The sequence below is a fragment of the Pelodiscus sinensis genome, chromosome 2 (assembly GCF_049634645.1).
Source record: "Pelodiscus sinensis isolate JC-2024 chromosome 2, ASM4963464v1, whole genome shotgun sequence".
Taxonomy (NCBI): domain Eukaryota; kingdom Metazoa; phylum Chordata; order Testudines; family Trionychidae; genus Pelodiscus; species Pelodiscus sinensis.
Window position 1 is genome coordinate 150,057,118 of NC_134712.1, and position 70,930 is coordinate 150,128,047.

General features: G+C 48.4%; 1 protein-coding gene and 1 long non-coding RNA gene across 4 annotated transcripts in view; both read right to left on the bottom strand.

The window, feature by feature from the left end:
* Nucleotides 1–7,807, bottom strand: part of FH (fumarate hydratase) — a 40,371-nt gene extending 32,564 nt beyond the window's left edge. Inside the window, exons 1-2 of one of the 2 annotated variants that reach the window (XM_006134112.4) lie at nucleotides 7,632–7,807; nucleotides 301–435 (exon numbers count right to left, since the gene is read on the bottom strand). In XM_006134112.4, the coding sequence (XP_006134174.1) occupies nucleotides 301–435; nucleotides 7,632–7,751 (255 nt within the window). In that variant the 5' untranslated portion in view covers nucleotides 7,752–7,807. Of the gene's footprint in view, nucleotides 1–300; nucleotides 436–7,178; nucleotides 7,530–7,631 lie in introns of those variants that run through there. The other variant, XM_075921630.1, reaches the window with a different exon arrangement.
* A 3,280-nt stretch (nucleotides 7,808–11,087) lies between these two features.
* On the bottom strand, nucleotides 11,088–29,354 carry LOC142826792 (uncharacterized). 2 transcript variants are annotated; one of them, XR_012901039.1, is made up of 4 exons: nucleotides 29,220–29,354; nucleotides 28,131–28,266; nucleotides 13,002–13,110; nucleotides 12,191–12,414 (listed from the first exon to the last, which is right to left on the bottom strand). It is a non-coding gene; the product is annotated as an uncharacterized LOC142826792 (long non-coding RNA). The 2 variants fall into 2 exon arrangements; XR_012901040.1 differs by lacking the exons at nucleotides 12,191–12,414; nucleotides 13,002–13,110 and adding an exon at nucleotides 11,088–11,721.
* Between the last annotated feature and the right edge of the window lie 41,576 nt (nucleotides 29,355–70,930).

The window sequence follows — 70,930 nt, forward strand, 5'->3', positions numbered from 1 at the left end:
TTTAATCCTGTACAGGCAATTTTGTTACTGAATGCTGGGATGTCTAGAAAAGGGTAGTACTGCTCCCATCCATCACTGGTGCGCATATACATACAGTGGAATAGATATGTACAGTCACTCTAAGAATAATAAGACCTTGATGTGAGGACTGAACCTTCCAAGCATAACTGAAAGCTGCTATTAATCTTGTGTTCCTAACTAGTTTCTAGCAAAACTATAAGGAAAAGTGACTTATGTTTTTGAGAGCTTATACTGTAAAAAAAAATAAATCAGGAAGAAATGTAGATTCAAGTTACTTACTGGCATTCTCTCAGTAACTCCACCTATCTTGAAGTTCATTGTAGATCTCACAGTCTGGGCACCATAATACTTGTCATTTGGGACCTTTAGTTCACCAAAGGTGTCATATTCTATTCTAAACGAGTCTTGGGTGGCCTGAAGGGGAAAAAAACAAAAACATTTCTTTAGAAATAAAATAAAGGTCTTGCATATAGTAAATGAAACAAGATAACCCCGCAAGAGAGTGGGGAGGTGGGGAATGCTACAGATGGCCATGAAATAAATTTTTAACATTGCAACCCCTCTCCCCCCATTTTTAACTTTTTTATTTTGAAGCACTCATTTCTACACTATAGAAGAATCAAAAGTGTTATTATGTTTAATACATAATTCAGTACTGGATCATAGTCAGCCAGTAATAAGTTGTTTGAGAGAAACAAGGCTTCTTCTGCCTGGTGTATGAAGTAATTCATACTTATGAAGCATTCAGTTTCTTTCAACCAACTATCAATTCACCCCACAAAGTATAGTCACCTATTCTGCAGCTTCAATTGCAAAAGCTGAAAGTACACACAGATCTGGACTTCGTATGACATTATTTAGAGAAAACTCAGTCTAAACGTTAATATTGTTTTGAGACAAAAGAATACATTTTATCTAAGCCATAGGATACCAGAACGGTTTTTACTGTTAATAACAGAACAGGTTGAAACTCTCTTAACCAGGATTCTCTAGTCTGGCAACATCCAGACCATGCATGTTCCAGGACCAGAGCATCTCAGTGGAGGGCTAGCACCTGGGAGCCCTGCAGGGCAGCAGAGGCTGACAAAGCAGTGTGGGCCAGCAACAGGGGGGAGCTGGCTGGGAGGCTGGCGGTAGGCCCAGGGCTGGAGCAGGTGGTGGCAGGAGGGCCAGAAATAACTTCCTCTGGTCCAACAAAATCCCTCATTTGGGAACTGTCAGGTCCTGAGGGTGCTGGCCCAGGAAGTTCCAGCTTGTAGTTCCACAATAAGAGGAAAATGCCCATAACTAAATATTCCACATATCTAATATGGTTCTGTTATAATATTTTATATAGCCAGGAGCAAACATTTAGTTGACTTAAGTGTATATTTTAGAGTTTAAGTATTTTTTTGTTGTTGTTTTTTAACATTTGTCATGGTGAGATAAAACCACATGAGATTCCTCCACGTAAATCATGACACAATTTGCCCTCCTTTGGCTCAGCTAGAACCAGCAGTATTTATTGAGGAAAATGTAAAAAAGGACCCATGCTTCTTACTTTAAGTATCACCTTGTTCAGTGGTTCTCAACCTCTGTCCCATGGGCTGTTTGTGGTCCAATCAGTACACAGCTGCAGCCTATATGACATCTTTAGGACCATATAGGTAGTATATACAACATGTGGCTGCACACAGAGAGCTGCATTTGTGGCCAGCAATGGTAAACAGGTTGAGAACCACCGATCTAGCTCCTCTTAGTTTTCTTTATCCTACTCAATTTGCATAGATCATTCACATATGCTCTTGATCTAGCATCTACTGAACATTTTCTATATTTACTTTTACAACTGCCAATGCTTCACTAGGTCAGCGACTAAATTTACCCTTTGAATTCATAAACATGCCAGGCACTGATATCCAAATTAGCCCTGTAGTATCTGTAACTGGTATTAGGTTTCTTAAATGCCCAAAAGCATTATCTGGGCACTTAAATGAAGCAGCCAAATTTGAAGCCATGTCCAAGAGACAACTGATGGAATGGAATATAGCTTTAATACTGAAATCATTATACCAACGGCTAGTCCTCAGAACCAAATATACTCAAAGATATAAATTCATTTTGACTATCTGTGATCTATTATAAATTAGCTCCAAGTTACCCTGGCACAGAACCAGTTGCTCAAAACTTGCAAAGTTCCAGTGTCAACAATGGGAGAAATTAAAATAAGTTAATGGTTAAGACTGATGACAGCTAACAGTCCACTGATCTATGAACTATGGAGTTACCGAGTATTAATTCAATTACTGTCATCAGAATGCACGTTTCACAAATAAAAATTATGAAGTCTTTACTGTAGGAGCAATTCCCTTGATTTAAGCATCATCCAGTGTTTAACGATCACTTTTGACAAACAGCCTTCAACAATTCAAAGAATATTTTTTTTCCTGTGTTCCAAAATATAGGAATCACAACCAATCAGATCATTGATCCGTAAAGTCAGCATCCTGTATCTAGCTATAGTCAACCCCATATACTTCTGACAGGCAAAAAGGCCAATACAGGCAGTCCCCGGGTTACATGGATCCGACTTACATCAGATCCCTACTTACAAACGGGGTGAGGCAACCCCGCACTAGCTGCTTCCCCCCAGCAGACCAGGGAGACACTAAGCTAGCACCCCCCGCCCCCAGCAGACCTGGGAGACACGGAGTGGCTTTTCTCAGCAGACACCTCAGCTTGAGAATAAAGGACTGAGGGAAGTGAGGCGTGGGAGAATAAAACTGAGCTCTGGAGAAATGTTTGGCTAGAGTTTCCCCTACAATATGTACCAGTTCCGACTTACATACAAATTCAACTTAAGAACAAACCTACAGTCCCTATCTTGTACGTAACCTGGGGACTGCCTGTAATGCACACTTAATTATGCAAGTCTGTAGAAGCAGGGTACAGAATTTCTTCCTGATTTAATCTGGATTAACCTAATGTCTGTGTATCTACAAACAGTTTCACCTAAAGAAATGCAAATATTTTTTTAAAATATATTACGTAACTGTGTCCTGTAGCAGTACATTCCACAAGCTATGGACACTGCATATAAAACACATGTACTGTTTTTGGTAGTTTGTCTGCATGCCACTATTTAAAACTAAATATCCTGATCCTACGCCCTACTATAGGTCTTACACAGTTCTCCAGTGGCATAAGGGAGCCAAACAGCCTTCTGTGCGAGACTGTAACAGAATCATGGCTAGGGTGATTATGAGGATGGATCAAAATTAATTATGTTTTTTAAAAGCAGAAATGCTATTTTTAAAATCAATTAAATATATCATTAAAAACAAACCTATTTGAAACTGCATATGAAACTAGAAGATTTACCTGGTGCTACTCAGGTCCTTAATTTCTGTTTTTTGGAAAATAAAATGAAAATGTACATGCTTCATTTAAATCATTGCTCAGGGATGGGGATGGGGATAAGTGATTCAGTATGTAGGTTGCCCAAGGAAGACAAGACTACCCCAGCTCTCTCACTGCTACAGCTTTGGGACAGGTGAGAAATGCCTCGATGGCCACTACAGCTCCACTGGGCACAGGCAGGGCAGGGGTGCATATCCCGCTACTCGGGCAGGTCCAGATTTGTCCGCCCCGCCCCCCCATGGTTCACAACCAGAGTGAGGAATGCAGCCAACTGTGCACTTTCCCCATTCCCCTGATGAAGGGGAACAGCCAGCTATGTTGCTGTATAAACTGGGGAGGGAGTTTCAGCCCTCTCCTCCCTCTGCCCTCCCCAAGGGGTCCCTGGGGGGTAGGACGCTTGAAGCTGTGGCAGTCCCAGATGGAGGGGGGGGGGTCATGCCTCCCCCAGCCCGCCAGTCCCTTTCACCTGTCTGGTGATGCTCTTTTCTGTATGGTTTTATGAGACGCAATCCTATTCCCATTTTCCTGGCACAACCAAACCCTTATCTTGCTTTAAGTTATGGTAAAAAGAAGCTGTATACTGAATTTGGTGGTCCTAGCTCTTACTGTTTAGGAAGAGTTCTTGAACAGACAGACACACAAACAGATAGACACACAGAAAAAATTTCTCAAACACATAGTAGATTATGACAACAAATTAAAGTTTAAACTTGTAATATTAGAATCATTTAAATTAAATAAAAATATTCAAGCAGTATATTTGCTGTGAAGTTTTAAAGAAAACCAAACTAAAAAAATTGGTGGAAGTCACTGGATAAGCATATCAAACCACTGTTTGCTGAGGTACTAAACCAGCTTTTGACAACCAACAGACTCTTCTAGGGATGTAAAATCCATTTTAAAAAGTTAACTGGTTAAATGTTATGTTACATTTAACCAGTGAACTGAGATCCCATGGCCAGGGGCCATTCGAGCCCAGCTGGGCCCACTGTGCCACAGCCCAGCTGCTGGTTAACTGCTTACCGGAGAAGAATCACCAAATAAGGTGATATCAGTTAACCCTTTACATCCCTACTCTCTTCTGCAGGTAAGGCAAGAATACATTCTTCATTTCAGTTTATTCACCTAGTTTACCTCAATTACTAGTTAATTCAAAACTGAGACACTGAGAGTTGAAAAAGCAGTCAAGTGGACTTCCTCTTCCAATCTATGAATAAAAATGAAGTCTGAAAGGATGTGTGCTACTTCTAAAATACTGAAGGACATGACTAGAAAAAAATCAACTTACTATAGTTTATATGTCCTGTGCTTAATAAACCAGTGAGTTTTAAATGTAATACATGTTTTGATAAGAAAAAGTGTTTCCATAACCAACACTGTGTCCCCCCCCCCTCAACCAGAAGACTCCCTGGCTGGTCTCAGCCTAATCCCGCACCTGCCTGGAGGAATCCTGGACTGACCACAACCCCATCCCCAACCTGCTCAGAGGAACCCTGGACCAGCTGTAACCTTGCCTCCCCTCACTTCCACAGACTCAACCCAACAGTATTTGCTACTCAGCCACCCTGAAACCTTTGATCAGATATATCAAAAGCATCTTGAAGAAACACTTTTCCCTAGAGCATGTTGGGTCTGGGGAAGGAAAGGGAGGTACGGATGCAGCCAGCCCATAGCTCCTCTGGCAGAGAGAGGGTCATTCTCAGGACTCTGGCTGAGGGAAGGAGATAGGGAGGTTTGCAGCTCCAGCCACAGGGGGGGCACGACTGAAAGGAGCAGAGCCCAGAGCTAGCCTTCCCCAAGGGGAGTGCCATACACCCATGCCTGCAGCCCACCCAAGCAATTTAAAAGAGCTAATAATACTGCAGCTCTTTTAAATTGCCTGGTCTCTAGGTAGTTGCCTCTCCCCCATCACCCTCAGTCAGTGGGATCTAAGTCCTACATCTCTCAAGTTATTAGTAGAGACGTGGAAGTGTAAATGTGTACATGGTTAACCAATGAGACTGAGCTCATTGATTAACCTTCATGATTACACATAGGACTCCCCTCCACACTGCTGCCTCTGGATCAGAGGCAGCAGAGCAGGGAGAAGGGGGAGAGGTGGCTCCACAGAAGCCAGTGTGTGTGGGGAGCCAGATTAAAAGCCAGCTCCCTGTGTGCACTAGCTCCTGGGAAGCTGCCTCCCTTCCGTTTATAAACAAAAATTTCAGTGGTTACACATTTCCCTAAAAAAATGTATTTTAACATCCCTAGTTAGTAGGCCAGTGTAGGGGACAACTTCCACTGATGGGAGCAACTTTTTAGTGTAGACACACAAAGTTAAGTCAAGGTAAGCTGCTTGTATGTAATGCGGTAGTGTAGACCAAGTCTAGATCATGATTAAAATCTGTCCTACTTCAGCTTTTCTATGTCAAAGCGGCTATACAAATCTGCTAGCTTCTGATAGTTTGCTGGCTTATGCTTCCTGCAAGGCCCAACTCAAAATTAACATCATCTTCTACCCTATAAAATAAAGCCCAGCTTCTCAAAAGTCCTACTCACATGTCCTCTGACCAAAAACACAGTTCAAAGTTTAAGTAATCTAAACAAATATAACTGTATAGGTTGAACCTCCCAAATCCTTTACTCTCTGGTCTGGCAACATCTGTGGTCTGGAAGGAAAGACAACAGATGTTGCTGTACAAGAGAGCCAGCTGGGAGTCCTCTGGGTGCTGGGGAGCCCCAGCTGGGCTGGCAGGGGCTGGTGCTGAGGTGGGTGGGGAGTCCAGCCCTATGGAGCCCAAGGCCAGGGAACCCCTGCAGCAGTTATGGGGAACCCAAATAGCAGGCGGCCAATGTGGAGTGGGGAGATCCCCAGCAGAAGTGGGGCTTGCAGCAGCTGAGGGGGATCCCCAGCCCAGAACACTAGTGGCAGTGGGAAGCCCCAGCCAGGTCAGGAACCCCAGCGGAGAGGGGCCAGCAGCTGCTGAGGAGAATCCCAGCCCCAGGAGGCTGACTCTCCCTATGGTCCGGGGACATCCACTGCCCAGAGAGGAGTCTTGACCTCCTCTGGTCCTGGGCCACTCAGGTCCAGGCTGGCAGGAAATCCAACCTGAACTTTTATCACAACGCAATGGAAAACTCAACTCTATCATAAATTGAGTAGAAGCTCACGTTACAGTGCAAGTTTCTCAGCAAAGCTCAATATGTTACTTATTAGATCTCTACAGAAAAAATGTGATAGGAAAACATGGGGGGCAGGATACACAAATAAAATTATCAGTGATAACAGGCCAGTGATTTGTAAGTTACATGTCTGTTTGTTTTAAGTTAAATATTGAATTCCAATTCCCCCAGGTTATTGTCATTTGGTTTATTCGTTAATTTGGACTGTGCTCCTTTGAGACTAAAAAATACAGAAGCAACACTTTACAAAGCCTGTTGTAGGAAAGAAATGTCAGGTCACTTTTTGCTGGAAGCTTTTGACATTTTCTGAGGGCCTGGAAAGTGATATTGCAAGAGGCTGAAACCCGAGGTGCAGTTTCCTCTCTCTGCATATCTGAAAAGGAGGGACTGTTAAATCACATTTGCAACCCCATATTTCCATAGCATGTGTGTTTAGACTGCAGCATGGCCTCCACTTACTGCAATGGACTGTGCACAGAGGGTAAACGTGTGGGGGGGGGGGGACATGCATCACACTGCTGTGCAATTCAAAGGGTTCCCCGTGGCCCAGTCCCAGGAAGAGCGATGCCACGCGTTAGAGCATTTTCCAACCGAACCTGTCTCCACAGCTGCGGGCCCCTAGTGATTGATGTCCCGGGGCCGTCGATGGCCCGAGCGTCACGAGAGTTGGGCGCGCAAGAGGGTACTTGGGCCCCGCATCCTGCTCGGCTGCTTCTATGAGCAAGACCGATGCGCTGCCCCTTCTTGGCGCTGGCGTGAGGCGGGCGAGGCGCGGGGTCGCCAGTCACCGCGGGGTCCAGGCGACGCTCCACTAACGCAGCTGCGCAGGACCCGGCGAGACTCGGGGACTCAAGGTCCCAATCGGCTCCCACAGGCCGGCCTGGCGCGGAGTCCGCTGCTGAGTGGGAAGAGACCGCGGCCTCGCTGCCCCGGGGTCGGCCCGGATGAGCCCCCTCATCTCCTCCCCGGCCTACCGCCCTTGGGGGAGAGGCGGTTGGGGGTGTCAGTTAGAGGTCACCGCCGCCGCGTGACCCCGGGCGCGTCCTCACCATGCTGGCGCGCGGCGGGCTTCGAGGCTGAGGCTGGCACAGGAGAGCGGCGCGCGACTGAGGCACAAGGCAGCCCCGCGCGCTGCCCAGGCGCTGAAGAGGCCGGAGTGAGCGGTACATGGTGAGGGTGGGAGAACGGAAACCGCGGCGGGTCGGAGCAGGGGGCGGGGCAAGCTACTTTCTGACAGCAACTGCCGTGGGTAGGGGAGGCCCGCCTCCACTCAAGCCAATCAAGAGCCGGGAGCCGACACCAGGAGGCGGGCTCGCCCAGGTGAAAGCCAATGGGCAAGTTGAAAAAAGCGCGACAAGGGGTGAGGCTGCGTCCTATCCCCGCCCTTTGTTCCGCGGCCGCGCTTGGGCGTATTACGCGTGCCTGAGGGGAACCGAGCATGCGCGTGAGCGACTCGGAAGCCGCTGCCTTTCTCTGGACTGGAGCGAGCGATGCTCCTCGCTGCAAAAGCCCGAGGGAGCGGGGTGGTCTGTAGCAAGCTGCTCCCTTATGGGAATGTGCTGCCGGTCGCGCTTCTGGTTAGCACGCTGGCAAGGAACTGCGCCTGTAAGATGGGGCCACCAGCCGCAGTTCCATGCAGTGCTCCGCCCAGACCTGCTCCGTGTAGCAATGTGCTCCTGGCGGCAGTTACTAGCAGCTTGGATTGTAAGAAACGGCTGTCACAAGACCTTGTAACTGAGAGTAGCGCAACTCTACGAGGAGCACTCGCGTACTAACGAAGTGTAAGAAACTTTTATTGTAAAACACTAATACAATACAAGTAAATAGTAATACAAGTAAAACACCTAGCCAATTCCTATAGACCCAGTGATTGTTATCATGGTTCAGGCTTCTCTCCCAGTGCATAAGAATTACTTCTTGTGTCTTGCTTACAACACTAGTGTTTCCTTTTTTTTTTTTTTTTTGCAGGAATTTTACACTGTTGACTTGTATTTAGTTTATTGTCCAAAACACTTGCAAACCCCTCTCAATATGTTATCATTCTCTAAGCAGAGGTGACTGGTGAGAGGGGACTGGAGAGCTGGGCAAGGGCTAGGACAACACCTGTTCCTCCCCTCTTTTCCTCTGCCCTTGCCCGGCTCTATGGGCACTACTTTCCAACCTGCTTGGCACTCACCAAATTATAGCTCCAGCTAGGTTACATTAATATAAAAAAAATTTAGTAAAGTCAAGATATACCATGTCAACCTCTCTACTCCTCCCCTTGCATCCATAAGGTTTATTACCTTGTCCAAACTGTCAGTTGTCTCCAGTTGTTTTTCCCCTTGAACTTGCTTCCTATGGCACCTTACCTACCACCTCCATGAGTTAGGTAAAGTCTGTCCCCTTTAAATCCACTGTCTTTATTTTGCTGTTCTCCCTCCTCCCATTACATAGTATCATGAACTCTGTAATTTCATGATCACTTTCACTCAAAGCGCCTTCCCCTTTCAGATTCTCAAACAGTTTATCGTAACCAAATCTATAGCAGCTTCTCCCTTAGGTGCTTTCTGCACTTTCTGAAATAAAATATTGTCTCCAATACATTCCCAGAACTTGTTGGGTAATTATGTCCTGCTGTTCTATTTTCCCACCAGATGTCTGAATAGGTGAACTTCCCCCTTTACCATGAGAACATAAGGTTGTTATGTGCTGACTTGTCCTGATTAGGTACACACTTGTACCTGATGTACCCAGCATATTTTTTTGAGATGAGAAGACCATATCTGCATGTAGTACTCCAGATGCAGGTATATACCATGAAGTTATATAGCAGTAATAAGATATTATCTGTCTTTATTGTCTAGCCCTTTTTTTAATGATATCCAACAGTCTGTTTGCTTTTTAGACTGCTGCTACACATTGGCTATGTCTACACTCGCGGCTTCTTGTGCAAGAACTCTTGTGCAAGAAAATGTCCATACTGCCATGTGCAAGCTGTGCTTTTGCGCAAGAGCGCCCATGGCAGTGTGGATGCTTTCTTGCGCAAGAAATCCCTGCTGAACATCCACACTACCCTCTTGCACAAGAGGGCTTACACCTGTCAAAAAAGAACGTAGCTCTTGTGCAAGGAGCCCTCTCTTACTACGCCGTACTGTAAATTTACTTGCGCAAGAGCGGGCGGGCATTGTGGACGCTCTGCAGATTCTTGAGCAAGAACGGCTGTACTTGCGCAAGAAGCCGCAAGTTGAGTGGATGTTTTCAGAGAACTATCCTTGAAGAGCTCTTTCTTGAGTGTTAACATTTCTCCATTCCTGAGACTTTCACTCTCCTCAAAAGCGCAAAGGCTATGTGACCAGCGATGGGACTGGTCTACTATGTCCTGGAAAGTCTCATCTATGTACCTCTCTGCCTTCCTTAGCTCCTCCAATTCACCCACCATAGTCTCCAAAGCCCATACAAGGTCCCTGAGGGCCAGGTGCTCCTTGTACCTGCATATAGGGCTGGTAATCATACATGCTACATTGGATGCAATGAATAGGATAGTCTCCGCTCTTGGTGAAGGGCTTCATCCTGCACTCTCTTCTTATTCCTACAGCTTGTCCTTTTCAATGTTTTATTTTTTTAAAATCAGTTTGTTGTGTTTTTATTTTAAAGAACTTTAAAGACTGTTAAGTATTCAGTGTATCTAGCCCCTTTAAGGGCATATCTACATTACATGGAAGAACTCAGGAGACTACTGCAGTTATAAATGGGTTTGTCTGTGTGATGTAAAATGTGCTGCTGCTGCATCTGCAGCTTGACATAGACAATGAGTATTATGTAATATTTCCAAACCCAATGAAGTCAAGATATCTAAAAAAAATCACACAGTACAGCTTAAATCTCTGCTCCAGGACACTCAGATGTTGCTCGCCTAGAGAGCCCAAGCACTGAGGTTGCTGGCAGTTGGGAGCAGAACTGGTAAAGCAGGAGTCTTAAACTCAATTTACTTAGGGTCACTACTCAGCCCAAATCCCTGAACCCAAATGTAGCAAATTATTTGAGCTAAAGAAATTAAATCAGGAGTAATGTAAAGTACTTCACTTAGGAACGAACAATCAGTTTCATACATGGACACAATGATAGAGGTGTATTTTTAAAATGTAAAACTGTTACTATTATATATAAGACATATACAGGAAGGCTACGTCTACACTGGAGCATTCTCACGGAAAAACTCTTTTGCGGAAGAGTTCTTCTGAAAAAACTCTTCCAGAATAGAGCATCTACAGTGGCATGTGCTTTTTCACAAGAGCATCCATGCCAGTATAGACGCTCTCTTGCGCAAGAAAGCTCTGGTGGCCATTTTAACCATACAGCTTTCTTATGCAAGAAATTCATGTTGCCTGTCTACACTGGCCTCTTGCGCAATAATAGTTGTGCAAAAGGGCTAATTCCTGTGCGGGAACGTCAGAGTTCTGGCGCAAGAAGTCCTGATTTCATACATTAGAACATCAGTTTACTTGCACAAAAACACGCGGCCAGTGTAGACAGGCAGCAAGTTTTTGCGCAAGAGCGGCCACTTTTGCGTGAGATCACGCCAATGTAGACACAGCTGTTATGTCGTGGGGAGTTTCACAGCATAGGAAGAAATCAATGGAAAGGCAGAGAGCTGGAGTAGGTGCAAGTGTCCATTTTATTGCATAGCACAGAACTCACTAGAACAAGCCCAGACTAGCTGGGCTGACCCCAGTGACCTACTCAGTTACCATAACAACAAGATCTATATCTACAACCCAATATACAACAACAGCCAAACATTATATTTTTAATTTCAACAGTTTTGGAACAGTACACATTTGCACATACTTATAGATAGTTAAAACGTCTCTAGTAGCCGTGTCAGTCTGTACCTTGTACATTGTTATTAATACTTTTTACTGTATTGAAGTATAGAGTAACATTGCACTTCTCTAGTTCTCATTTATATAATCAGAAGTCTTATTTGCAGAAAACTTTTCACAAAATCACTGTAAAAATGTACATTTTAGTTACATAACAGGACTAAGCACACTTGTTGAATCTGTACTGTTTATTCTCACCACTCACGTTCTTTTCAGTAATTTCCTCAGGAATGCAAGACACGTGTGCTCACCTCTCACAAGAATCACACTGCACCTTTAATAGTACATGAGAAAACTAAATTAAAAAGTCACAATTATACAGATAATTTTGATAAAATGGTACAATTTACAAAATAATATTCCTTCAGAATATAATCCCCGCTGAAGATGACTATGAGCATTAGTGGAAATACTTGCTAATGTAAACTTTCTAACCGTCAGAGTGGTTAAGCACTGGAATAAATCGCTTAGGGAGATTGGGGAATCTCCATCACTGGAGATATTTAAGAACAGGTTAGATATACCTCTGTAAGGGATGAGCTAGATGGTGCTTGGTCCTGCCGTGAATGCAGGGGCCTGGACTTGACAGCCTTGTGAGGTCCCTTCCAATTTTAGTATTTTATGAGTCTATGAAATTTATTACAAAAAACATGATCCTTAAACAATTATTAAATTGGCACAATATGCAACTGGTTACATTTTTGGCCACCAACTTTGTGCTTGCACTGCTTGTGTTTTTCTCATTAGACTCCAGCCCGAATACAAAATTGGTATCCACATCTAAATCTGCAAAAATGAACTGCATATATCCGCATCCGTGGATGTGGATACCCACAGATACAAATCAGATATCTGTGGATTTGTAGGGCTCAATTTCTCGTAGCTTTTTCTTTCTTACCATCCTTCCAGCTGTACTTTTTTTACTGCAAGTCACAGAATTGCAATATAAACAATAGTCCTTTACTCTCTGGAAAAAACAATGAAAGATGGACAAAGCATGGTTACATTGTAAATTGTAAATAGAATTCTTGACTTATTCAGTAGCATTAATTCCATTAAAAATTAACTGTTTTGCAAACTTTTCCTTTGAGTGTGTGTGTGGGGGGAGGGGAGTGCTCATGGGTCAAAGTATATTTGGAGCCCCAGCCTATATTTCTATCCATTTTGGTTTATGGATGGTGGATATAATGGTATCCAAAGAGATTTCCCTGCTGAATCTATAGCACCCATTCACTCCCACCACATTTTTAACAGTACTTCCAGATATTATTCATGCAGAATCACCACTATAGAACTAAATCTGTTATAATATGTTAGAGTCCCACTAAGAATGTGGCACAGTTACTGTAACCTGATTCTTTTATTTAAAAAAATTGTATTTTTCTTCTGACTGCATTTAGCGTCTTTTGTGTAGTCTGCACTCTGCTGATGTCTTTAAACTATAAATATGTTTCTGCAAACTAATTACACTTCCACTTAGAAAAAAATTAACTCATGTATCACTATTAACAATGATGAACATTATAAAAATAGTTGACTTCTGGCACTAAATACCTTGAGGATTAGTGGTCCACAGTTGAACCCATCCGTTTATCTGTTGTGTTCTACCATTTTTGTTTTCCAATTCCCTGTTGGTGTTTCGCTTCTTTGAAAGAGGAAAGACCTGAAATTTGAAGGATGTACAGTAGCCAACTGTATAACAGTGCTTTCTTTTTTGTTGCAGTTTCTCAACATGTTTTGTATCCCTTTCTTTTTCTACCTTGAAACAATCAAATTAACACATCTATTCACTTGGTTTCATATAATCGTATCAGTGCTGCTACTAACTTCCTATGACTCATACTATGTGCTAGTGTTTTCTGCCCACTTTCAATGAAGAAGTTGGCCATGATCAGATTTCACAAGTTGACTCAATGTCCATTATGAAGCACAGTCTTCCTCAGTGTCACTAGTTTTTAAAACAGCTTGCACAATAACTATACATGTGAACAGGACCGGCTTTCGGAAGTGCGGGGCCTGATGCACGGGGGCGGCACCACACGTGCACCGTGCGGCCGGGGCGGGAGCCACACATGCGCCGCATGCCTGGGAGTGGGGCCCTCTTAGGCGTGGGGCCCCACACATAGGCACGGGGCCCGATTCCGGGGAATCGGCCTGAAGCCGGCCCTGCATGTGAACTATGAAACTAAGTGTCTAGAAAGATCCCTTCCAATTCCTCAGGAATTGTCTTTCATGCTTTATTTCATTGCCCAGGGGATCAATTATTACCAGCTCTATAAGTGACCATTTATCCACATGGTATTTGGAATATGATGATTTAACAGCTTTCTAATTATTTTTGTAAACATCAAACACATCTTATCAATTGTAAAAATACAGCAATGCAGACTATATTTACATTGCTGATAAAATTATAGCAAGGGTGAGCAATAATTTTTGGTGGGGGGCCATTCCAAGATTTTGGAAAGTGGTGTGGAAGAAAACATTGTCCTCACTCTGAGTTTGTAGCAACAAGTAGCCAGAGGCAGTTTTATTACGAGCTGCAGCAAGGGAAAAACTGGTTCGGACAGGGGAGAAGCCTCCCCCCCCCCCGAGGCAGATCTTCGAATACAAGCAATTATGAAGCAGTTTATATACTGTCTATTAGATATAATACCAATAACAATTAGTCTCCTTCCCATTACAAACACCAATGGCTAACAGTTATTTAGTTCCACCCAGATGCTCCTTATCTCAAGGTCCCTGCCAGAGTCAGCATTCGTCCTTATCTCCGTATGGAGGCGAGAGGCAAAGGCAGCGTCTAATTACAGATCTCGCGTTGTCAGGCCACAGACTTAGCCTGACTCTTGCTCTCTTGTTAACAAGACCAAGATGGCTGCACACAAATTCCCTTATTCCCTTTTCCTGCCTCCACAGTGGTCAAGGGCCACACTTTTCTGTGGAGGGGGTGCCAGGACTAGGATGGAGGTTGGATGCAGAAGAGTGCATGGACTATGGGACTCGGGCGCAGGAGACAGTGTGAGGTCTGGAGTTTGGGTGAAGAAGGGGGTTGTGATCTGGGTCATGAGATTGGGGTGTAGGATCTGGGAGGGTATTTGGGTGTACTTGAATTGATTTTATTCGCTTTTAGTCTGTGAAACCCTGTTTCTTTAAGTCATTAAGTAAAGGTGAGTTAATTCTAATTTAATCAATTAGATTGTTATTTATAATTGTTGTTTTGGAGTTAGGTCCAGATTATTACTGGAATAATTTTATTCCTGGAGACTCCTACGGCATACCATTAAGTGTCTAGAGGGCCAGCCAGGTGGAGGCACCGCCATTGTATGTTCCTTTAGGAGCAAGGGACTGCAGCAAGGGGGTAGATAGGGAATCCCAAACTAAACAACATTGCCACTGGGGTACTCAGGATATCTTTTTATGTTAAAACTATCAGGCACCTAGGCACACAGGTGAGCGTGGCATGCTGCCGCATAACCCAGGGAGGAAAAAGCAGGTTACACAGGGGTCAGGAAGGAGTCCAGAGAATCCCAGCCTGCCAACTATAGATTCCCCATTCCTGCTTTAGCGGGACCTCCTCATACAATTAGGCAGATTCAGTATATTGGATATTGGGGAGGGGCAAGTGGGGAGGTTTTTCATTACTTTTGCATGGCTGGATTTTATACCCTCAAGAATGCAGCACTATAAAGGACAATCCAGGAAACTACAGACCTGTCAGCCTTACCTCAGTCCCTGGATAAATCATGGAGGGGATCCTCAAGGAATCCATTTTGAAGCACTTGGAAGAGGAGAAAATGATCAGGAATAGTCATTAAGGGCAAGTCATGCCTGACCAATCTGATTAGATTCTATGATGAGGTAACTGGCTCTGTTGACATTGGGAAGTCACTTTAGCAAAGCTTTTGATATGGTCTCCCACAGTATTCTTGCCAGCAAATTAAGGAAGTATGGATTGGATAAATGGACTATAAGGTGGATAGAAAGCTGGCTAGACTGTCGGGCTCAACTGGTAGTGATCAATGGCGCAATGTCTGGCTGGTGTTCGGTTTCAAGCGGAGTGCCTCAAGGATTGGTTCTAGGGCTGGTTTTGTTCAACATCTTTATTAATGACCTGGATGAGGGGATGGATTGCACCATCAGCAAGTTTGCAGATAACATTCAGCTAGATACTTTAGAGGATAGGGATAGGGTCCAGAGTGACCTAGAGAAATTGGAGGACTAGGCCAAAAGAAATCTGATGAGGTTCAACAAGGACAAGTGCAGAATCCTGCACATGGGACGGAAGAATCTCAAGCATTGTTACAGGCTAAGTAGCAGTAGCAGTTCAGCAGAAAAGGATCTGGGGATTACAGTGGGTGAGAAGCTGCATATGAGTCAACAGTGTGCCCTTGTAGCCAAGAGGGCTAATTACATATTAGGTTGCATTCAGAGGAGCTTTTCCAGTTGATCTAGAGAAGTTATTATTCCCCTTTGTTTAGCACTGGTGAGGCCACATCTGTGTCCAGTTCTGGGCTCCCCACTATAGAAAGGATGTGGACACATTGGAGAGGGTCCAGCGGAGAGCAACCAAAATTATTAGGGGGCTGGAGCACATAACTTATGAGGAGAAGCTGAGGGATTTGGGCTTATTTAGTCTGCAGAAGAGAAGATATGATAGCAGTCTCAACTTTCTGAAGGGAGGTTCCAAAGAGGATGGAGAGAGGCTGTTCTCGGTGACCGATGGCAGAACAAGGAGCAATGGTCTCAAGTTACAGTGGGAGAGGTTTAGGTTGGATATTAAGAAAAACGATGTCACTAGGAGGGCAGTGAAGCACTGGAATGGGTTACCTAAGGAGGTGCCAGAATCTCATCCCTAGAGGTTTTTAAGTCCCAGCTTCACAATGGGTGGGATGATTTAGTTAGGGTTGGTCCTGCCTTGGGTAGGGTATAGGATTCGATGACCTCCTGAGGTCTCCTCCAGCCCTAGGATTCTATAATTCTATGATAACAATAACAATAGAAGGTAGCAAGTGCTATAAGAGAAACACAGAGGCTACGTCTACACCGTAGCCTTCTTGTGGAAAAGCTTATGCAAATGAAACACGGAGTGGAATATCGCTCCCCTAAGAGATGTCTCTGTCTGATCCATGTGCTCCTCTGAACCCATCAGCTTTCCCCTAGCCCTTAGTTTAAAAATTGGTCCACGACCTTTTTTATGTTACGTGCCAGCAGTCGGGTTCCATGTTGATTTAGATAGAGCACATCATTCCAGTATAGGATCCCCCTTTCTCCAAAGTTCCCGCCATTCCTGATAGAGCTAAATCCTTCCTATCTACACCATGGTCTCATCATGCATAGAGACTCTGCAGTGCAGCCTTCATACTTGGCCCTGTGAGTGGAACTGGAAGCATTTCAGAGATAGCCTGGGAAACATCCGATAGGAGCTCTCAGGTAAGTGTGGCTTTTTTGGCGTGACGGGGTGGCATGGAAGGTGTGTTGGAGACAAGGAGCTGTGCTGTGGGCTGGTGGGATGAGTATCCTAGTGTCTGTCTCAGTGGTGCTAGTTGCAGGGAGTGTGTGACCACGTGTTTGGCAGTTGAGAGTGCTTTGTTGCAGATGGGGGGGCCTAGAGAGGCTGATTGGGTTGGAGGCCAGGCTTGGAGACAGCAACCTTCTACCAGAGGCAGCCAGAGCAAACTAAATGAGCAGCCAACACACAAGTTTGCTTAGAGGCAGCCCCACAGAGGTTGTACTTTTTCTTGGTTTTTGTTTTTTCTTTCTTCTCTTCAGGCTTCAGGGGGCAATAAAAACATAGGAGCCTCTCAGAAGGAAGGTAGAATAAATAAAGATAAGCTGTTGGGAGTTGAACAGCATGTGCTATGTTTGTCTTCCTCCCGGAAGATTGAAGAAATTTCATCTGGATAGATGACAGCATTTAATACTGCATACACTACATGCTGAAAAACCATTGAGGGGAGCCCAGAACAGAGAAGAAAATTGGCAGCATATGACTTCCAGGAGACGACAACTCCAGAATCCTGATAGAAGCAAGTAACCACTCTTAGGGTCTCTTCACACTTATTACTGTGGGAAATGCTTTGGCAGAGACCTCCAAAGGAAGGCATCAGGAGGAGACCCCATTGACCAGAAGGCATGGATTGCCTAAGCTCAAGGGTTCCACCACCACCAGTCCCAAGAGGAGGAGAGGGGTGGTGGTGGTTGTCAGGGTCTCCCTCTTAAGAGGGATGGAGTCATCCCTCTGCTGTCCAGATCATAAATCTCAAAGTGTGCTGCTTACCTGGAGAATTCAGGATGTGACGGAGTCTTCCGAGACTGATCAAACTTTTGGATCACTACCCCTTCCTACTTCTCTATGGGGGAATCTAACGATACTGCCAAGAATGACCTTGAGTGGGTCACTGCAGATTATGCAGTGGTGGGAAGAAGGATCAAGGAGTTTGAGGTGCAGGTGGTGGTCTTGTCCATCCTCTCTATTGAAGGAAATGGTCCAGGCAGGCATCTTTGAATTTTGGAAGTAAATGCTTGCTTGTGGAGGTGGTCTTCAGAGAGGGCTTTTGTTTTTCGACCATAGGATGCTGTTCTGGGCTCATTGATTGCTAGGAAAAGATGAGATTCATCTAATGAAGAGAGGGAAGAGAATCTTTGCAGGCAGATTACTTGCCCGTTGAGTCTTTAGGTTAAGCTTAGAGGCAAGAACAACAGAAGTGATGTTGTACTTGTTGTCTGCTATAGACCACCAGATCAGGTCGATGAGGTGACGAGGCTTTCTTCAGACAACTAAGAACCTTCCAGATCACAGGCTCTGGTTCTCACGGGGGACATCTGCTGGGAGACCAATACAGCAATATACAGACGATCCAGGAAGTGTTTGGAGAATGTTGGGGTACTTCCTGGTACAAGTGCTGAAGGATCCAACAAGGGACTATATACAGCTTCAGCTGCTGCTCACAAACAGAGGAATTAGTAGGGGAAGTAGACATGGATGTCAGCCTAGGAAGCAGTGATCATGAGATGATCGACTTCAGGATTCTGACAAAAGGAAGAAAGAAGGGCAGCAAAATACACACCTTGGACTTCAGAAAAGCAGACTGATTCCATCAGAAATGATGGCCAAGATCCCCTGGGATGCTAATATGAAGGGGGAAAGAGTCCAGGAGAGCTGGCAGTATTTTAAAGAAGCCTTATTGAAGGCCCAGGAACAAACCATCCCGATGTGCAGTAAGAAAAGCAACTCTGGTTGGCCATCAGCTTGGCTTAGCAGTGAAATCCTTGGTGAGCTCAAACATAAAAAGGAAACTTACAAGAAGTGGCAACTTGAACAGATGTCTAGGAAGGAGTATAAATATATTGCTGGAGTATTGTTTGGAGAGGGAGTTCTCCAGGTAAAAGAGGAGTAAAAACGGGACCCTTGTGGTAAGTGGCTGTCTGGAGTGTGTGTTTGTGTGTGAGGGAGTTATTTACTGTGTGCTGAGCTTGTGTTTGTCTGGTTGGTTGGTTTGTTTGAAGGAGATTCTAAAAGGTTTGAAATCTAGAAGCCTCTGTTAATTGGCTGAGCCTCAGTCAGGGGGAGGGACTACCAGAGCTATATAAGCCTGTGACTCAGCGACCAAGGAGCTTGCGAACAGGAACAGCTAACAGGGAGTTTGGAGAGGGAGGTTAGAGGGCACTAGTGACTTATGACCTTCTTTAAAACATAACTCGTATAATAATCTATATTCCAGAGGTTTAAAAAGAATCCCAATTTATACTTAAACTTATTCATTAGAAAAATGGAGACAGAAGCCCAGCAGCAGAGTGGGGGCTATCCTGTTTATTGCATCAAGTGTAACATGTATGATTACCTGCCCTGTGGGTGGGTGGCATATGTGTGCACCCGTTGCAAGGAGCTCCTGACCCTCAGAGACCGAGTTTGGGTTTTGGAGGCCAGCATGGCTGAACTGGAGGAGCTAAGGGAGGCAGAGAGCTATGTTGATGGGACTTTCCGGGACACTGTAGTACTGTCCCACCTCCAGTCTGAGAGCCCCAGTGCTCTTAAGGAGGATGAAAGTCTCAAGGGAACAGAGCATTCAATGGGAGCAGAGGGAAACCATCCCGTAGTTGGGACCCTCCTCCCAGAGGATGTTGCAGTATCCTCTCGCACTGAGGATACCTCTAAGGGGGAGGGAATGCCAGTTATGAAGAGGCAGGTGTTAGTAGTGGGTGATTCGATCGTTAGAAACATAGATAGTTGGGTTTGTGATGACCAGGAGAACCATGTGGTCACTTGCCTGCCTGGTGCAAAGGTTGCGGATCTCTCGAGGCATCTAGATAGACTTATGTGTAGTACTGGGGAGGAGCCAGTGGTCGTGGTACATGTAGGTACCAATGACGTAGGGAAGGGTAGGAGAGATGTCCTGGAGGCCAAATTTAGGCTGCTAGGAAAGAGACTGAAATCCAGGACCTCTATGGTGGCATTCTCGGAAATGCTTCCAGTTCCACACGCAGGGCCAGGTAGGCAGACAGAGCTTCAGAGTCTCAATGCGTGGATGAGATGATGGTGTAGGGAAGAGGGGTTTAGATTTATTAGGAACTGGGGACACTTTTGGGAGAGAGGGAGCCTAAACAGGAAGGATGGGCTCCACCTTAACCAGGGTGGAACCAGACTGCTGGCACTAAACATTAAAAAGGCTGTAGAGCAGTTTTTAAACTAAGAGATGGGGGAAAGCCGATTGGTGCAGAGATGCACGTAAATCGGAGGGAGACTTCTCTTAGAGGAGAATCCATTGATAGAGATTCTCTAAGCTGTAGTCAGAAAGAGAGGAGGGGAGAGGGCAAATCATGGGCCAGAGCAGACAAACAACTGCATACAAAGGAATCCAATGCATCAGGGAAGGGCAGACAAATAAGCAGTGGCAAATTTTTAAAGTGCTTCTACACAAATGCTAGGAGTCTGACTAATAAGATGGGTGAACTAGAGTACCTCGTATTAAATGAGGAGCTTGACATAAGAGGCATCACTGAAACCTAGTGGAATGAGGAAAATCTGTGGGACACAATCATACCAGGATATAAAATATATCGAAAGGACAGAGTAGGCTGGGTGGGTGGCGGAGTGGCACTGTATGTGAAAGATAATGTAGAATCAAATGAAATAAAAATATTAAGTGAATCAACATGTTCAATACAATCGCTATGGATAGTAATTCCATGCTCCAATAATAAGAAATTAGCAGTAGGGATATATTACCGATCACCTGACCAGGACAGCGATACTGACATTGAAATGCTGAGGGAGATTAGAGAGGCTACCAAAATAAAGAACTCTATAATAATGGGGGATTTTAATTACCCCCCATATTGACTGGATATATGTCACCTCAGGAAGAGAAGTGGAGATAAAATTTCTCAATGGCTTAAATGACTGCTTCTTAGAGCAGTTGGTGCAGGAACCCACAAGGGGAGAGGCAATTCTCGATTTAGTCCTGAGTGGAGCGCAGGATCAGGTCCAGGAAATAACCATTACAGGACCGCTTGGGAATAGTGACCATAATATAACAACATTCAACATTCCTGTGGTGGGAAGAACACCTCAGCAGTCCAGCACCCTGGCATTTAATTTCAAAAAGGGGAATTACACAAAAATGAGGAGGTTAGTTAAACAGAAATTAAAAGGTACAGTGGCTGGAGCCAAATCCCTGAAAGCTGCATGGAAACTTTTTAAAGACACCATAATAGAGGCCCAACTTAAATGTATACCCCAAATTAAAAAACATAGCAAGAGACCTAAAAAAGAGTCACCGTAGCTTAACCACCATTTAAAAGAAGCAGCGAGGGACAAAAAGGTATCTTTTAAGAAGTGGAAGTCCAATCCTAGTGAGATAAATAGAAAGGAACATAAACACTGTCAAATCAAGTGTAAAGATCTAATAAGATCTAATAATACATGTCTGGTATTTTCTCTTTAGGTAAGTTGTATTACTACTAGATGTATCAGTTTGTAGTTTCAAACTGCCTGGCTGGTAAATGTGCTCAGGCTCCGTAAGTGTGTCTACCAGCCAGACAGTTTGCAACTACTCAAGGGAGGTTGTGTGTGTGGGGGGACAATAGAAACCCCGGGCCGGACTAACTCATGTTTTGCGAGGGGGAAGGAGGGAACAGGGACAGCGTCCCAAGATCTACATATGGCCGGGTCAGTCCCACTCCCCTCAGGCCGATTCATTCCTCCCTCCTGCTCCCCCCGCTGTGCCTCTGGCCAGCCCCACTCCCCCAACCCACTCCCAGGCAGCCAGGTACCCCCCCTTCTCCTCCCAATCTCCCTTGGCCAGCCCTGCTGTCTGCATCCAGCCCTCTATCCAGCAGCTGCTTCTTCTCTTCCCCCCTCCCCACATCTTCTCTGGCCAGCTCCCTGTCCCCAACCTTGCATCCCCTGGCAGCCCTGCTTCCACCAGCCCCCCAATCTCCCCAGCCTGCCCCGATTCCCCCGTCCAGTGCTGCTTCTAGTGGCCAGCTCTCCCCTCCTCACCCCAGAATCCCCTTAGCCCTGCACCCTCCTGGTGCCTCCCCCTTTGCCCTCTCTTTCCCTGATACCCATCCCCTCAGCACTCTCTGCCACATCCCCTCCTGCCCCTCTGTGCCCTCACACCTGACTTGCTCCATCCCCACCTCTCACATGCCCACCCCTTCTTTCAAGCCTTCTCCCACCACCTCCTCCTCCAGCCCCCAATGCCCTTCTCCTCTCCTCTCCTCTCGTCTCCCAACATCACCCTGTCCCCCCGCCCACTAACACCTCCCCTCCTGCCCTTTCCCTCGTTGTCTGCACTTGGCCCCCTGGCATTTGTCTCTCTTTCCTGCACCCTGTTCCTTGGTGCCTTCCCCTCCCCCTGCCCAAGCCCCTTCTCCTTCCACTCCTCCCCCTCCACGCAAGCCCGCCTCCACTGCCGCTGCTGCCTCCACCCAAGCCTGTTCCCTACCTTCTGCCTCCCACATTGTGGGGCCGGAGGCTGCCGGAGTCAGCGTGGCCCCGCCACATGCCTCCGAAGACTTTTAAAATCCCAGGCTGTGACTTCGCATCATGCCCGGGTGTCCTCCCCACCCACGTGCAACGCCGCACATGGGCAGCAGCAGGCAGTGAGGAGGAGCCACGCATGGCGGGGACACTCTGGGGGTGGGCTGGGAGGACGAGCGGGGGGACCCGCGCCAGGCAGAGCCGGGGGAGAGACCTAGCTCCTCATATCGGTGGAACAGGACCCCCAGGTCTGTAACTCGCCAGCACTTCCGGGTTCAGGAGCGTGGGGCTCGAATAGCCCTAAGGCCGGCCCTTCCGGCAACCACGAGCCATGCTGAGGCCCATTGTTTGGGAAACTCTGCTGTAAAGGGAAATCCTGTCTTACTAATCTATTAGGGTACGTCTAGACTACATGCCTCTGGCGACAGAGGCATGTAGATTAGGGTACCGGACATAGTAAAATGAAGCGGCGATTTAAATAATCGCCGCTTCATTTAAATTTACATGGCTGCCGCGCTGAGCCGACAAACAGCTGATCAGCTGTTTGTCGGCTCAGCGCCATAGTCTGGACGCTCCCCTGCCGACATCAAAGGTATTTGTCGACCACCCAGGTATGCCTCATCCCAGGAGGCATACCTGGGTGGTCGACAAATACCTTTGATGTCGGCAGGGGAGCGTCCAGACTATCACGCTGAGCCGACAAACAGCTGATCAGCTGTTTGTCGGCTCAGCGCGGCAGCCATGTAAATTTAAATGAAGCGGCGATTCTTTAAATCGCCGCTTCATTTTACTATGTCCGGTACCCTAATCTACATGCCTCTGTCGCCAGAGGCATGTAGTCTAGACATACCCTTAGAGTTCTTTGAAGGGGTTAACTAACATGCGGACAAGGGGGATCCAGTAGATATAGTATACTTAGATTTTCAGAAAGCCTTTGACAAGGTCTCTCACCAAAGACTCTTGTGTAAATTACATGGCCATGGGATAAGAAGGAAGGTCTTTTCTTGGATTGAGAACTGGTTAAAAGACAGGAAACAAAGGGTAGGAATAAATGGTGAATTTTCAGAACGGAGAGGGGTAACTAGTGGTGTCCCCCAAGGGTCAGTTCTGGGACCAATCCTTTTCAACTTATTCATAAGTGATCTGGAGAAAGGGGTAAGCAGTGAGGTGGTAAAGTTTGCAGATGATACCAAACTGTTTAGGATAGTCAAGACAGAAGCAGACTGTGCGGGACTCCAAGAAGATCTCACCAAACTGAGTGACTGGGCAACAAAATGGCAAATGAAATTTAATGTGGATAAGTGTAAAGTAATGCACATCAGGAAAAATAACCCCAACTATACGTACAGTATCATGGGGGCTAATTTGGCTACGACAAATCAGGAAAGAGATCTTGGAGTTATCGTGGACAATTCTCTGAAAACTTCCACACAGTGTGCAGCAGTGGTCAAAAAGGCAAACAGGATACAAGGAATTATTAAGAAAGGGATAGAAAATAAGACCCAGAATATCTTACTGCCCCTGTATAAAACTATTGTACGCCCACATCTGTGTACAGATGTGGTCTCCTCACCACAAAAAAGATGTTTTGGCCTTGGAAAGGGTTCAGAAAAGGGCAATTAAAATGATTAGGGGTTTGGAACGGAGAGGTTCAAGAGATTGAGGCTTTTCAGTTTAGAAAAGAGGAGACTGAGGGGGAATATGATAGAGGTATATAAAATCATGAGTGGTGTGGAGAGGGCCGATAAAGAAAAGTTATTTATTAGTTCCCAAAATAGAAAAACTAGAGGACACCAAATGAAATTAATGAGTAGCAGGTTTAAAACTAATAAAAGAAAGTTCTTCTCCACACAGCGTGTAGTCAACTTGTGGAACTCCTTGCCAGAGGAGACTGTGAAGGCTAGGACTATAATAGAGTTTAAAGAGAAGCTAGATAATTTCAGGGACGTTAGCTCCATAAAAGGCTATTAGCCAGGGGATAAAATGGTGTCCTTGGCCTCTGTCTGTCAGACGCTGGAGAGGGATGGCAGGAGACAAATCGCTTGATCATTGTCTTCGGTCCACCCTCTCTGGGGCACCTGGTGTTGGCCACTGTCAGCAGACAGGATACTGGGCTAGATGGACCTTTGGTCTGACCCAGTACGGCCATTCTTATACAGGGGGTGTAATTAGGACAGACAAAGCTTAATTGGAATTGCAGCTAGCTAGGGATGTGAAGGGTAATGAGAGGGGGAAGAACAATCCAGGGAATTACAGACCAGTCAGCCTCACCTCAGTCCCGGGAAAAATAATGGAGAGGGTCCTGAAGAATCCATTTTGAAGCACTTGGAAGAGAAAGAACCAATCAGGACTAGTTGACATGGATACACCAAGGAGGGCAAGTCATGCCTAACCAAAACGATTAGCTTCTATGATGAGGTAACTTGCTGTCTGGACACGGGGAGGTCGGTGGCTGAGAGACTTTGCTTTTAGCAAAACTTTTGATACGGTCTCGCACAGGATCCGCGGCAGCCAGTTAAGGAAGTATGGATTGGATAAATGGACTACAAGGTGGCTGGAAAGCTGCCTAGATTGTCAGGCCCAACAGCTAGCGATCAACAGCTTGATGTCTGGTTCGCCGTCAGTTTCAAGTGGCGTGCCTCAGGGATCAGTGCTAAGGTCATTTTTTCCCCATCACCTTTATTAATGACGTGGATGAGGGGATGGGTTGCACCCTCAGCAAGTTTGCAGATGACACTAAGCCAAGGGGAGAGGTAGATATGCTGGAGGGCAGGGATAGGGTCCAGATTGACCTAGGCAAATTAGAGGTTTGGGTCATGAGAAATCTGAGGTTCAACAAGAATAAGTGCAGAGTCCTCCATGTGGGATGGAAGAATCCTAAGCACTGTTCCAGGCTGGAGACCGACTGTCTAAGCAGTAGTTGCCCAGAAAAGGACCGGGGGATTACAGTGGAAGAGAAGGGAGATGCGAGTCAACAGCATGCCCTTGTAGCTGAGAAGGCTAATGGCATATTAGGCTGCATTAGGAGGAGCATTTCCAGCAGCTCTACAGAAGTTGTTGTTCTCCTTTGTTCGGTACTGGTGAGGCCACATATGGAGTATTGCATCCAGTTCGGGGGCCCTCCCTACTACAGAAAGGATGTGGATGCATTGGAAAGTGTCTAGCGGAGGGCAACAAAAATGATTAGGGGGTTAATATGTAACTGCTGAATTTTTCAGCGGTTGCACATTTATATGTCAGGGGGAAGGAGGAGGCTCTACAGGAGCAGGTTTGTGCAGGGAACCACCCCACCCTTCTGCTGCCTCTGATACAGAGGCTGGGGGGCGGGGTGGCTTGCATAAAACTGTGAAGGTTAACTGTACACTATCAGAGCCCTAGTTTACGATGCACATTTTAAAATGTCCTCCCAGAATATCCCCCTGGTCAAACGAGATGACAGTTGAGAGTAACTGCTGCAACCACTTGCCAATATTTAGTACTAAAACACCTGACGCATTTAATCAGGTTACAAGGACCACTTTGCCTGCATTGTTTTTCCAAAACACTTTCCTAATCAATATTACATGAAGAATAAAAAAGTTATCAAAGCGATGTAATGATGGAAAATATTAGGCTTCTTATTCATCAGTAAGCATCCGAGTTCTTCTGCATATAGAAATGATTAGGCAAAATTTTAAAACCTAGCATGAAAACCAGTTGCAGAACTTCTCTCTACAGTTAAAGCCAAACTGTGTGTTCTGGTTGATATTTTCTACGTTCTGCTTATAAACGCCATCTATCTGTTTGCATAGTCTATATGCAACAATTAGAGAGAAGTACATTTTTTCCTTCCCCAAGAAATGGAAGCAACAGTGTTCACTTTTTGTTTGTTACCAGGGTCTATTCTGTTAATTGTAAGGCTTTGAAGTTATTTACGCAAACCTAATTCATAAATACCACAGTAACTTCTTATTCCTGCAAAGAAGCAGCAACCTAATTTACCTCTTCATTGGAATAGTCGTAAATAGTAAGTGGCTTAATGCAATCATGCACAAACCTGCCACAATACATGTTTAGAGAAGACATTAAAAGTAGTAAAGGAATGCAATGCTTGGTGTGATGACATTCACTAAGTCTTTTAAGGATTGATACCCAATCCCACAAAATGTGTTGGCTAAATGGAAACACGATTAGCTAGGTTTTTTGCCTCCGTCCCCCAAAAAGCACTGCAGCCCTCTCTGAGAAGATGTTTGTGTAATGTGTTTTGTAAACACTACCGTAGACCACAGCTACCTTCTCCATCTTATTTTTCCCATAAAATAATTAAGATGTAGAACTGGATAGCAGAGAATTGGTCCTGTAAGGATAATTTTTAATATGGAGATATGCCATCATCTCGTAGAACTGGAAGGGACTTTGAGAGGTCATCGAGTCCAGTCCCCTGCCCTCACAGCAGGGCCAAGTACCACCCCTGACAGATTTGTCCCAGATCCCAAAATGGCCCTCTCCAGGATTGAGCTCACAATCCTGTGGTTTAGCAGGCCAAGGCTCAGTCAGCTGAGCTATCCCTCCCCCCCAATCACTAGGTAAATATAACTTGTTTCCTTTCTGTGCTTCTAATGTTAACATTTCCAAATTGAAGAGGTACTATTTCTTTCAAACTTCTTTGGTGTTTAAGAAAAAATAATACTTTCAAAATAATCACCTGCACTATACAGAAATGGCTTATTTTGTTTAATGTGTGAATCTGTCTCCGGTTAAATTGGGCAACCAATACTAATGGTACAGTGTCATAGGCGGTTCTGTTATGCTGAAAAAATAGCAGTGTCATGAATGCAGGAGAAAAGGAAGCAATAGAAAAATTCTTGATCACAGCTTGTATTGTAGAACGAGAGTGAGAAGGAAATCAGCTTAATTTTCAGTCTCTGCCCACAATTTTTGCCACTAATCCGGTACCTCAAATTAATGCAGCACAAGGTGAATCACATGGATTTAAAAATTAAGTATTTTAGGGTGGGTCTAGACTACGGGATTTTTTTTTTTAAAGTGGCCTTTCTTCCCCTCCATCTAGACAGCTGCCGTGTTCTTTCGAAAGTAAATCAAAAGACTGTGGCAGGTTTTTTGACCGCGGAAGACCTCGTTTTATGAGGAATAACACCTTTCGAAAAAAGGCGCTATGTAATGTAAACTGTGCTTTTTCAAAAGACAGCATCCAGACTGCCTGAGTGCTCTCTTTTGAAAAAGCGGTTTGCTTTTTTGAAAGTACTGGTTATAGTCTAGATACTTTAGAAAAAGAGCATCTTTCGAAAAAGGCTTGCAGTCTAGACGTAATGTGAAAGCTAAAAGATGCCTTTAAGGCACTAGAGAACCAGTACTTAATTCTTGGTCACTGCAACAGATCAGTCAGGATGATCAGTGCCACAAAGCAGGCTTTAAAGCCAGAAAGGATGGCCATGATCTTTTAGTCTACTCTGACATGCACACTTCAGAATCTTGCTCTCCCATTCCGCAACAGACCCATATCTCAGAAGGAATAGATCCCCTCAATTCTTTGGTGGCAATTCTTTCATTACCACGTATGTACTGATCGATCGCTCATTGAACACGATTGCTTTCATAAAAACAAATTTACAAAATGCTTGCAAAGTAACCTTATTTTAAATTATGTAATTGCGGTAATATTAATGTGTTAAAGATGCAGTAAGATGAAGGCTACTTACGATGTTATGCTAACGTAGGCAGATGGTATTGCAAACACACAATTTGGTGCAATAACGACAGAGGTATCATGTGTCAGAACTCACAGTCCAAGCAGAGACTTCCCTGAGTTTGCCCCACCAGCTCCCCAAATACAATCTGCAAGAGAAATCAACTGTCTTGTTTTCTGCAATCCTTCACTGTTGGTTCCTCATAATAAAGCTATATACGTTAAGTCAGATCTGTGACCGTTGGAGTGCTTTTATTTATAGAAGTCTTGCTTTTAATGCATTGAATATTTAATTGACAATCTCATGCACTAAGTTTACTTTTACAGGATCGTTTTAAAATAGAAGGTTTAAAGTTAGTTTAGCTTAGTTAATAATTTCTTACGTGTTTAGTCAATTGAGTAAAGAGCAAAGCAAAAGGAACCAGTCCTGGACAACAATTGGTTCAAATGCTTAAAAAAATAAATAAAAAATGCAACATTGAACAAGCCAAGCTTTGCGAGGAAACTATGCTTGAAATATGATAAAGAGAACTCTCCTAACAGCTTGGTTCTTACAGACAGGGGAGGATTGTTGTCAGGGGGTACGCCCCTGACGGGGGCTGCTGAACCCCTTATACTGACCCGCGTCTCATTCCGGGCCCATACCGCACCCCAAAGTCTCCAAAAGTTCAGGCCCCTCTATCAGGGGATATACAGTATCAATGTCCCAACACAAAGTCCCGGCCCCTCTATCAGGGGATATACGGTATCAATGTCCCAACACAAAGTCCCGGCCCCTCTATCAGGGGATATACGGTATCAATGTCCCAACACAAAGTCCCGGCCCCTCTATCAGGGGATATACGGTATCAAGGCCTAGTCCCTCTGAGGAGCCTCTCCCGGCCTCAGGCCTGGTTATCCGGGGGGGGGGGGGGCCTGCGTGGTAGGGGGACCCGGGCCCTCCCTCTCCACCGGGCCCCAGCCCAGGGCCCTTTTAGGCAGGGTCTGTGGCTCCTGCCGGCTCGGCGGGGAATCCGGCCGAGCCAAATTTTGTATCCCCTGCCCTGGGCTGCTTCCTACCGCGCCCTGGTTCCCCGGGGCCCCTTGTCCTCCGAGGCAGGACCTGCTGGGGTTGTGGGCAGGTTCCGGTCTCCTGGAGTCGGGGTCTGCTTCTTCGGTGTCTGGGTCCAGCACTGGCAGCAGCTCTAGTCCCAGCGGCTGCACAAACACTGGCCTGGCTTGGTCTCCTCCTTCCCCCAGCTGTCTTCCTGCTTGCTGGGCTCCCTCTGCCTTTATACCTGGCCTCTGCTGGGAGCATGCCCAGCAGGGCCGGAAGGGCGGGGCCCTCTCAGCCAGCTGGGCCTAGGCTACTCCCAGCCCTGCAGTGCGGGGCCTGTTCGCCCCGTCACAGTTGTGTTATGGTGCATTTATAGTAATCTCCAAAATGCTAAAATTTTAAAATATGAGCCTGTGGAAAGAGAGAAGACCCATTGCAGCTAGATTTGACATCCATAAAATCAAAGGAAAAGGCCCCCTTTGGTCTTAGCCCCAAGGATGAGGGAAGACCAAGAAAAGCACAACCCCAGCTTGCCCAAATTTAGATCGTAGCAGAAGAAAGCAATTGGCAATGCAATCACTTGTTATACTGTGTAAATAACCCATATTTGCCAAAGATAGTTGTCATTCCCATCTGATTACATTGATGCCCCTCAGGATGAGAGGTATTTGCAGGATGGGCTTTTTGAGAGTGTGCCGAACACTTACGTTTGCTACCGTGTCCGTGTAGCAACCATAACACGGTTTCCAAATATTTCTGAAAGTTTTGGAACAACATTTGACCTATAACCCCTGACTGAGTTACTGAAGTCTTCAAATCCTGTTTTAAAGTTACAGGCCATTCACCATTTACTCATATAACCGTGCAAGTGACCCATGCCCAATGCTGCAGAAGAAGGTGAACCCCCCGAGACACTGCTAATTTGGCCCAAGGGAAAATTCCTTCCCAGTCCTAAATATGGTGGTCAGCTGGACCCCGAACGTGCCAGCAAGATCCAAACATCCAGACAATGTCTACACTACATTGATGTATTGGAAAAAGGTATGCCGCGTAGCGTAGATGTAGCTTCAGACTCGTAGGTAAAAAGACATTGTAGTAACTCCGAGAGCTCCACGACTAGAGTCTCATCACTGGCCACGGTGGGTATTTGCTGTTAACGGTTGCAGCGTGACTACGTGCCACTGTAAACAGTCCCCTCATACCACCCTCTCCGTACAATTATTAAGCACAGTCTTAAAGCCGGTAAGGTTTTAGGTCCTCCGTGCTTTTCGCTGAGGACTTAATCCAGAAATTCTCGCCTCTGATTGTTAGAAACCTTTGTCTAATTTCAAGCCTAAATGTATCGATGGCCAGTTTGTCTGCATTTTTTCTTGTGTCCACACTGGTGCTTAACTTATAATGCCTCTCCCTCCCTGGTATTTATCCCTCTGCTGTATTTAAGGAGTGCGAGCGCATCTCCCCTCAGCTGTTGTTTGATTAGGCTCAACAAGCCAAGCTCATTTAGCCTCTCTTGCCTAAGGAAGGTTTTCCATTCCTCTGATCATCCTAGCGGCTCTTCACTGCACCTGTCCCTGTTTGCACTAATCTCTCTTTAATCCGGGAAACCGGAATTGCACACGCTAATCCAGTTGAGAGCTCCCCAATGTCGTGTATAATGACATTAATGCTTCACTAGGGCTATTGGAAATACCTTGCCTGATGCATCCTAGCATTCCATTGGCCTTTTTCACAGCTGCCTCATGCTGGCAGCTTGTGGTCATCTCGTAACAAACCAGTTTCCTTCTCTGTTGCTTCCAACTGACAAGTCCCCAACTTAGAGCCAAAAAAATCTTTGTTACCAACTGCACTGCTAAATTTTATTCCATTCCAGTTTTGGAGATCATCCAGATTTTATTGCATGATATTGCCAATATGGCGGAGGACCAGACTACCTCTCTGCAAATTTTATGAGGCTATTTCCACTTGTTGTGCCAGGAGCATGAATACAAATCTTAAAGAAGATTGGTTCCAATACCCATCCTTAAGGAATTTCACTAATAACTTCACTCCAGCCTGACAGTTCACCATTCATTATAACCCAGCAGTTCTTTATCCAGCTTTCAAGTCTCATTAATTCCCGTCTATCAAATGCCTTACTGAAATCCAGGTAGATCAGATGTACTGGATTGCTTGCATGTAAAAAAGTCAATTTCCTCAGACCGATCAGGTTGGTCTGGCGTAATCCACCTTTTGTGAAACCATGGTGTATTTTCTCTGTTAGCTTTTAACCTCTGTGTTCTTAACGACTCTTTCAAAATTTGTTCCAAGAGCCTGCATACAATGGAGGTTAAATTAGACATGCTATAGTTTCTTAGATCATAATTTTTTGTTTTAGAAAGAATAAACAGGCACAGGTTGACTCGCTCATATCTGGGACACGCTAGCCTGGCACGACTATGGCTATTGCTAGATCAGAGAGCCCCGGGTTCAGAAAGTCAGGTCCCCGGGGCCGGTTGAGACTTAGCATCCCTGGCAACCCAAGAGTAGCAGCTCTTTTATTACTGGTTTTAAGTTCCTTTGCAAGCTCCAGCTCTGCCTGGCTTTTGGCAGTCCATTCTTCCGCTACACTTTCTAACCAAGAGGTTGGTTTTCGTGCTGGTACGTCTCTCTTCCACTGCTCTCAGGCTTTCTGCTTTCTCTTAATAACATGCTTGATTGACACCTCGCTCATTCAACTTGGTCTGCAACTTTGATTTAAATGCCAAACCTCTTCCACATTCGGATCCTCAAGTTCTTCACTCCAGTCCACATCTACTACTAATTCCTCATATGTTTTCAAGTTTGTCTTTTTGAAATCAAGAACCTTAGTTGCACACTTACTTTTATGTATCCATCCATTTAATTTAAAATAAATTAGCTCACGATCACTTGAACCAAGGTTTTCCCCTACAACCAACCTTTCTGTGAGGTCTCGCTAAACCCTCGATATCAAATTTAAAATTGCATCACCTCTTGTTGGAACGGTGAGTTTATGGTGAAGAACTGTCAGCTATCACACATCCAGGAAAACTTGAGTCCTGCCATTATTAGGAGCACTTACCCTCCAATTTTTATCTTGGAAATTACAGTCTCCTATCATTACTTGAGTGCCAGCAGTATCTAGTTCAATAAAAACATTAGAGATCTTTATCCATATCCAAATCTGATCCCGGTGGCAATCAGCTGCAGCAGACTCTCTATACCCACTTGCAGGATCTGGTGCTTCGATGTTGAGCTTAGGCACTGTCTTGAAAAGCCACACCATCCTCTGAGGGGTGCAACGTCCGTGCAATTCAGATAGTTACTTTAGAGTACACGGGCTGCCCTTGTCCTGGGGAACAACTGACTCTCCACTAGGACCAAATTGGGCCCCAAGCTCTTCAAGGTGTATTACCTCCTGACTCACCTTACACATCCAGGACTTTCTATCTACTGGATTTTGCATAGCTCGTGGCGTGCCACACCTTCACTCCCTCCTGTCCCCACTAGAAGGGAGAGACGCTTGGTAGTTCAAGGCTCATCTGGTTTCTGATTGCATACAGTGTGAAGTTAAGATGCGGCCACTAAAGGAATCGGGACTGGTCTCTGTGCCAAAATCTGTTTACACAGAAGCCAAGCCAAATATTGCCATTTTGGCAATAACGTTACTCTCTCACTAGTCCAAAACCAGGAGAAAATTCCTTATCCGGCAGGGATGTAAGATCCCATTACCAACCGGTAAGGTTAGGGATGTTCAGGTGTACTTCTGTACACAGTTAACTAATAAGTAGGGAGGGAACAGAGGAGGGAGGAGCTGGTGCACATGGAGAGGCAGCAGCACGGAGAGTGGGGTGGGGGAAGGCAAGAGCCAATGTACATGGGAAGCCAGAGCCGCCCGCCGCTCCTATCGCCTGCGCTGCTGTCAGGAGCCAGTACGTGCGGGGAGCTGGCTTTTAAGGTGGCTCCTGCGTGTGCCGTTTTCTGCAGAGCCACCTGCCCCCTATGCTGCTGCCTCTTTCCATGCTCACGCCTGCCCCCTGCGTGTAAATATATTTTAACATCTCTAGTTACGGGTGATTGTTTCCTGGGTAACCGCTTACCATTTAACATCCCTATGTCCAGCATTGCTATCAGCAGTTAAATCAGAAGCGGCGTGGAAGACCAAATTGTCACTGTCTACTCAGGCTCTAAAAGTCTTGGAGACTGTAGGAAAAACCCATCGTAGCACCAACTCCTTAGCTGGCATCAGGTTTGTGTCTATTTTCCATTGCCAGTACCTTTGTAATGTTACTGCAAGTCCATGCAGATGCCCGCCAGGTTAAAATAAAGCAGACCTTTCCACAGGTGGGACACAGTCAACCCTTTTCTCCTTAAACAACGAGAAGTTGTGTGGCACCTTATAGACTGACATGGCTACCCCTCTCATACCTTTTCTCCTTCGTAATATGAACCAGGACTTGGGGATCTTGATAGATGATCAGCTAAATACGAGGTCCACGTGAAATGCTGTGACCCAAAGGGTCGATGCAATCCTTGAAAGTATACACAAAGGAATATCTAGAAGGATGGGGAAGACTGCATTATCTTTATTTGGTACTGGTGTGACACCCACCGGAATAGTATTTTCAGTTCTGATATCCCACCCTTCAGGAAGGATTTTGATAAATTGGAGAGGATTCAGAAAAGAGCAGGAGAATGACTGCAACATGTGTTGGAGTGAAAGGCTCAAGGAGCTCAGTCCTTCGGCTTAACCAAAAGAAGGCTCAGGGGTCACTTGATCAGTTCATAAGTATCCCCATGAGACACAAAGAGAGGGCTCTTCAATCTAGCAAATGTATGACAAGATCAGAAAGCTGGAAGCTGATGCTAGACAATTGAAGCTAGAAAGCACAGGGTATTCGTTTTTAGAACGGTACGGTAATAACCATTGGAACAACTTACTACTGGCCCCAGTGAATTCTTTTCCATTACTGACAGCTAAGCTTTCTCTCCTTCCTCCCCCCCCCCCCCACCTCCCTCCGCACTTCCAAATTTTTCTAATTCTAACAGGAATTAATTCAGGGGGTCATACTAGACGATCCCTGTGGTCTCTCCCGACTTTATAATCTATGAATGTTCTCATTCAATAGGTTCTCAAGTAGCATTTAAAATTACATTTTATGCAAGGAGTAACGGAACCAGAGAAGGTTGACGTGCTCCACATCCGACACATCTTACCGCCTTCCCATACTAGAGAATTGCGAACAGGTGTTTTAAGTAAATGTTACTTAGCCTTTTTCTGTAAAATAAAAATTCCACACCAAATACCACTGAATTTGGATAAAACAAATGATGGAGGAAAATAGTCAACTATTTCAGTTTTCAAAGTGTGAGTATTTTTAAAAACCCTCATACTGTCTTTTCAAACTACAAGCTAATGTAAAATGTTTCCTTGCCTATTTATATTCAAATTTCCTTGTGTGTTTCTCCTTCGTGCAAACCTTGCTGCTCCAAAATTCACTATGTATAAACTACTCTTTTCAATCAGAAGAGTTAAAAGCTTCATATATAACAACACCTTAAATGGTTTAATTTACTTTATCCTACTGAGACGCATAATAGTAAAGACCACAAAAAGCAGAAGTGAAGCAGTCCGGACCAGCAGAAGTCAGGACTGCTTAGTCCCGGCTCGCACTGGGTCTGGGATCTATCCCCGGTGTGGCGCTGCCTTTTAAATGTAATTTAAAATGCAGAGCCACAGCGTTCGTGGACCGGGCGCAAAGCGGAACTGAGCTGGGCTTGTTCAGCGCCGGCGTAGCATCACAAACAGCTGCCTTTCAGAATGTCATACCTAGGCTGTAGTGTACATGCTCCGTAAGAGCTTCTGTTCTTTGCTGCTGTCCTCACTCTGTCCGTACGTGGCTTCAGAGGCTGCTCCCGACTCTTTCCCATCATTGAAAAGAGACTCGGGGGTGCATCGCAGCAGGGGGAGGGGGCAGGGTGTAAGCAGGGGGCAGAAATGTACCAGCCTAGGGGCTTCAATTAACTTTCTGGTGGGGCAGAAAGGGGGCTGGAAAGAAAAATTGGGCAGGGAGGGGAGTGTGATTGGAGCTGGGGCGAGCCCTTCTACCGGAGTTTTGCTCCCACACAAGGAAGGACAACGGGGGTAACTGTTACCCAGAGAGTGAGCCCCCTGCCAAGGGTGCAGATCTAGGAGAGGGGCAGAGAGGGGTTTTTAGTTCCCTTTTCAGAGAGACACGTGCCTGAGCGCAGGGCAGCTTCCCGTCTGCTCTTAAAGGTACAGCTGCCCTAATATCTTGTCTTTCCCTGCCAGCCCCTGCAGTCCCTCCCTCTCTGCACTGACTGCTACAGTCCATGGGGCAAAATGCTGCAAGCATCCCATCCCACATGCAGCTGTGAGGGAGCATGTAACACATTCTGAGGATTTAAAAGTCTCTCATCAGTTAATACGTGAAGTCTCATAACTGTTCAAATATTTGTCTTATCTCTTGCTGTGACTCCCTGAATTGCATTCCTGTCCTTCTACCCCACTTTAACGGTAGCTTTGCTCCTTTACAAATGTTATTTCTTTTACTCTTATTACAGGGCTGCGTCCTCTGCGTGCTACGCTTACCAACCAAATCCCCTGTAGTCTGGAGGGGTGAATGAGCGGGCTGGGAGTGTGGGGTCTCGGCTTGGGAAGTTGGGGCCACTTACTTGCTTTCACTTGGCTCCCAGCACCATAGCTCAGTCCCCGTCTTCCACTGCTTTTAAAATCCATCTAATTTATTTTGCATTAATCGCTTCAACAAATTGAGCCCCTTAATTTTCATGCTACTCTATAAGTTGAGAGTTTGCCCTCACCTGTACTGCTGGCTGCGTTCCTTTCTGGTCACCCTACTCCAAAAAGATGTAGCGGACATGAAGAAATTTCCAATCAAAACAGTGGCAATGATTAGAGACCCTGCAAGGTTCTGTGTGAAGAGAGACATTACACATAGCAATGAATAAGCGGTTACGCACTGGGGTCTCGGACAGTGTAGGGGACCCAGCCCCAGCAGTTCTTCCCTGGTGATGCAGCCCCCGCCTGCTCCCAGGCTGTGAAGTGGGAGCCAGGGCTGGAGCAGCCCATGCCCGGAGGGCTCGGCGCCAAGGCTGCCTGCAATGGCAGCGGCATGTGGACGCTGATGAGATGATGATGTCATTCTGTAGTCCAGCATGAGAATTCTTTTATATATATAGTGAGAGATTACTCTGAACACGTCATTATATATCTCTACTAGCATTACCCGTCCAGGGCTTACCTCGAAATAAGCTACGCAAATTGAGCTACTTCAATTGTGTAGCTTATTTCGAAATTGGGAGTGTCTACCCAGCACTTACTCTGAAACAGAGCATTCTTCCTCTGACTGCTCTTACTCCTCGTACAATGAGGGTTATAAGAGTCAGAGTAAGAAGTTCTCCAGCTTGGCAATATTTTGACGCTCTTTTGAAATAACTGCTTACTGTGTAGATGCGGACTAAATTCTTTTGAAATAATGTGGCTGTGTCAACGTACTCTCCCTGAATAGCCGGCTGGTTATGGAGCGGTGGGACGCCCAGCAGTGACACCAAAACTTCCGAATGCAAAAGGCCACCTTTATGGAGCTGTGTGCCTGGCTCACCCCTGCCTTCTGAGAACAGGACCCCCAGATGTGACCTGCCATCCCCCTGGAGAAGCAGGTTGCCATCACTGTCTGGAAGCTTGCCACCCCAGATAGTTACCGGTCCATGGGCATCCAGTTTGGCGTGGGAAAGTCCACCGTCAGGGCCCTCCTCATGGAGGTAAGGCACTCTTGAGCTGCTGTCTCTGCAGGGCGGGGGAGTTCTGGAAAGGGGGACCCTAAGGAAAGCGGGATGGAGGGGCGGGGGTGGGCTGAGGGTTGGGAGAAGCCCTGTTCCTGGGAGGTTGTGCCGTCCTGCTTTCACACAGCCCTCCTGGGATGGCGGCCTCATGGGGGGTGACTCCTGGGGTGTTTGGGGGGAAGAGCGAAGGGGAGTAGGCACCTCCCAAGAGCTCAGGCACTCCCTCTCATTCTCTGTTTTGTATATTTCTTTGTCTCCTTATGCACGTGGTGAGGGCCATCAACTCTGTCCTGCTGCACAGGGTCATCCGCCTGGGAGACCTGGACCCTATTGTCACCGGATTTGCTACCCTGGGCTTTCCAATTGCGTGGGAGCCATTGATGTAATGTAACCCATATTCCAATCCACGCACCTCATCATCGAACCACCCAGTACATCAACCAAAAGGACAAGTTCTGGATGGTGCTGCAGGCCCTGGTCGACCGCTGTGAACAGTTCACGGACATTTTCGTCGAGTGGTTGGGCAGGGTGCACGAAGCCCGCATTTTCCGAAACTCCAGCCTCTACTACAAACTGGAGGCTGGCACTTTTTTCCCTCGGCGTGACCTTCGCATCGGAGACGTGCAGATGCTACTGTGCATCGTGGGGGACAAGGCCTACCCCCTCAAGCCGTGGTTCATGAAGCCCTGCACCAGCCACCTGAACCCCAGCAGGACCAATTAAATGCCCTCCTCAGCCAAGCCCGCATGGAGGTGGAATGCGCCTTCGGGCGCCTAAAGGTGTAGCTCCGGTGCCTCCTGACCCGCCTCGATGTGGGGGAGCACAATATCTCTGAGGTGGTCTCGGCCTGCTGTGGCCTCCACAACATCAAGGAGAGAAAGGGGGAGGCCTTCCTACTGGGGTAGAGGGCAGAAGCTGGCCGGGAAGGAAGGGCCTTCGAGTAGCCACACACAGCTGCAATCCGCCAGGCCCATCAGGTGGGGGTGCGCATCCGGGATGTCCTGAGGGAGAGTTTTTCTCAAGGACCCCAGTAACTCTCCCCAGGGCCTCCCCACTAGGGGCCTGTGCCTTGCCCCCCTCTGCCTTTCTCACCACAATCCCTCCCTTTCCCATTCCCTATACTGTCAATAAAGACACCGATTTTGAGTTGAAAAACAAAACCTTTGTATTTTTTCATAATAAAAGTAATTGGGAAGTGTAGAGGAGGGGGGCAGGCTGAGAACCTGGAGAGGGAGGGTGGAGGGGGACTGAAAACCTGGATGGGCAAGAGGGACTGAGAACCTGGATGGGGGAGAATGGAGGGGAACTGAGAACCTGGCTGTTCCCCACTCTGGCATGATGATTGTAGAAGTGGGGCCCTGCAAAAGCACCCCAAAACCTTGTCTTTACAGGCTTTGGTACAAAAGACTTCCCCCCAGACTCCTGATACCCGGACTTTGGGGAATATCCGCTGCCACCACTCAAGTATTCCAAGGAACCAGGGAAAAGATCACTTGGGAAACCTCCTCCCTAAAACCTCAGGGGTTCCTGAAGCTCTTTCCCCCAAAGAGCTTGAAAAAAGAAAAAAGAAACTAGCTACAGTCTGTGGTAGCTGACTCCTAGTCAAACAGACAGAGTGACCTCTCAGGACACAAAAATGAACCAATACTGATTAATAAGAAAAAGAAAACAAACTTTTATTATCAAAACAAAACTACCATTGCAAGCATAGTTGAGATGGCTAGATGGTAAGGGCCACTAATTGATATACTCAGAGAAAATTCCGTGAGTTAGAACGCTTGATTGCGAAAGAGAGAAAAAACACTGTTAACAGCTCAGACATCAATTCCAAATTCCCAAACCATAAAACCTGATGGGCTAACTAAACTTTGCCCTACTTACATATGGTGAGACTCAGACAAAGGAGGGAAAAGATAAAAGTTCCTTTGTCTCAGTTTGAAATCCCTACCTGCATTACTATTGGCTGATACCTGGCTAGGGACAGGAGACATAGTTAACCCCTTAGCCACCAGGCTGTTGGTCAGCCCTCCTGGTTATGACAGGGAGGGGGGCTCAGGCCTGGGAGCGGCGCATGGTGCAGCTAGAAGTGCAGCCTCAGGTCCAGGGACCTCGGCGGTGGGTGGGGTCTGGGACAACAAAGGTAGACAGGAGGGGGGCATAGAGAGGGGTCAGGTATGGTGCAGGGGGGGGCGCGAGCAGAGACAGGATTTCATGGATGGTGGCATCATTTCATGGATGGTGGAACACATGTTTTTGCCCTACCGCACAATCTGATCCCACATGCAGGTCTGCCACTGGGCGTCATCCCGGACCCTCTGTGCCAGGGTTTGCTGCATGTCACAGAGGATGGCCACGTGCTGTCTCGTGAGGTCCTCGTGGACCCTCCTGCACTTGCGGCTGCCCTGGTGTCGGGCGGCTGCCTCGAATGGCATTGCTCGTCCCTCAGAGACGCTTGGTCTGGCTGTGGAGAATAAAGAGGGAGAGGTGGTAATTAATCTAAGCAGACACTGTCCCTGAGGCCCTGCCCTCCTCTGTGATCAGCAATCAACAGTCTTTGGGCCGGAGGATGGGGATGTCCTGGGAGCAAGGCCATGTGTGGCCTGCACAGCAGGCCCTGCCTCACAGGGGCCTCGAGGTGTATGGGGACCATGCTTCCACCCTCCACCCCATCCAACAAACAAGCAGACAAGGGAAGTGTCTGGCCACACTGGGATCCCATGGGTGGGAGAGGGCCCTGGAGCAGCCTGCCCCTCCATGGGGCTCACACGCACACCTGCGCCTGGCTGCGCTGCCTCACGCATGCAGGCAGGCATACCCGTGTGCGGCACTCCTTGGACTGTGTGGGGTCTTGCGTGCGCCCTTGTGCCCAGCCTCCTTCCAGCGGTGGCTGGTGGTGGGAGGGCGTGGGTCAGACATGTGAGTGGCCTCCCCAGAGCCCATGAGCAGGAGTCCAGGGGTGCTCTGGGGCTGCCTCACGAGACCACGTTGTGCAGACCGGCACAGCACGTGCTTTCACGTGCATGGACTGCAGCACAATGTCCAGGTCGAGCAGGCCGAGCGACAATCACAGCTCAACCCTGTGGGGTCCTGCCCTGGAGCGAGAGCTTTGCTCACGGGCTCTGGCGTAGCCCTGGCAGAGCTCTTTTACTTTGCTCCGTACCTGTTCCAAAGTTTGGGGGAAGGGGTGGCCCCATGCAGCCAGATCCTCAGCCATCCGGCCGTACATGTCTGCATTGCGCACCCGGGAGCGGAGGTTTTTAGGGTAGTTTTGCAGGCCCCCACTTCTGCATGCCAGAGTGGGGAGTTAGCCTTGAAAGTGTATAACCGGTGCTCACAACGACTAGGAGGGAGAGGGAAAGAGCAGTTACCCCAGGGCCCTGTGATTTAAAAGAGCCCAAACCCTGTAAATCACTGCTAGAACACTGGGTGGCATGGGAAGGGCAGTGCTGAAGAGAAGAGGATGTGAGAGGCCTCTCTAGACCAGTGGCAGGCCACAGGCAGCCAAATAGGACACAGTGAACCCCCCATCTATCAGCATTAGCGCCCCTGGACCAGGGGATGTGAAAGGCCCCTCTGAACCAGTGGCAGGCACACAGGCAGCGAAGTCTAACGCAGTGAAGCCCCATCTATCACCTTTAGCTCCCTCTGGACCCGGGATGTGAAAGGCCCCTGTGGACCACTGGCAGGTGCAAAGGCAGCAAAGTGTAACATAGTGCACCCCCATCTATCAGGATTAGCTCCCTCTGTAGCCATAAAAGGATGGGTAGCGAAAACTGAGCAAAATCAAAACTGACATACTAGTATGTCAGTAACCGCTACTGGGAGCTGATCTGGAGAGCAGCTGCTTGTGACGTTACAAGGGCCTCTTGCTCCAGCCTCTTTCTCCAGACCAGCTATGGCCACTGTACCACACAGCACCAGCTGCGCTGGGCAACACCGCCACTTGTACACTTTGCCTTCCAAAAACCCTTGGCTGCACACACCAGTAGCCCCCTCCTTCTTCTCGACCACTTGCTCTGTGGGGAAGGCCTTTGAGGGGCTGCTCAGCTCCTCCCATGCTCCCTCTTCCCAGCCTTTCCCTCGCCCACAGCCTCATCAACACCTTCATCCTCTTCTCACAACCCTTGCTTTCTGCCCTTCTCCTTCCTCACATCCCACGCTCCTCAAACTCACGCCGTCACAAACTCAGGCACGGGAGCCCACGGTGTTCCAAGCGCTTCCTTAGGGTCGCATCTTCTCAGGCCCGCACATCCTTCCTTTCCATGCCCGCAGGACACACGTTCCAAACACAGAGCTTTCCAGGAGCCAAAGAGCTGCTCATGGACTTTGGCACCCAGGAAGAAGTCTTCTTGCTCTCCTTCCCATGGAGCTACTCCAGGGTATGTCTACACTACAAAGTTAATTCGAACTAACGGACATTAGTTCGAATTAACTTTGATAGGCGCTACACACGCTCGGAGCGCTTAGTTCAAACTAGGTAAACCTCATTCTACGAGGACTAAGCCTAGTTCAAACTTACTAGTTCGAATTAAGGGGTGTGTAGCCCCTTAATTTGAACTAGTGGGAGGCTAGCCCTCCCCAGCTTTCCCTGGTGGCCACTCTGGCCAACACCAAGGAAACTCTACTGCCCCCCTCCCGGCCCCGGACCCCTTAAAGGGGCACGGGCTGGCTACGATGCCCGTGCCAGGTGCAAGCCTGCCAGCACCCAGCCAGCAGACCCTGCACCTGGCACGGCTCGAGCCAGCCACCCGATGCCCCCCAGCCCTCCCCCTCTTCCCGGGACCAGGCTGGCGGCTCCCGGGAGCTTGCCCGGGACCGCAAGAGGCGGGCACCCTCCTGGTCTAGTGCGGACATCGTGGACCTCGTCCACGACCTCGGCACTAGGCACAGGAAAGTGGCCGTCTAGGGCAGAAGAGCTGCCAGCCTGGCCACCCAGGAGCTGGTGTGCATGAAAATCAAGGTGGTCCACTGAGACCCCCCGACCCTGAGCCCTGAGCTTACAATGGCCGTACTGGGTCAGACCAAAGGTCCATCTAGCCCGGTAGCCTGTCTGCCGACAGTGGCCAACCCTAGGGATCCTGGAGGGGATGGACCGAAGACAGGGACCAAGCCATTTGTCTCGTGCCATCCCTCTCCAGCCTTCCACAAACTTTGGACAGGGACACCACTCCTACCCCCTGGCTAATACCACTCCATAGACCCAACCTCCATGACTTGATCTCACTTCTCTTTAAACTCTGTTCTAGTTCTAGCCTTCACAGCCTCCTGCAGCAAGGAGTTCTACAAGTTGACTCTTTGCTTTGTGAAGAACAACTTTCTGTTACTAGTTTGAAGCCTGCTACCCATTCCTTTCCTTTGGTGTCCTCTAGTCCTTCTATTATGGGAACTAATGAACAACTTTTCTTGATGCACCCTCTCCACCCCACTCATGCTTTTATAGACCTCTATCATATCTCCCCTCCATCTCCTCTTTTCTAAGCTGAAAAGTCCCAGTCTGTTTAGCCTCTCTTCATATGGGACCTGTTCCAAACCCCTCATCATTGTAGTTGCCCTCCCCTCTCCCACCCTCTCTCTTCCCCTCTCCCACCTCCTTTTCCCAGTCTCCCCCAGTTTTGTTCAATAAAGAGAGATTCTATTTTTGAACACAATTGTCCTTTATTTTGTACATCAGGAAGGGGGGCTAGGGAAGGGTAAGTGGAAGGAGGTGAGGGAGGAATGGGGTACGAGCCCCCAACGGGGAGGACTGGGCTGGCTCTGCGGGCTTCTGGGGGTGGAAGCTCTCCTGCAGCCCCCCAATTGCCCCCTCTCCCCAGATGGCAGCCTGCGGCAAGTGCAGCCGGTCTGATGGCCGAGTGCTGTGATGTGCCCAGTGTGGGTACTCCGGGCAATCCAAGCCAGGACTGCTTTGCAAGCGGGGCACCCCTGAGAATTGTCTGTCCGGGGTGGGGGGTCGGGTCCCTTTAAGCACAGCCCTCGGCTAGCCTGAGACAGCAGCTCCACGCTCTAAGTCCTCATCTGATGCCCTGCTGGCACTGCTTCTGGCCATCCTTAACCCTGGTTCAGGGTCCACTCTGCGTGGACATGCTAGTTCGAATTAGCAAAACGCTAATTCAAACTAGTTTTTTAGTCTGGATGAGTTAGTTCGAATTAGCTTAGTTCAAATTAAGTAATTCGAACTAAGTTAGTTCGAATTAGCGCTGTAGTGTAGACATACCCCCCACTCGCTGTCCCTTCCCAAGCCAAAGTCAGGGCCACCTGCCGGCTCTCTGTGCACATGGGTGCAATTAGGCTGAGCCAGGGCCTGCTGCTCTGAAGATCCCTCGCTAAAAAGCCATGCCGTGACTCCGACTCGAGCCGAGGTTGCTGCGGCGGCAGCACAGAGTACTAACCGCTATACAATCACGGCCGAGCCATGGGCCCCCGCGGCAGCTGAACGGGAAAGGCTCAGCTCTGCGCTCGCACAAAGGCCGCTTTCCTCACCTAGGGCTGCAGCTTCTCACGCACCCCTCCTCTCCGCACCCACTGGAGTAACTGAATTTTAGCCCAGGGGGTTTCCCTGAGTATCCTTATCAATTGATTGCTCTTTCCATCTAGACACTTTCCTATGCTTGCAACTGTAGTTTTGCTTTGATAATAAAAGCTTGTGTCTTTTTTTCTAAATAACCGGGATTGGTGGATGGCTGTGTCCTTAGGACTCAGCGCCCAGTTATAAGGGCAGAGTCCATTGTTGTCTGTGTTGTCCTTCCGTGTTTCCCAACTCCAAGCAAAAGGGAGGTTGGGGCAGGGAGAGAGTTTTACCTTTGGGAGGAGATTTCCCAAGTGATCTCTTCCCTGGTGTTCTTGGAATTACTTGGGTGGGGGCAGTGGATTCCCCAAAATCTGGGTATTAGGATTTTGGGGTGAAGTTTTTGTACCAGAGCCTGTAGAAGCCAGGTTGTCGGAGTGCTCTTGCGGGCCCCCACTTCTGCATTCGTCGTGCCAGAGCGGGGAACAGCCTGACACGTCCCAAGCCCCAGCCAGGGCCAGCTGCTGGCTCTCTGTGCACATGGGCGCAATCCGGCTGAGCCAGGTACTGCCACTCCGAAGATCCCTCACTAAAACCCTCCCGTTGTGACTGGCAGTCAAAGCGACGTTGCTGCAGCCACACACAGCACAGAGTACTATCCGCTGTACGATCACCGACGTGCCTTTACCATGGGCAAGCCAGAGCCACTGGCTTTGCAGGGTCATTATCTCTCTGCAGGTAAAAATCACCTTGTGGGGGCAGGAGTGCTGGTTCCTGTATGGGAATAGAGGGGCCAGGCACCCTGCTGGCCAGGCAGGTGGCATTTTTTTTTCTCCATGCAAAAAGCTGGCGGTAACAGCACTTTCCCATCAGGGAGTTGCAGCCCAGTCTCCGGCGCCAGGGATACTCAGCACGATATGAACAGAGAAGGCAGGCATTATAGCACTGAGGTGACCGGAGACTTTATGGAGGGTGCTTTTGGTCCCATGCGCTTTGCGCTTGTCCCCTCCCCAGAGGGGAAGGAAAAGAGAAATCCCTCCTCCCCTCGTGGGGTTAGCGCCAGCGAGCAAAGGGAGCCGCGTCCTCGGCGCGATTAGCACCTTAACCGACCGATCTAACCGAGCAGCGGCGCACGCTGGTTTCAGAGCTTTGAAGTCAGGCGAGCAAGCGCTTTCCCTGCTTCCCTGCCGCGGGACACGGCGCGAGCGGCTCTGCTACTTGCGGGGCATTTCCGGCGGCATTTTCAAACCCCGGCAGAGCACGTGCGCGCAGACAGCCCCTCCCGCACTCGGGCCGACGGGAGCCCGCGGCGACAGGCAGGGAGCGCGCCCGGCGCGCGGCTCCAGCACGGGACATGCAGCGCAGGCGATGGAAAGGGGCCAGCTGGGGACCCCGCCTGGGCAGCGGAGCGGGCGGGGGCGGGGCTACTATTTGAAGGCACGAGAGGGGGGCGGGCGCAGCCTGGGGGAGGGGCGCCTGCCGGCGGGGAGCAGAGAGCGGGGCGGGGCCGGGCTGCCGCAGGGGACAGTAGCGCGGGGAGCTACTGGCCGCAGCACGAGTCCCACAGATATTGGTGCGCGTGCCGCCTCCTCGCCGCCTTAACCCCGGGGCCCCCGCGCCATGGCCCCGCCCACAGTCCTCCCAAGGCCTTCGGAAGCGCAGCGGCGTCCCCTTACTGCGCAGGCGCCAACTTTCCCGCCAAAAAAGGGCGAAACCAAAAAACCTAATAGGGCGGAGCCTGCCCCCCCCCACCACGTGGTCAGGAGATGGTATCGCCCAGGGCTGAGCATATAAAAAGGCGACTACTGGCCACGCCCCTTTCACTCCTGGACGCACACGCCGCCTTGCTGCCCGTCTCGCCGGTAGGGGAAAGGTTTGTCTCCGCGGACGCGCCTTGGCTGCTCCGAGCCGGGTAACCGCTGCGCTCGGCTCCCCCCCGCCCGGAAAGAGCAGCGCGGAGCGGGGAGACGCCCGGGGCCGCCTCCTGGGGCCGCTTTGCTCCAGCCCGGCGTGTTCCCCGGCGCGCGTCGAAAGCCTTTCTCTGTTTCCCGGCCAGGCTGCAGCGCCGCCCCCTGCTCCTGGGAAAGGCTCGCCTGAGAGCGCTTCGACGGGAGCTCCGGTGAGAGAGTGTGTAGGGGGTGGGGCGCGTGGGCGGTGTCCCCAATAGGCTGGGCAATGTATCTGCTAGTCTCAGTGTCTGGGTATCTTCCTTCACTGGTGCCGGTTGCACAGACTGTCTGGCCAGGCTTTGAGCAGTTTGAACTGTGTGTAAGGGGAGTGCTTTGTTACAGGTGGATGTACGAGGGGCCATAGATTGGGAGGCAAGGCTTTGAGCTGGGCCTGCTTCTTGCACCACCACCCTTACAGGAAAGGCAGAGGAAAAACTGAGGGAGCAGCCAATGGGGTTGCTTTTGAGAGCTCTGATGGAAGTTTGGGTAATTGAGGCAGTGCTGGGAAAGGGTTGGACGGTGGCTTGTGTCATGAACTGGCTGATGAGTTCTCCAAAAGTCTGTGTGTCAGGTGATGTTCCCTCACTGGGGATGGCTTCACACAGGCTTGAGCTGTGTGTTGAGCAGTTGGAATTGTCTCTAATGGGAGTGCTTTGTTACATGTGGATGGAGAGGGGCAATAGATATGGAGGCAAGGCTGTGAGCTAGGCTCCTTTTTAGAGCCACCATCTTTGCAGAGAGAAAAGTAAAGGAGCAGCCAACTGAGTAGTTTCCCAAAGATCTGATGGGAGCTTGGGTGAGTGTGGCCATTTTGGGGGCAAGGCTGTCTGTGTTTTTAGTTGGCTGCACTCAGTATCCACTAGTCTCAGTGTCTGGTGATTTTATGTCAGTGGTGCCGGTTGCACAGACTGTGTGGACATGGTTTGAACAGTTGAATTGTGCCTAATGGGAGTGCTTTGTTTCAGGTGGATGGACAAGGGGCAATAGAACTGGAGGCAAAGCCACCATCTTGGCAGAGAGAAAAGTGAAGGAGCATCCAACTGAGGAGTTTCCCAAAGATCTGATGGGAGCTTGGGTGAGTGTGGTCATTTGGGGGGCAAGACGGTCTGAGTCTTTAGTTGGCTGCACTCAGGATCCACTAGTCTCAGTGTCTGGTGATTTTATATCAGTGGTACTGGTTGCACAGACTGTCTAGACATGGTTTGAACAGTTGAATTGTGCCTAATGGGACTGCTTTGTTTCAGGTGGATGGACAAGGGGCAATAGAATTGGAGGCAAGGCTGTGAGCTGGGCCTCCTTTTTAGAGCCACCATCCTTGTAGGAAAGGCAGGCAGAGAGCAAAGGCAAGGAGCAGCCAATTAAGGAGCTTGCCAAAGATCTGGTGGGAGTTTTGGTAAGTGTGGTCATTTCGGGGGCAAGGCGGTCTGAGTCTTTAGTTGGCTGCACTCAGGATCCACTAGTCACAGTGTCTGGTGATTTTATGTCACTGGTGCCGGTTGCACAGACTGTCGGGACATGGTTTGAACAGTTGAATTGTGCCTAATGGGAGTGCTTTGTTACAGGTGTATCAACAAGTGGCAATAGATTTGGAGGCAAGGCTGTGAGCTGGGCCTCCTTTTTAGAGCCACCATCCTTGTAGGAAAGACAGGCAGAGAGCAAACGGAAGGAGCAGCCAGCTGAGGAGCTTGCCAAAGATCTGATGGGAGCTTGGGTGAGTGTGGTCATTTGGGGGGCAAGACGGTCTGAGTCTTTAGTTGGCTGCACTCAGGATCCACTAGTCACAGTGTCTGGTGATTTTATGTCACTGGTGCCGGTTGCACAGACTGTCGGGACATGGTTTGAACAGTTGAATTGTGCCTAATGGGAGTGCTTTGTTACAGGTGTATCAACAAGTGGCAATAGATTTGGAGGCAAGGCTGTGAGCTGGGCCTCCTTTTTAGAGCCACCATCCTTGTAGGAAAGACAGGCAGAGAGCAAACGGAAGGAGCAGCCAGCTGAGGAGCTTGCCAAAGATCTGATGGGAGCTTGGGTGAGTGTGGTCATTTTGGGAGCAAGGCGGTCTGTGTTGTTAGTTGGCTGGACTAAGTATCCACTAGTCTCTGTGTCTGGTGATTTTATGTCACTGGTGCCGTTTGCACAGACTGTCTGGACATGGTTTGAACAGTTGAATTGTGCCTAATGGGAGTGCTTTGTTACAGGTGTATCAACAAGTGGCAATAGATTTGGAGGCAAGGCTGTGAGCTGGGCCTCCTTTTTAGAGCCACCATCCTTGTAGGAAAGACAGGCAGAGAGCAAACGGAAGGAGCAGCCAGCTGAGGAGCTTGCCAAAGATCTGATGGGAGCTTGGGTGAGTGTGGTCATTTTGGGAGCAAGGCGGTCTGTGTTGTTAGTTGGCTGGACTAAGTATCCACTAGTCTCTGTGTCTGGTGATTTTATGTCACTGGTGCCGTTTGCACAGACTGTCTGGACATGGTTTGAACAGTTGAATTGTGCCTAATGGGAGTGCTTTGTTACAGGTGTATCGACAAGTGGCAATAGATTTGGAGGCAAGGCTGTGAGCTGGGCCTCCTTTTTAGAGCCACCATCTTTGCAGAGAGAAGTGAAGGAGCAGCCAACTGAGTAGTTTCCCAAAGATCTGATGGGAGTTTGGGTGAGTGTGGCCTTTTAGGGGCCAAGGCTGTCTGTGTTTTTAGTTGGCTGCACTCAGTATCCACTAGTCTCAGTGTCTGGTGATTTTATGTCACGGGTGCCGGTTGCACAGACTGTCGGGACATGGTTTGAACAGTTGAATTGTGCCTAATGGGAGTGCTTTGTTTCAGGTGGATCGACAAGGGGCAATAGAATTGGAGGCAAGGCTGTGAGCTGGGCCTCCTTTTTAGAGCCGACATCTTTGCAGACAGAAAAGTGAAGGAGCAGCCAATTGAGAAGCTTGCCAAAGATCTGGTGGGAGTTTTGGTAAGTGTGGTCATTTCGGGGGCAAGGCGGTCTGTGTTTTTAGTTAGCTGCACTAAGTATCCACTAGTCACAGTGTTTGGTGATTTTATGTCACTGGTGCCGGTTGCACAGACTGTCGAGACGTGGTTTGAACAGTTGAATTGTGCCTAATGGGACTTCTTTGTTTCAGGTGGATGGACAAGGGGCAATAGATTCGGAGGCAAGGCTGTGAGCTGGGCCTCCTTTTTAGAGCCACCATCCTTGTAGGAAAGGCAGACAGAGAGCAAATGCAAGGAGCAGCCAATTGAGGAGCTTGCCAAAGATCTGGTGGGAGTTTCGGTAAGCGTGGTCATTTTGGGGGCAAGGCGGTCTGTGTGTTTAGTTGGCTGCACTCAGTATCCACTAGTCTCTGTGTCTGGTGATTTTATATCAGTGGTACCGGTTGCACAGACTGTCTAGACATGGTTTGAACAGTTGAATTGTGCCTAATGGGACTGCTTTGTTTCAGGTGGATGGACAAGGGGCAATAGAATTGGAGGCAAGGCTGTGAGCTGGGCCTCCTTTTTAGAGCCACCATCCTTGTAGGAAAGGCAGGCAGAGAGCAAACGCAAGGAGCAGCCAATTAAGGAGTTTGCCAAAGATCTTGTGGGAGTTTTGGTAAGTGTGGTCATTTTGGGGGCAAGGCGGTCTGTGTGTTTAGTTGGCTGCACTCAGTATCCACCAGCCTCAGTGTCTGGTGATTTTATGTCACTGGTGCCGGTTGCACAGACTGTCTGGACATGGTTTGAACAGTTGAATTGTGCCTAATGGGACTGCATTGTTTCAGGTGGATGGACAAGGGGCAATAGAACTAGAGGCAAAGCTGTGAGCTGGGCCTCCTTTTTAGAACCACCATCTTTGCAGACAGAAAAGTGAAGGAGCAGCCAAGTGAGGAATTTCCCAAATATCTCATGGGAGCTTGGGTGAGTGTGGTCATTTTGAGGGCAAGGCGGTCTGTGTTTTTAGTTGGCTGCACTCAGGATCCCCTAGTCTCAGTATCTGGTGATTTTATGTCACTGGAGCCGGTTGCACAGACTGTGTGGACATGGTTTGAACAGTTGAATTTTGCTTAATGGGAGTGCTTTGTTACAGGTGTATCGACAAGTGGCAATAGATTTGGAGGCAAGGCTGTGAGCTGGGCCTCCTTTTTAGAGCCACCATCTTTGCAGAGAGAAAAGTGAAGGAGCAGCCAACTGAGTAGTTTCCCAAAGATCTGATGGGAGTTTGGGTGAGTGTGGCCTTTTAGGGGCCAAGGCGGTCTGTGTTTTTAGTTGGCTGCACTCAGTATCCACTAGTCTCAGTGTCTGGTGATTTTATGTCATGGGTGCCGGTTGCACAGACTGTCGGGACATGGTTTGAACAGTTGAATTGTGCCTAATGGGAGTGCTTTGTTTCAGGTGGATCGACAAGGGGCAATAGAATTGGAGGCAAGGCTGTGAGCTGGGCCTCCTTTTTAGAGCCGACATCCTTGTAGGAAAGGCAGACAGAGAGCAAATGCAAGGAGCAGCCAATTGAGGAGCTTGCCAAAGATCTGGTGGGAGTTTTGGTAAGTGTGGTCATTTCGGGGGCAAGGCGGTCTGTGTTTTTAGTTAGCTGCACTAAGTATCCACTAGTCACAGTGTTTGGTGATTTTATGTCACTGTTGCCGGTTGCACAGACTGTCGGGACATGGTTTGAACAGTTGAATTGTGCCTAATGGGACTGCTTTGTTACAGGTGTATCGACAAGTGGCAATAGATTTGGAGGCAAGGCTGTGAGCTGGGCCTCCTTTTTAGAGCCACCATCCTTGTAGGAAAGACAGGCAGAGAGCAAACGGAAGGAGCAGCCAGCTGAGGAGCTTGCCAAAGAGCTGATGGGAGCTTGGGTGAGTGTGGTCATTTTGGGAGCAAGGCGGTCTGTGTTGTTAGTTGGCTGGACTAAGTATCCACTAGTCTCTGTGTCTGGTGATTTTTATGTCACTGGTGCCGGTTGCACAGCCTGTCTGGACATGCTTTGAGCAGTTGGAATTGAATGAACTGGGAGTGCTTTGTTACAGGTGGATCGACAAGTGGCAATAGATATGGAGGCAAGGCTGTGAGCTGGGCCTCCTTTTTAGAGCCAACATCTTTGCAGACAGAAAAGTGAAGGAGCAGCCGACTGAAGAATTTCCCAAAGATCTGATCGGAGCTTGGGTGAGTGTGGTCATTTTGGGGGCAAGGCGGTCTGTCGTTAGTTGGCTGCACTCAGTATCCACTAGTCACAGTGTCTGGTGATTTTATGTCACTGGTGCCGGTTGCACAGACTGTCTGGACATGGTTTGAACAGTTGAATTGTGCCTAATGGGACTGCTTTGTTTCAGGTGGATGGACAAGGGGCAATAGAATTGGAGGCAAGGCTGTGAGCTGGGCCTCCTTTTTAGAGCCACCATCCTTGTAGGAAAGGCAGGCAGAGAGCAAACGCAAGGAGCAGCCAATTGAGGAGCTTGCCAAAGATCTGGTGGGAGTTTCGGTAAGTGTGGTCATTTCGGGGGCAAGGCGGTCTGTGTCGTTAGTTGGTTGCACTCAGTATCCACTAGTCTCAGTGTCTGGTGATTTTATGTCAGTGGTGCCGGTTGCACAGACTGTCGAGACGTGGTTTGAACAGTTGAATTGTGCCTAATGGGACTGCTTTGTTACAGGTGTATGGACAAGTGGCAATAGATTTGGAGGCAAGGCTGTGAGCTGGGCCTCCTTTTTAGGGCCACCATCTTTGCAGAGAGAAAAGTGAAGGAGCATCCAACTGAGGAGTTTGCCAAAGATCTGATGGGAGCTTGGGTGAGTGTGGTCATTTTGGGGGCAAGGCGGTCTGTGTCGTTAGTTAGCTGCACTAAGTATCCACTAGTCACAGTGTTTGGTGATTTTATGTCACTGGTGCCGGTTGCACAGACTGTCGAGACATGGTTTGAACAGTTGAATTGTGCCTAATGGGACTGTTTTGTTTCAGGTGGATGGACAAGGGGCAATAGAATTGGAGGCAAGGCTGTGAGCTGGGCCTCCTTTTTAGAGCCACCATCCTTGCCTGAGAGAAAGCTATAGGAGCAGTCAAGAGGGGTGCTTACCAAAGACCTGACTGGAGCTCAGGTAAGTGTGGTGTTTGGGCGGGAGGGTTTGGGCTGTGGGTTGTCGTGAACTGTGTGGGTTAACTGGTCAGTAGTCTGTCTGGTCATTTTCTTTTACTGGTTCCCATTCCTGGACTATTTTCTCATATGTTGAGCCATTTGAATTGTGTATAATGGGAGTGCTTTGTTACAGTTGGGTGTACAAGGGATAGATTTTTGAGGCAAGGCTTTGAGCTGGGCCTCCTTTTTAGAGCCACCAGCCTTATGCCAACGGCAGAGCAAAATCGGAGGGAACAGCCAACAGGGTTGTTTTCGAAAGATCTGATGGGAGCTTGAAGTAAGTATGGTGTTCGTGGGGCCTTTGTCGTTTGGTGGCTGGGCTAGGTATCCAAGAGTCTTAGTGTTTGGTGGTGATCCTTCACTGGTGCTGGTTGCACAGACTGTTTGGTGGTATGTTGAGTAGTATGAATTGTTTCGATTGGGAGTGGTTTGTTACAGGTGAGTCTGCAAGGGGCGATATAATTGGAGGAAAGGCTTTGAGATGGGCCTCCTTCTTAGATCCTCCATCCTTGCACCAAAGGCCAGCAGAGAGAAAACTGAATGAGCAGCCAAGTGAGGCACTTGCAAAATATCTGATGGGAGTTTGGGTAAGTGTGGCAATTTTGGGGGTGAGGGTGCTGTGTCGTAGTTGGTGGGCTAAGTATCCACGAATGTTCGTGTCAAGTGATTTTTCTTCGTTGGTGCTGGTTGCGCAGTCTGGCCATGCTTTGAGCAGTTTTATTGTGCCTAATGAGAGTGCTCTGTTACAGGTGGGTCTACAAGGGGTGAGATTTTTTTCAGGCAAGTCTTTGGGCTGGGCCTCCTTTTTAGAGCCACCAGTCTTACACCAAGAGCAGAGGAAAAACAGAGGAAGCAGCCAACAGGGTCACTTTGGAGAGATCTGCTGGGAGCTTGGGTAAGTGTGGTCTTTGTGGGGGCTTTGTCGCTTGGCTGGGCTAGGAATCCAAGACGCTTAGTGTCTGCTTATGTTCCTTCACTGGTGCTGGTTGCACAGACTGTTGGGCTGAGTTTTGAGCCGTTTGAATTGTGTGTAAAGGGCGATAAGATAGGACAAAGGGCCTTTAGCTGGGCTTCCTTCTGAAAGGGACCAGCCAAAGTATGGTCTCTAGAGCCCTTTTAAAAATATGGGCATTTCTGAGTGGTTACAGCTAAATTAATCCCCATGGTTTTGTATTTCTAGTCGGGAATTTTTTTCCTCCCGTCTGCAAACTTACATTCAATGACATGTTATCAATCCATTTGAGGGTCCTCCCTCTTATACCATGACAACCTACTTGACGGGAGAGCTTTTGATGAGGGATCTTGCCAAAGTCTTCCTGGAAATTGTTGTAGTCCAATAAAGAGGCTGGCTTCCCCCTTCTCCACAGGTCTGTTAACCCTTTCCCACTCGAACTCTCCAGGAGGGCATGACTTGGCTTTACAGAAACTGTTCTCCCCTGCCCCCAACAAATTACATCTCGCACAATTTTGTGCTTGACCATGGTTCCAAGTAAATTGCCCAGTAAATTACAATTGCTTCTTTTGCTTGGGGGTTCTCCTAGTATGGTTTTTACTATGGAGGACACATATAAGTTCGGCCTCTCTTTCAGTGCCTTTGAAAATCATCCGGGGTTATACTTCTCTCACTGTACCTTTTTGATTTCTGTTTAAGCAACTTACTCATTTCTGTGTAGTTCCCCTTTCCGAAATTAAGTGCTACAGAGAGGTTAGCGGGGTACCGTTTTAGTTTAGATGGAGCCCATCCTTCCTGTATAGGCTCCCCCTTTCCCCAAAGCTCCCCCCTGCCTGATAAAGCTAAATCCCTCCTGTCAACACCACCGTCTCCTCCACGCATGGAGACTGAAGTGCTGCCTGCCTACCTGGTCCTGCGTGTGGAAGCGGAAGCCTGGGAAAGGTCCGAGAGGAGCGCTCGGGTAAGTGTGGCTCTTTTTGGGGAGGTGGTCGGGGCGGAGGGTTTGTTGAGGGGAGGTGGGATGAGTATCGAGTGTCTGTGTAGCCAGACAGGAAACCCCCTTGTAACATCCATCTTTGCTTGCCTGGAAGCATGCAGGCAACACAGAGCAGTAAAACAGCATAGTCTTTGAAAGCCTGGACAGGAGGCCCAGATATGCCAGCTCATAAGTGACCCTGGATGGCTGTAGACAGAGATAGGCCAATTGTTGACCTTGAGGCTGCGAAAACTGCCTTGGCTGGCACCTATATTGATATGAACACACAGCTGTCCGTGGGGGGAGGAATCTCTCGCCCAGTAAAGAATGTCCAGTACTCACAATTTAGTTCTCTCTTACAAGTGTAAATTAAGTTGAAACTCCTTTGTAAGAACTGGCGTCACAAAGACAGACCAGCACAATTTGGAATCTTAGATAAGAAAGAGGATACGGGCCCCTATGGGTATAAAGATGGGTCCAGCACCACATTTACTCTGAGTGTCAATCTACCATCTATCTGCAGGTCGGGTTAGGTGTTTGACCTCCCGAGGTTCCACGGAGATGCCCACCTCGTATTCGTCTTTCCTAGGAATTGAGGGACTGGCTCTGGCCTGATACGCTGGAGTAGAGAGGCACAGAAGGGGGTAAAAATTGTACCTGGATGTGGTCCTTTGTCTGTCTTAAGTGTACACGTAGACTTACAGCTCTCTAAAGATTAAGCTGTTACTTGGTACCATTATTTCTATTTTCTATCTTAATTTTCTTTGTAACCATTTTTAAGATCTATATTTGCTAGCAGTTAAGAAATAGAGCAATAGCCATTATAACCATATGATTTATAAGCTTCTTTAATAAACCTGTAACTGTTTAAGCTTAAACCTGACTCCTTCAGTTGCTGTAACAGAACCAAGCACAATTTAAAAGAACTCCAGCCGGTCATAAGGGACAGGTATAGGGAGAGCTTGGGCATTTGGATCGTGTCGCTTCCAGAGGACAGATCCGTAGGGGCATCTCTCAGTCTTCCCTAGGCTGCCCGCTGCGAAGGGATCCTGTATCCTAGCAGTCAAAGTCTGAGATGTAATAAGCTCTCCCTGTAAACTCTGGGGCGTCTGTCGGCCTCTTGGCTGCCCTCCGCGAAGGGATCCCGATCCTAGCGGACAAAGACACGGACGTTAAACTCCTCGGGGCGCCCTTCAGCCTCCCAGGCTGCCCACTGTGATGGGACCTTGCGTCTCAGCAGTTAAAGACTTGGGTGTAACACACAAACACACACTGCCCTGACCATCGGCTGAGAGCATTGGCGTAGTCGGCAGGATTGTGTTATTGGTTCAAATACAGCAACGTGAAGCCAGTCACGATTGATGTGGATTTTAGCTGTATAGAGAAAGTGTTTGCCCTAACTGGTGCTAGTTGCAGGGAGTGAGACGTCATGTGTTTGGCAGTTGAGAGTGCTCTGTTGCAGGTGGGGACCTTGAGGGGAGATTGGGCTTGGAGGGAAGGCTTGAAGCCAGCAGCCGGAGGGAACTGAGTGAGCAGCCAAGAGGGGAGTTTCCCGTAGGAAGGTCCAAGTGGAGCTCAGGTAAGCGTGGCTTTTGGGGGCTTGCGTTAAGAACGGCCATAGTGGGTCAGACCAGATACCCATGTAGCCCAGTATCCTGTCTTCCAACAGTGGAGGATAATAGTTCCCTAGGGCTATCCTCTTCTTCTTGGAGCAGGAGATGGCTACCCACAAATATTGCGTGGCATATTTAGGTTCATTTAAGGTGTTTACTTGACTCGATTCTGCATTTTCTTTCACGGATAGTGCCGCTCCCCCACCAGCACGACCTGTTGTGTCCTTCGCATCCCTGCCCGGGGTATGGCTGTGTCCCGTTGATCGTCCTCATTCCACCAAGTTTCCGTGGTGCCTATTGTATCGCTATCCTTCTTTGATACGAGGCAGTCTGGTTCACCCGCTGAATATTTAGACGTCTAGCGTTTGTGTAGAAGCACTTGAAAAGTGTCCCTCCTGATCTGTCTGCCACTTGCAGAGGTGTTAGCCTCTGTTTTGTTTCTCATCTGCTCTTACCCATACCCTCTCATCTTCCATCCTGTCTTTCTTACTAGACCGTAGAGACGCTGCATGAATAGAGCCTCCCCTAAGAGATGTCTGTGTAGGATTCAAGTGCTCCTCGGCACCCGTGGGCTTTCCCTTAGCCCTTAGTTTCAAACCTGCTCTACGACCTTTTTAATGTGAAGTGCCGGCAGCGGGGTACCATTTTGGTTTAGGTGGAACCCATCCTTCCTGTATAGGCTCTCCCTTTCCCCAAGGCTCCTCTTCCCCCCCCCCCCCCCCCCCCACTGTTCCTGATAAAGCTTAAATCCCTCCAGTCTACACCATGGTCTCGTCCACGCTTGGAGACTGAAGTGCTGCCTGCCTACCTGGTCCTGCGTGTGGAAGCGGAAGCCTGGGAAAGGTCCGAGAGGAGCGCTCGGGTAAGTGTGGCTCTTTTTGGGGAGGTGGTCGGGGCGGAGGGTTTGTTGAGGGGAGGTGGGATGAGTATCGAGTGTCTGTCTGATTTCTCTAACTGGTGCCTGTTGCAGGGAGTGAGACACCATGTGTTTGGCAGTTGAGAGTGCTTGGTTGCAGGTGGGGACCTTGAGGGGGGGATTGGGCTCGGAGGGAAGGCTTGAAGCCGGCAGCCGGAGCGAACGGAGTGAGCAGCCAAGAGGGGAGTTTCCCTTGGGAAGGTCCAAGTGGAGCTCGGGTAAGCGTGGCTTTTGGGGGGTTGCGTTAAGAACGGCCATAGTGGGTCAGACCAGATGCCCGTGTAGCCCAGTATCCTGTCTTCCAACAGTGGCCGGTGCCAGCTGCCCCAGAGGGAGTGACCAGACGGGAACGAAGCGATCCCTCTCCTGTCGTCGGTTTCCAGAGGCTAGGGACGCCATAGATGGACCTGACCTTCATGAATGGATCTAGTTCCTTTTTTGGAGCCCTATTCAAGTCCTGGTCTTCTCAAGCTCCTGTGGCAAGGAGTTCCGCGGGTTGACTGCGCGCTGCGTGAAGGAACAACTTCCTTTTTTGTGTTCAACCTGCTACCTATTAATTTTATTTGGCGACCCCTCGTTCTTATGGGAAGAAGTAAATCACTTGTCCTTATTCACCTTTTCCGCCCCAGTCACGATTGTATAGACCTCTGTCGTCTCCCCCTCTTTTTCTAAGCTGTGAAAAGTCCCAGTCTTTTTAATCTCTCTTCACACGGGACCCGTTGCGAAGCCCTCGTCGTTTTGGTGGCCCTTCTCTGAACCTTTTTCAATACCTGGTGTATCTGTTTGGAGATGAGGCACCGACGTCTGTACGCCGGATGCAAGGTGTGGGCGTACCGTGTCTTCAGAGAGGGGCGATAAGAGATTCTCGGTTGTCTTCTCTCTCTCTCTCTCCTCTTTTGAAAGGATTCCTCAGGTTGTGTGTGCTTTTTGACTGCTGCTTCGCATTGAGTGGATGAATGTTTTCAGAGAACTCCCCCAATGACTCCAAGAGCGAGTGCTCTGTCTCTCTCCTGAGTGGTTAGAGCTAAATTAGTCCCCATGGTTGTGTACTTGTACTCGGGGATTCTCTTTTCCTCATGTCCGTTCCTTTCCATTCAACGATGTGAACTTTCCTTTGCCACTTTGCTGCTCACTGACTTAGTTGTGTGTGATCTTTTTCAAGCTCTTTGCAGTCTGCTTGGTTCTTAGCTATCTTGAGCAGTTGAGCATCACCTGCAAATTTTGCCAGCTCACTGTTGACCCCTTTTCTCCAGACCTTTTATAAATAGGTTGAATTGGATCGGTCCCGGTGCGGAACCTTGGGGGGTGGGGAGGAAACGGGACACCTCTCTCCATTCTGAAAACTGACCATGGATTCCTTCCCTTTGTTTCCTGTCTGATTTTAACCATGATCTTTGTGGGCACAGCCCACGAAAGCTCACGAGACCATCTACGTATTTGAGTAGTCTTTCAAGTGCTTCCGGACTATTGGTTGTTTTTAAGGTTTTCCTGGTACAGACTAACTCGGCTACCCCTCTGAATTTTTTTTTCCCCCCAGTTATCAATCCACGAGAGGATCTTCCCTCTTATCCTATGATAACATACTTGATGGGAGAGCCTTTGGCGAGGGACCTTGTCAAAGGCTTTCTGGAAATCCTTCTAGTACACTAAAGCGGCTGGCTTCCCCCTCTTGTCCGCATGTCTGTTGACCCCTCCCCCTGAAAGAACTCTCCAGCAAGGCATGACTTCCCTTTCCAGAAACCATGTTGATTTCCACTCGGCCCTCCCCCCAGAACAAATTCTGTTCATCTGACAATTTTATGCTTGAGCATGGGTCCAAGTAATTTGCCCGGTACCGACGTTAGACTTACCGTGTGTAATTGCCAGAATGCCCTCTAGAGCCCTTTTAAATCTAGGGGTGGTCCCGTTGGCTGTCTTCCCAGTCATTAGGCACAGAAGCTTGATTTAAAGGCTAGGTTACCAACCCCAGTGAAGACTTGCGCAGTTTCACATTAGACTTCTTCTTCTTTGGGAACTCTTGGGTGAATGGCGTCTGGTCCCGCTGACTTGTTACCGTGAAGTTTGATCAGCTTGAGGTGTCACTAGAGGAGGTTTCGGAACAGTCAGGGACAATGGCTCAGATTTGTCAGCTCAAAAGATTTGCTCGGCTTTGGGAATCTCCCTCACTCTATCCTCAGCTGTGAAGACGAAAGCGAAGAATTCCTTTAGTTTCTCTGAGCACCTCATGGTCTCGGAGTGCTCCTTCAGCATTTGGATGGTCAAATGGCCCCGCTGGCTGGCTGTTTAGCAGGCTTCCTGCTTCTGATGTACTTAGCCAAATGTGTGAGTTGGCTTTTTTTTTTTTTTTTTCCCAATTTCTTTCTTTGGCTGCTTGGCTAGCTGTTGTTCAAACTCCTTTTGGCTTTTCGTCTTCTATTTTTACACGTAATTGGACCATTTATGCTCCTTTCTGCTTTGCTCAGTAGGATTGAACTTGCACTTCTTTTTGGAACGATGCCTCTTTCTCTCGCTGCTGCTTTTTCTTGGTGGTTCTGCTAGAGTGGTTTTTAATGTGGCGGACGCATTTAAGTTGTTGGGCCCCTCTTCCAGCGTCTTTGAAAAGTGTCCGGGCAGCTTGCAGGGATTTTACTTTTGTCACCGTACCGGTTTGATTTCTGCTTAAGCAACTTCCTCATTTCTGTGTAGTTCCCCTTTCCGAAATTCAGTGCCACTGGGATGTCAAACTGGATGACATTATGGTCACCACTTCCAAGCAGTCGGTTTCTATTGAGCTCTCGGATCAGATCCTGTGCTCCACTTGGGACCAAGTCAAGAATTGCCTCTCCCCTTGTGGATTCCGGAACCAGGTAGCCCAAGGATCAATCTTTTTAAGGTATGAAGAAATGTTCTCTGTGCATCCCGTCCTGAGGTGAGGTGTAGCCAGTCAATATGGGGATAGCGGGGCATTTCAACTATTATTACTGAGGTTTTTATGGTGATAGCCTCGCTAATCTCCCTTAGCGTTTCGTAGTCACTGTCGCTGTCCTTGTCAGGTGGAGGATAATAGTTCCCTAGGGCTATCCTCTTCTTCTTCTTGGAGCAGGAGATGGCTACCCACAAATATTGCGTGGCATATTTAGGTTCATTTAAGGTGTTTACTTGACTCGATTCTGCATTTTCTTTCACGGATAGTGCCGCTCCCCCAGCAGCACGACCTGTTGTGTCCTTCGCATCCCTGCCCGGGGTATGGCTGTGTCCCATTGATCGTCCTCATTCCACCAAGTTTCCGTGGTGCCTATTGTATCGTTATCCTTCTTTGATACGAGGCAGTCTGGTTCACCCGCTGAATATTTAGACGTCTAGCGTTTGTGTAGAAGCACTTGAAAAGTGTCCCTCCTGATCTGTCTGCCACTTGCAGAGGTGTTAGCCTCTGTTTTGTTTCTCATCTGCTCTTACCCATACCCTCTCATCTTCCATCCTGTCTTTCTTACTAGACCGTAGAGACTCTGCATGAATAGAGCCTCCCCTAAGAGATGTCTGTGTAGGATCCAAGTGCTCCTCCGCACCCGTGGGCTTTCCCTTAGCCCTTAGTTTCAAACCTGCTCTACGACCTTTTTAATGTGAAGTGCCGGCAGCGGGGTACCATTTTGGTTTAGGTGGAACCCATCCTTCCTGTATAGGCTCTCCCTTTCCCCAAGGCTCCTCTTCTCCCCCCCCCCCCCCCCACTGTTCCTGATAAAGCTTAAATCCCTCCAGTCTACACCATGGTCTCGTCCACGCTTGGAGACTGAAGTGCTGCCTGCCTACCTGGTCCTGCGTGTGGAAGCGGAAGCCTGGGAAAGGTCCGAGAGGAGCGCTCGGGTAAGTGTGGCTCTTTTTGGGGAGGTGGTCGGGGCGGAGGGTTTGTTGAGGGGAGGTGGGATGAGTATCGAGTGTCTGTGTAGCCAGACAGGAAACCCCCTTGTAACATCCATCTTTGCTTGCCTGGAAGCATGCAGGCAACACAGAGCAGTAAAACAGCATAGTCTTTGAAAGCCTGGACAGGAGGCCCAGATATGCCAGCTCATAAGTGACCCTGGATGGCTGTAGACAGAGATAGGCCAATTGTTGACCTTGAGGCTGCGAAAACTGCCTTGGCTGGCACCTATATTGATATGAACACACAGCTGTCCGTGGGGGGAGGAATCTCTCGCCCAGTAAAGAATGTCCAGTACTCACAATTTAGTTCTCTCTCTTACAAGTGTAAATTAAGTTGAAACTCCTTTGTAAGAACTGGCGTCACAAAGACAGACCAGCACAATTTGGAATCTTAGATAAGAAAGAGGATACGGGCCCCTATGGGTATAAAGATGGGTCCAGCACCACATTTACTCTGAGTGTCAATCTACCATCTATCTGCAGGTCGGGTTAGGTGTTTGACCTCCCGAGGTTCCACGGAGATGCCCACCTCGTATTCGTCTTTCCTAGGAATTGAGGGACTGGCTCTGGCCTGATACGCTGGAGTAGAGAGGCACAGAAGGGGGTAAAAATTGTACCTGGATGTGGTCCTTTGTCTGTCTTAAGTGTACACGTAGACTTACAGCTCTCTAAAGATTAAGCTGTTACTTGGTACCATTATTTCTATTTTCTATCTTAATTTTCTTTGTAACCATTTTTAAGATCTATATTTGCTAGCAGTTAAGAAATAGAGCAATAGCCATTATAACCATATGATTTATAAGCTTCTTTAATAAACCTGTAACTGTTTAAGCTTAAACCTGACTCCTTCAGTTGCTGTAACAGAACCAAGCACAATTTAAAAGAACTCCAGCCGGTCATAAGGGACAGGTATAGGGAGAGCTTGGGCATTTGGATCGTGTCGCTTCCAGAGGACAGATCCGTAGGGGCATCTCTCAGTCTTCCCTAGGCTGCCCGCTGCGAAGGGATCCTGTATCCTAGCAGTCAAAGTCTGAGATGTAATAAGCTCTCCCTGTAAACTCTGGGGCGTCTGTCGGCCTCTTGGCTGCCCTCCGCGAAGGGATCCCGATCCTAGCGGACAAAGACACGGACGTTAAACTCCTTGGGGCGCCCTTCAGCCTCCCAGGCTGCCCACTGTGATGGGACCTTGCGTCTCAGCAGTTAAAGACTTGGGTGTAACACACAAACACACACTGCCCTGACCATCGGCTGAGAGCATTGGCGTAGTCGGCAGGATTGTGTTATTGGTTCAAATACAGCAACGTGAAGCCAGTCACGATTGATGTGGATTTTAGCTATATAGAGAAAATGTTTGCCCTAACTGGTGCTAGTTGCAGGGAGTGAGACGTCATGTGTTTGGCAGTTGAGAGTGCTCTGTTGCAGGTGGGGACCTTGAGGGGAGATTGGGCTTGGAGGGAAGGCTTGAAGCCAGCAGCCGGAGGGAACTGAGTGAGCAGCCAAGAGGGGAGTTTCCCGTAGGAAGGTCCAAGTGGAGCTCAGGTAAGCGTGGCTTTTGGGGGCTTGCGTTAAGAACGGCCATAGTGGGTCAGACCAGATACCCATGTAGCCCAGTATCCTGTCTTCCAACAGTGGAGGATAATAGTTCCCTAGGGCTATCCTCTTCTTCTTCTTGGAGCAGGAGATGGCTACCCACAAATATTGCGTGGCATATTTAGGTTCATTTAAGGTGTTTACTTGACTCGATTCTGCATTTTCTTTCACGGATAGTGCCGCTCCCCCAGCAGCACGACCTGTTGTGTCCTTCGCATCCCTGCCCGGGGTATGGCTGTGTCCCATTGATCGTCCTCATTCCACCAAGTTTCCGTGGTGCCTATTGTATCGCTATCCTTCTTTGATACAAGGCATCTGGTTCACCCGCTGAATATTTAGACGTCTAGCGTTTGTGTAGAAGCACTTGAAAAGTGTCCCTCCTGATCTGTCTGCCACTTGCAGAGGTGTTAGCCTCTGTTTTGTTTCTCATCTGCTCTTACCCATACCCTCTCATCTTCCATCCTGTCTTTCTTACTAGACCGTAGAGACTCTGCATGAATAGAGCCTCCCCTAAGAGATGTCTGTGTAGGATCCAAGTGCTCCTCCGCACCCGTGGGCTTTCCCTTAGCCCTTAGTTTCAAACCTGCTCTACGACCTTTTTAATGTGAAGTGCCGGCAGCGGGGTACCATTTTGGTTTAGGTGGAACCCAGCCTTCCTGTATAGGCTCTCCCTTTCCCCAAGGCTCCTCTTCTCCCCCCCTCCCCCCCCCCCCCACTGTTCCTGATAAAGCTTAAATCCCTCCAGTCTACACCATGGTCTCGTCCACGCTTGGAGACTGAAGTGCTGCCTGCCTACCTGGTCCTGCGTGTGGAAGCGGAAGCGTTTCAGAGTTAGCCTGGGAAAGGTCCGAGAGGAGCTCTCGGGTAAGTGTGGCTCTTTTTGGGGAGGTGGTCGGGGCGGAGGGTTTGTTGAGGGGAGGTGGGATGAGTATCGAGTGTCTGTCTGATTTCTCTAACTGGTGCCTGTTGCAGGGAGTGAGACACCATGTGTTTGGCAGTTGAGAGTGCTTGGTTGCAGGTGGGGACCTTGAGGGGGGGATTGGGCTCGGAGGGAAGGCTTGAAGCCGGCAGCCGGAGCGAACGGAGTGAGCAGCCAAGAGGGGAGTTTCCCTTGGGAAGGTCCAAGTGGAGCTCGGGTAAGCGTGGCTTTTGGGGGGTTGCGTTAAGAACGGCCATAGTGGGTCAGACCAGATGCCCGTGTAGCCCAGTATCCTGTCTTCCAACAGTGGCCGGTGCCAGCTGCCCCAGAGGGAGTGACCAGACGGGAACGAAGCGATCCCTCTCCTGTCGTCGGTTTCCAGAGGCTAGGGACGCCATAGATGGACCTGACCTTCATGAATGGATCTAGTTCCTTTTTTGGAGCCCTATTCAAGTCCTGGTCTTCTCAAGCTCCTGTGGCAAGGAGTTCCGCGGGTTGACTGCGCGCTGCGTGAAGGAACAACTTCCTTTTTTGTGTTCAACCTGCTACCTATTAATTTTATTTGGCGACCCCTCGTTCTTATGGGAAGAAGTAAATCACTTGTCCTTATTCACCTTTTCCGCCCCAGTCACGATTGTATAGACCTCTGTCGTCTCCCCCTCTTTTTCTAAGCTGTGAAAAGTCCCAGTCTTTTTAATCTCTCTTCACACGGGACCCGTTGCGAAGCCCTCGTCGTTTTGGTGGCCCTTCTCTGAACCTTTTTTCAATACCTGGTGTATCTGTTTGGAGATGAGGCACCGACGTCTGTACGCCGGATGCAAGGTGTGGGCGTACCGTGTCTTCAGAGAGGGGCGATAAGAGATTCTCGGTTGTCTTCTCTCTCTCTCTCCTTTTGAAAGGATTCCTCAGGTTGTGTGTGCTTTTTGACTGCTGCTTCGCATTGAGTGGATGAATGTTTTCAGAGAACTCCCCCAATGACTCCAAGAGCGAGTGCTCTGTCTCTCTCCTGAGTGGTTAGAGCTAAATTAGTCCCCATGGTTGTGTACTTGTACTCGGGGATTCTCTTTTCCTCATGTCCGTTCCTTTCCATTCAACGATGTGAACTTTCCTTTGCCACTTTGCTGCTCACTGACTTAGTTGTGTGTGATCTTTTTCAAGCTCTTTGCAGTCTGCTTGGTTCTTAGCTATCTTGAGCAGTTGAGCATCACCTGCAAATTTTGCCAGCTCACTGTTGACCCCTTTTCTCCAGACCTTGTATAAATAGGTTGAATTGGATCGGTCCCGGTGCGGACCCTTGGGGGGTGGGGAGGAAACGGGACACCTCTCTCCATTCTGAAAACTGACCATGGATTCCTTCCCTTTGTTTCCTGTCTGATTTTAACCATGATCTTTGTGGGCACAGCCCACGAAAGCTCACGAGACCATCTACGTATTTGAGTAGTCTTTCAAGTGCTTCCGGACTATTGGTTGTTTTTAAGGTTTTCCTGGTACAGACTAACTCGGCTACCCCTCTGAATTTTTTTTTCCCCCCAGTTATCAATCCACGAGAGGATCTTCCCTCTTATCCTATGATAACATACTTGATGGGAGAGCCTTTGGCGAGGGACCTTGTCAAAGGCTTTCTGGAAATCCTTCTAGTACACTAAAGCGGCTGGCTTCCCCCTCTTGTCCGCATGTCTGTTGACCCCTCCCCCTGAAAGAACTCTCCAGCAAGGCATGACTTCCCTTTCCAGAAACCATGTTGATTTCCACTCGGCCCTCCCCCCAGAACAAATTCTGTTCATCTGACAATTTTATGCTTGAGCATGGGTCCAAGTAATTTGCCCGGTACCGACGTTAGACTTACCGTGTGTAATTGCCAGAATGCCCTCTAGAGCCCTTTTAAAACTAGGGGTGGGTCCCGTTGGCTGTCTTCCCAGTCATTAGGTACAGAAGCTTGATTTAAAGGCTAGGTTACCAACCCCAGTGAAGACTTGCGCAGTTTCACATTAGACTTCTTCTTCTTTGGGAACTCTTGGGTGAATGGCGTCTGGTCCCGCTGACTTGTTACCGTGAAGTTTGATCAGCTTGAGGTGTCACTAGAGGAGGTTTCGGAACAGTCAGGGACAATGGCTCAGATTTGTCAGCTCAAAAGATTTGCTCGGCTTTGGGAATCTCCCTCACTCTATCCTCAGCTGTGAAGACGAAAGCGAAGAATTCCTTTAGTTTCTCTGAGCACCTCATGGTCTCGGAGTGCTCCTTCAGCATTTGGATGGTCAAATGGCCCCGCTGGCTGGCTGGCTGGCTGTTTAGCAGGCTTCCTGCTTCTGATGTACTTAGCCAAATGTGTGAGTTGGTTTTTTTTTTTTTTTTTTTTTTTTTCCCAATTTCTTTCTTTGGCTGCTTGGCTAGCTGTTGTTCAAACTCCTTTTGGCTTTTCGTCTTCTATTTTTACACGTAATTGGACCATTTATGCTCCTTTCTGCTTTGCTCAGTAGGATTGAACTTGCACTTCTTTTTGGAACGATGCCTCTTTCTCTCGCTGCTGCTTTTTCTTGGTGGTTCTGCTAGAGTGGTTTTTAATGTGGCGGACGCATTTAAGTTGTTGGGCCTCTCTTCCAGCGTCTTTGAAAAGTGTCCGGGCAGCTTGCAGGGATTTGACTTTTGTCACCGTACCGGTTTGATTTCTGCTTAAGCAACTTCCTCATTTCTGTGTAGTTCCCCTTTCCGAAATTCAGTGCCACTGGGATGTCAAACTGGATGACATTATGGTCACCACTTCCAAGCAGTCGGTTTCTATTGAGCTCTCGGATCAGATCCTGTGCTCCACTTGGGACCAAGTCAAGAATTGCCTCTCCCCTTGTGGATTCCGGAACCAGGTAGCCCAAGGATCAATCTTTTTAAGGTATGAAGAAATGTTCTCTGTGCATCCCGTCCTGAGGTGAGGTGTAGCCAGTCAATATGGGGATAGCGGGGCATTTCAACTATTATTACTGAGGTTTTTATGGTGATAGCCTCGCTAATCTCCCTTAGCGTTTCGTAGTCACTGTCGCTGTCCTTGTCAGGTGGAGGATAATAGTTCCCTAGGGCTATCCTCTTCTTCTTCTTGGAGCAGGAGATGGCTACCCACAAATATTGCGTGGCATATTTAGGTTCATTTAAGGTGTTTACTTGACTCGATTCTGCATTTTCTTTCACGGATAGTGCCGCTCCCCCAGCAGCACGACCTGTTGTGTCCTTCGCATCCCTGCCCGGGGTATGGCTGTGTCCCATTGATCGTCCTCATTCCACCAAGTTTCCGTGGTGCCTATTGTATCGCTATCCTTCTTTGATACGAGGCAGTCTGGTTCACCCGCTGAATATTTAGACGTCTAGCGTTTGTGTAGAAGCACTTGAAAAGTGTCCCTCCTGATCTGTCTGCCACTTGCAGAGGTGTTAGCCTCTGTTTTGTTTCTCATCTGCTCTTACCCATACCCTCTCATCTTCCATCCTGTCTTTCTTACTAGACCGTAGAGACTCTGCATGAATAGAGCCTCCCCTAAGAGATGTCTGTGTAGGATCCAAGTGCTCCTCCGCACCCGTGGGCTTTCCCTTAGCCCTTAGTTTCAAACCTGCTCTACGACCTTTTTAATGTGAAGTGCCGGCAGCGGGGTACCATTTTGGTTTAGGTGGAACCCATCCTTCCTGTATAGGCTCTCCCTTTCCCCAAGGCTCCTCTTCTCTCCCCCCCCCCCCCCCCCACTGTTCCTGATAAAGCTTAAATCCCTCCAGTCTACACCATGGTCTCGTCCACGCTTGGAGACTGAAGTGCTGCCTGCCTACCTGGTCCTGCGTGTGGAAGCGGAAGCGTTTCAGAGTTAGCCTGGGAAAGGTCCGAGAGGAGCTCTCGGGTAAGTGTGGCTCTTTTTGGGGAGGTGGTCGGGGCGGAGGGTTTGTTGAGGGGAGGTGGGATGAGTATCGAGTGTCTGTCTGATTTCTCTAACTGGTGCCTGTTGCAGGGAGTGAGACACCATGTGTTTGGCAGTTGAGAGTGCTTGGTTGCAGGTGGGGACCTTGAGGGGGGGATTGGGCTCGGAGGGAAGGCTTGAAGCCGGCAGCCGGAGCGAACGGAGTGAGCAGCCAAGAGGGGAGTTTCCCTTGGGAAGGTCCAAGTGGAGCTCGGGTAAGCGTGGCTTTTGGGGGGTTGCGTTAAAACGGCCATAGTGGGTCAGACCAGATACCCGTGTAGCCCAGTATCCTGTCTTCCAACAGTGGCCGGTGCCAGCTGCCCCAGAGGGAGTGACCAGACGGGAACGAAGCGATCCCTCTCCTGTCGTCGGTTTCCAGAGGCTAGGGACGCCATAGATGGACCTGACCTTCATGAATGGATCTAGTTCCTTTTTTGGAGCCCTATTCAAGTCCTGGTCTTCTCAAGCTCCTGTGGCAAGGGGTTCCGCGGGTTGACTGCGCGCTGCGTGAAGGAACAACTTCCTTTTTTGTGTTCAACCTGCTACCTATTAATTTTATTTGGCGACCCCTCGTTCTTATGGGAAGAAGTAAATCACTTGTCCTTATTCACCTTTTCCGCCCCAGTCACGATTGTATAGACCTCTGTCGTCTCCCCCTCTTTTTCTAAGCTGTGAAAAGTCCCAGTCTTTTTAATCTCTCTTCACACGGGACCCGTTGCGAATCCCTCGTCGTTTTGGTGGCCCTTCTCTGAACCTTTTTCAATACCTGGTGTATCTGTTTGGAGATGAGGCACCGACGTCTGTACGCCGGATGCAAGGTGTGGGCGTACCGTGTCTTCAGAGAGGGGCGATAAGAGATTCTCGGTTGTCTTCTCTCTCTCTCTCTCTCTCTCTCTCCTCTTTTGAAAGGATTCCTCAGGTTGTGTGTGCTTTTTGACTGCTGCTTCGCATTGAGTGGATGAATGTTTTCAGAGAACTCCCCCAATGACTCCAAGAGCGAGTGCTCTGTCTCTCTCCTGAGTGGTTAGAGCTAAATTAGTCCCCATGGTTGTGTACTTGTACTCGGGGATTCTCTTTTCCTCATGTCCGTTCCTTTCCATTCAACGATGTGAACTTTCCTTTGCCACTTTGCTGCTCACTGACTTAGTTGTGTGTGATCTTTTTCAAGCTCTTTGCAGTCTGCTTGGTTCTTAGCTATCTTGAGCAGTTGAGCATCACCTGCAAATTTTGCCAGCTCACTGTTGACCCCTTTTCTCCAGACCTTTTATAAATAGGTTGAATTGGATCGGTCCCGGTGCGGAACCTTGGGGGGTGGGGAGGAAACGGGACACCTCTCTCCATTCTGAAAACTGACCATGGATTCCTTCCCTTTGTTTCCTGTCTGATTTTAACCATGATCTTTGTGGGCACAGCCCACGAAAGCTCACGAGACCATCTACGTATTTGAGTAGTCTTTCAAGTGCTTCCGGACTATTGGTTGTTTTTAAGGTTTTCCTGGTACAGACTAACTCGGCTACCCCTCTGAATTTTTTTTTCCCCCCAGTTATCAATCCACGAGAGGATCTTCCCTCTTATCCTATGATAACATACTTGATGGGAGAGCCTTTGGCGAGGGACCTTGTCAAAGGCTTTCTGGAAATCCTTCTAGTACACTAAAGCGGCTGGCTTCCCCCTCTTGTCCGCATGTCTGTTGACCCCTCCCCCTGAAAGAACTCTCCAGCAAGGCATGACTTCCCTTTCCAGAAACCATGTTGATTTCCACTCGGCCCTCCCCCCAGAACAAATTCTGTTCATCTGACAATTTTATGCTTGAGCATGGGTCCAAGTAATTTGCCCGGTACCGACGTTAGACTTACCGTGTGTAATTGCCAGAATGCCCTCTAGAGCCCTTTTAAAACTAGGGGTGGGTCCCGTTGGCTGTCTTCCCAGTCATTAGGTACAGAAGCTTGATTTAAAGGCTAGGTTACCAACCCCAGTGAAGACTTGCGCAGTTTCACATTAGACTTCTTCTTCTTTGGGAACTCTTGGGTGAATGGCGTCTGGTCCCGCTGACTTGTTACCGTGAAGTTTGATCAGCTTGAGGTGTCACTAGAGGAGGTTTCGGAACAGTCAGGGACAATGGCTCAGATTTGTCAGCTCAAAAGATTTGCTCGGCTTTGGGAATCTCCCTCACTCTATCCTCAGCTGTGAAGACGAAAGCGAAGAATTCCTTTAGTTTCTCTGAGCACCTCATGGTCTCGGAGTGCTCCTTCAGCATTTGGATGGTCAAATGGCCCCGCTGGCTGGCTGGCTGGCTGTTTAGCAGGCTTCCTGCTTCTGATGTACTTAGCCAAATGTGTGAGTTGGTTTTTTTTTTTTTTTTTTTTTTTTCCCAATTTCTTTCTTTGGCTGCTTGGCTAGCTGTTGTTCAAACTCCTTTTGGCTTTTCGTCTTCTATTTTTACACGTAATTGGACCATTTATGCTCCTTTCTGCTTTGCTCAGTAGGATTGAACTTGCACTTCTTTTTGGAACGATGCCTCTTTCTCTCGCTGCTGCTTTTTCTTGGTGGTTCTGCTAGAGTGGTTTTTAATGTGGCGGACGCATTTAAGTTGTTGGGCCCCTCTTCCAGCGTCTTTGAAAAGTGTCCGGGCAGCTTGCAGGGATTTTACTTTTGTCACCGTACCGGTTTGATTTCTGCTTAAGCAACTTCCTCATTTCTGTGTAGTTCCCCTTTCCGAAATTCAGTGCCACTGGGATGTCAAACTGGATGACATTATGGTCACCACTTCCAAGCAGTCGGTTTCTATTGAGCTCTCGGATCAGATCCTGTGCTCCACTTGGGACCAAGTCAAGAATTGCCTCTCCCCTTGTGGATTCCGGAACCAGGTAGCCCAAGGATCAATCTTTTTAAGGTATGAAGAAATGTTCTCTGTGCATCCCGTCCTGAGGTGAGGTGTAGCCAGTCAATATGGGGATAGCGGGGCATTTCAACTATTATTACTGAGGTTTTTATGGTGATAGCCTCGCTAATCTCCCTTAGCGTTTCGTAGTCACTGTCGCTGTCCTTGTCAGGTGGAGGATAATAGTTCCCTAGGGCTATCCTCTTCTTCTTCTTGGAGCAGGAGATGGCTACCCACAAATATTGCGTGGCATATTTAGGTTCATTTAAGGTGTTTACTTGACTCGATTCTGCATTTTCTTTCACGGATAGTGCCGCTCCCCCAGCAGCACGACCTGTTGTGTCCTTCGCATCCCTGCCCGGGGTATGGCTGTGTCCCATTGATCGTCCTCATTCCACCAAGTTTCCGTGGTGCCTATTGTATCGTTATCCTTCTTTGATACGAGGCAGTCTGGTTCACCCGCTGAATATTTAGACGTCTAGCGTTTGTGTAGAAGCACTTGAAAAGTGTCCCTCCTGATCTGTCTGCCACTTGCAGAGGTGTTAGCCTCTGTTTTGTTTCTCATCTGCTCTTACCCATACCCTCTCATCTTCCATCCTGTCTTTCTTACTAGACCGTAGAGACTCTGCATGAATAGAGCCTCCCCTAAGAGATGTCTGTGTAGGATCCAAGTGCTCCTCCGCACCCGTGGGCTTTCCCTTAGCCCTTAGTTTCAAACCTGCTCTACGACCTTTTTAATGTGAAGTGCCGGCAGCGGGGTACCATTTTGGTTTAGGTGGAACCCGGCCTTCCTGTATAGGCTCTCCCTTTCCCCAAGGCTCCTCTTCTCCCCCCCCCCCCCACTGTTCCTGATAAAGCTTAAATCCCTCCAGTCTACACCATGGTCTCGTCCACGCTTGGAGACTGAAGTGCTGCCTGCCTACCTGGTCCTGCGTGTGGAAGCGGAAGCGTTTCAGAGTTAGCCTGGGAAAGGTCCGAGAGGAGCTCTCGGGTAAGTGTGGCTCTTTTTGGGGAGGTGGTCGGGGCGGAGGGTTTGTTGAGGGGAGGTGGGATGAGTATCGAGTGTCTGTCTGATTTCTCTAACTGGTGCCTGTTGCAGGGAGTGAGACACCATGTGTTTGGCAGTTGAGAGTGCTTGGTTGCAGGTGGGGACCTTGAGGGGGGGATTGGGCTCGGAGGGAAGGCTTGAAGCCGGCAGCCGGAGCGAACGGAGTGAGCAGCCAAGAGGGGAGTTTCCCTTGGGAAGGTCCAAGTGGAGCTCGGGTAAGCGTGGCTTTTGGGGGGTTGCGTTAAAACGGCCATAGTGGGTCAGACCAGATACCCGTGTAGCCCAGTATCCTGTCTTCCAACAGTGGCCGGTGCCAGCTGCCCCAGAGGGAGTGACCAGACGGGAACGAAGCGATCCCTCTCCTGTCGTCGGTTTCCAGAGGCTAGGGACGCCATAGATGGACCTGACCTTCATGAATGGATCTAGTTCCTTTTTTGGAGCCCTATTCAAGTCCTGGTCTTCTCAAGCTCCTGTGGCAAGGGGTTCCGCGGGTTGACTGCGCGCTGCGTGAAGGAACAACTTCCTTTTTTGTGTTCAACCTGCTACCTATTAATTTTATTTGGCGACCCCTCGTTCTTATGGGAAGAAGTAAATCACTTGTCCTTATTCACCTTTTCCGCCCCAGTCACGATTGTATAGACCTCTGTCGTCTCCCCCTCTTTTTCTAAGCTGTGA